At 43.8% G+C, this 69,978-nt stretch overlaps 1 protein-coding gene across 6 annotated transcripts; it reads left to right on the top strand.

Annotated features, from left to right (window-relative positions):
• The first annotated feature begins 11,242 nt into the window (after positions 1-11,242).
• ATL2 (atlastin GTPase 2) lies at positions 11,243-67,987 on the top strand. Of its 6 annotated transcripts, none has more exons than XR_012638961.1 (15): positions 11,243-11,396; positions 34,301-34,569; positions 40,500-40,634; positions 42,177-42,281; positions 44,283-44,333; positions 47,510-47,566; positions 49,290-49,382; positions 49,682-49,820; positions 50,555-50,682; positions 54,139-54,195; positions 55,550-55,621; positions 61,830-62,261; positions 65,851-65,865; positions 65,964-66,197; positions 66,468-66,565. XR_012638961.1 is itself a non-coding variant. In XM_074949855.1 (15 exons), exons 1-14 carry the CDS (start codon positions 11,348-11,350, stop codon positions 66,069-66,071), a joined length of 1,710 nt encoding a protein of 569 aa, XP_074805956.1. In that variant the 5' UTR covers positions 11,243-11,347; the 3' UTR covers positions 66,072-66,074; positions 66,468-67,985. The 6 variants fall into 6 exon arrangements, 5 of the variants coding, with proteins under 5 accessions (XP_074805956.1, XP_074805954.1, XP_074805955.1 ...); XM_074949855.1 differs by having other exon boundaries at positions 65,964-66,074; positions 66,468-67,985; XM_074949853.1 differs by lacking the exon at positions 65,964-66,197 and having other exon boundaries at positions 66,468-67,984.
• Positions 67,988-69,978: the final 1,991 nt, after the last annotated feature.

The following is a 69,978-nucleotide window of genomic DNA, read 5'->3' as shown; positions in this document are numbered from 1 at the left end:
TGGGGAGCCCAGGCCCTCCCGCTCTGCTGGACTGTGACCCAGGGCCCTACGAGAGCCAAGCAGGAAGGGTTCTCCAGCACCCCTGTTGGGGAGCCCCCAGGGTCAAGCTGTCTTCCTCCCCAGCCTCCCCCTTCTGAGCTGGGTTGTTCCCTTTTAAGCCCCCAGCACAGGTGCTCAAATTTGGTTGCAAGAAATCTGGCCTGGCGGAGCAGAGATGCCGCTCAACGCTCCGGGGTGGCAGCATGTGCTGAAAGAAAGGCTTTTGGCTGTGCAGGATGCAGCACGCTGGGGTTTTGCTATATGGCATGCGGCATACTCTTACACCGGCAGCCCCTGGTCCCCACCTCTCAGCTACCTTCGACGTGTGACTCATTCCAGCTATCCTGCCTACCCAAGAGACGGAGCCCTCAGCAGCCAGGAAGCAGCATCATTCTCCTGAAATCAATGGAGCGATGCTGATTTTCCCCAGCTGAGGATCTGGCCCTATGAGCATGTCTATCAGCAAGCTGTGCTGCAAACCCTTCTGAAACAAAGCTTTGAGGAGGGGCTGTTATCTGTTCCATACCCAGCTTAGGAATGTCTCCCCGCCGCTGCCACCTTGATTGTTGTTGTTTGTATTACAGTGGCGCCCATGTTCCCGATGCAGAGGTTTCGCTGTATCCAGCAGAGGCATGTGTCTGACTTCATGTTGAAACCATCTTGCAACTGGGAAGCAGCAAGGGCTAAGGGATCAGGGATACAGAGACCTGAGTTCTGTTCCCGCCAGTGACCTGCTTCTGCAACCTTGAGCAAGTCACTTCCCCTGTTTTCCCCACCCTGTGTCTGTCTTTTCTGTTGAGACTGCGAGCTCTCTGGGGCAGAGACTCTCTGACTGTGTGTACGTACAACACCCAACACAACGGGACCCTGACCTCAAGAGCAAAGCCCTGTTGTGCCAGGTGCTGTACGGACATGCTGATGGAGAACTGAGGCACTGAGAAAGATCAAATGGGTCATCCAAGGTCACATGGAGTCTGTGGCAACATCAGGAATTGAACCCAGATCCCTGAATCCTAGTCCAAGACTTATCAGGGTTGGAAGGGACCTCAGGAGGTCATCTAGTCCAACCCCCTGCTCAAAGCAGGACCAATCCCCAACTAAATCATCCCAGCCAGGGCTTTGTCAAGCCTGACCTTAAAAACTTCTAAGGAAGGAGATTCCACCACCTCCCTAGGTAACCCATTCCAGTGCTTCACCACCCTCCTAGTGAAATAGTGTTTCCTAATATCCAACCTAGACCTTCCCCACTGCAACTAGAGACCATTACTCCTTGTTCTGTCATCTGCCACCACTGAGAACAGTCTAGATCCATCCTCTTTGGAACCCCCTTTCAGGTAGTTGAAAGCAGCTATCAAATCCCCCCTCATTCTTCTCTTCTGCAGACAAAATAAGCCCAGTTCCCTCAGCCTCTCCTCATAAGTCGTGTGCCCCAGCCCCCTAATCATTTTTGTTGCCCTCCGCTGGACTCTCCAATTTGTCCACATCCTTTCTGTGTGTGTGTGGGGGGGGGGGCGGCAAAACTGAATGCAATACACCAGGTGTGGCCTCACCAGTGCCGAACAGAGGGGAATAATCACTTCCCTCCATCTGCTGGCAACGCTCCTACTAATACAGCCCAATATGCTGTTAGCTTTCCTGGCAACAAATCTAGAGAGCTGCCGCTCCCTGCAGAGGTTTGCACAGACGTGTTCACACTGGGTGTTCCAGAGACTCAAACCAAGCAGGGTGTTTGCTATGGACTGACACAGGGCCTTCCTCCTGAGCCAGACAATGGCCAGACCCTTCTGTCCATGGGGGCCCCTGGGAAGGGTTTGGCCTGCGAGGGCCCCATGAGGCTGGGGGTGACCTCTGGTAAGCTTGTAGCATGTGTATAGTAACGCTTACTGGTTTTTAGGTGCTTTCTCTTTCATGCTTTAGCCTTAGGAATAAAGGCGCTTGCTTAGAAAGAGCTGTGTGGTGACTTGTAACTCCAGCAATACTCTGTTCACAGCCCTTGGAGAGAAAGCAACGTGCAGGTGCTGGCTGCTAGGCAGCCTGGCTTGCTGGGGATATCACAGGGTGCGGCAGGGGGCTGCGCACCGTTAACACTCCCGGTCAGAAGGGAGTGGGGCATGGCTCCCTGACTGGAGACCTGACTGCCTCTCCCTCCCCTGGAGTGGGCCCCAGAGTGGGAAACAGGGGTGCAGTTACCCTGAAACTGCAAGAAGTATCAGAGCCTGGTCCCCCGAGTCCCAACCCTCCTGGGCTGCTCCGAAGCTGGGACAAGATGTTGGAGATGCAGGGGAACCTTCAGCCTTTCGTGAAGAAACTAAGAAATGGTGCCAAAGCAAAATGAAACACTGGGGAATTATGATCAAAATCTGTGCTTCCCTAGCACAGGGGTTGGACAGTTCATGTCCCAGGACACACATGGCTTGTTTCTATTAAAGGCTGACTGGACTCTCCTACCCGGCCTTAGGGCCAGACCCTGCCAGTAGTTCCTTCCTCTTTGGGTGGTCCTGTGGGATCAGTGCAAGGAGGCTGGTACTACTCTAAGGGGAGCAGAATCTGGGCCTTCAAGTCAATGTGCAGAGCCCCAGCATGCTGCACGTCTCCCATTCCATGGTGCGTGCTCTAACCACAGTGGTTTTTGGCTGCTGCAACTCCAGTCTCTTCCCTGGGAGCAGCCCTCCTCCACAGCAGGTTAGGGCACGCACCGTTGAATGGGAAGTGGGGGGTGCTGGCTGGTATAGCCAAGGACTTAGTCTAGTAAATTGGAACAGCTCCGTGGGGCTGCTGTTCTGAATGGGGAGAGGGGGCCTCGCTAGCAGCGGCATGGAGCAATGCTCGGCTGTGAATTCAAGCTGCAATTACCCTGGCTCTGAGCTACCATGCTGCTGTGGGAATGGACACTAAAATCCTTGTTTTAAACACGCCAGCGTCTCTGTGCAGCTTGTCTGAACTTGCCTGCTAAAAACATCCACCTGCTTGTGGAGCCTGTAAATCTTGTCCTGTGGTGGAATATGACTTCCCTGGAGGCCCACATCACAGCAAAGGGTGCAAATAGGGTTTCACTCCATAATGATCACCCTTTGCATGCCAGCAGATAACAATTCAACCACTTACACAGTCCTTAACGGGGCCTGCGCATACGGAGCTGTGACACTGCAGAGCCGCAGCTGCTGTACGTCAGGGTTTCTCCACTGACGTCAGAGTAACAGTGGCAATTCACACCGGCTGAGATATTGGTGCATAAGATTAAAGATCCATCCAGGTGCAAGGACAAGGACAAGCCAAACAGGCCAAGGGAAATTCCAAAAGTGACACTGAATGATGAAGAAAACATTTCCCATGCTGAGAAGAACTGATGGAAACACTAAGAGTTCAGAGCTGATTTTACTGTTATAAGAAACGAAAGGCCCCCACGTTTTTCCGGTTTGATCCGAAGCACGTATGTAATGGCTGAACCCTGTATTTTCTCCGTGTCGCATTTGGTAAGCCTTGATCTTTCTATTCTATCTCAGAGGGGAAGCAATGGCAATTATTTAGTGTACGTTCAAAGCACAATACTGGATATAACCACAGCAGGCCTTGAGTCCACTCCTCTGCTGACCGAATGGAAACTTGATGGGAGAGTTGCATTTATTTAAAGGGAGCAGAACTGGCTCCTTATCACACACAAGATGTGCTATCTCTTCCACCTTGTGTTTAGCTGAGATGCTCGGAGTACCTTTCCCAGCCCTGAAGCAGAGCTCTGTGTAGCCGAAAGCTCGTCTCCCTTTCCAACAGAAGTTGGTCCAATAAGAGAGATCACCTCACCCACCTTGTCTCTCTAATATCCCGGGACTAACAGGGCTACAATGACACTGCAAACATCCTTATCACATAGGCCGTCACCGGCCACCAGCAACGGCAGAGCGGAAGGTGTTGCCACCAGCAAACTGTGCTGGGACATGACAGGAAGCGGGTGGGAGCGGCAGTAACTCATCTTTGGTTGGGGCAGGCAGAACAAAAGGGGAAAAGCCGGAGCTGTGGCTGTTAACTGGCTTGTTAGTTACCTGTCTCATAACAGTCCTCCTAGCTGGGGATGGGGGGTTGCCTCTGGGCACCATCTGGAGGCAACAACTACACGTTTGGCAGAGTCCTTGCAAGCTTGTGCCAGGGCCCTTGTTGGGGGCCTTCCCGAGCAGGAGCCATTGCGTGCAACGCTAGCTGTGGCCTTCGGGGAAGCTTCCATGATGCTCCTGAGCCAGCGATCCCTGCGTCAACATGGCTTCCGCCAAGATCAACAGGTTCCTTCTCCCCAATGGTTCCGTCCGGACCGTGGAACCATATATGGGCCCTGTGGCACTCTGGCCTCGCTCCGTGTACCCAGAGGCCCAGGCCATGTAGGGATAACCACTGCAAGCTCAGGTAAGGAATGTTTTGGCCGTTATGGATATGTCTACATTGAACACTAACCCCGGGCTCTGACTCCGATTTGAGCCCAAGACCCACTTCTGTCCACTCACACATCAGTCTGACTCGGGTCCAAGCACGGCCATTTTTCAGCATGGACGCAGCTCAGTCTGCAGACCTGAGTCAGAAGGCCTGTGTAGTGCTGCCTGAGTGTGTTAGCACAGCTGTGAGACAGGGGTACAGCGACTGTGAGCCTAGGTTTACAATTCAGTGCAAGTGCAGGCTTGGAAATACCAAGTCCACAGGCGTGGGCCCCGCAGACCTCGGTCTGCGGTGCAGGATAGACACACCCTGTGGCATTTGTGCAGGTCTGTTGTTGTGGGGCTGGCCCTGCAGCCCTCTCTTTTGCCAGATCGTTCTGCTCACGCTCAGAGCACACCTTAGATTGCTGCAAAGTTTTACAGAGAGTCATACATACTGCTGTCCAGCTACAATGCTGAGAAACTGGCGTTCTGCTAGAAAGGGGAAGTCAGCAAGCTCAGTGCAAATGCAATACTTTTATTCTTTCAGCCTCTAGGCTGGGTCCTCAGCAGCATCGAAGCAGGCCGTGGGGTATTATGCCACCTTTTCCCTTCCTTAGTCCTGAGACTGCGTGAGGGCCAGTTTGTCCATCAATGCAGGTAAAAGCAGCCTCAGGGCTGCTCTAAGCTGTGCCTAGCCACAACAGCTCCTAAGCGACTTTTCAGCAGCAGGAGATTGCTCCAGCACAGTGGTTCTCCAGACACTATCTCCACATGGTGACTGATGCTGGCTTTATGCCACCCAGGGATTCTCCTAGGGCAGGGGATGGGAAGCCCCTGTAGCTTGGTAAGGCTGCTTTGCACTATAGGACCAGTGCATGGCACCCTTACTGGGGCCATGATCTGGCCCTCTCTTTAGATGAATACTTAAAAGGCGGCACACTAATGCAATGTTGCATCAGAATGTGATGCAATTTCTGTCCTGCTGATGCTATCTCTGGGAAGATCCTGCCCTGATGTTGCATGAAATTAGTTAATTCAAGCAAATGCTTAAGCTTCAGCCAGTTAGGACTCTTAAACTCTACTTTTAAAAAAATTCAATTTGCTATTTAATCCCTTGAAAACTTCAGTCATCCTGATTAGGGATCCTGGCACAGTTGTGGAGAAAGCTCCCTTCACATCCACATCTGGTCCTGCAAGCTTGCTAACACTGCTTTTAAATCCACAAGCAGTTGTGTATCACGCACACTGAGGACAACCTACAAACTTCTAGTGCACCTGTATTCCTTTGCCTCATGAAGCATTGCCAGAAAATAAAGCATTGTAGTGTTGTCCAGACCATCCCTCTTCTGTTCCATCACTGCTCTTGGGTTTAAAGGCACAATCCTATGTAAACTCTGCAGCAATGGCTGCAATCTGAGAACTACGGATTATGCCCCTTTTTAAATATATTTGGTGCCTGGCTTCCACTCCTGTTTTGCGCCTGTCAGTTTTCACTTGTGTGGGATCCCCACAAACAAATCAAACCCAGCAGGTGAGAGCACCTATAGGCTTTCCTGCAGCTGGTGCCTAGCAACACATGCTCCAAATCCTTATAATGACAGCTAAATTTAATATTATTTTATTCTTTCCCCCAGAGCAGCTCCCAGACCGTCACCAGAAAGAATGGTATCTTACAAATGAATGGTATTTGAGGAGCTGGCTTTCTGCATCTGTCATACACATGCATTACCACCAGCTGCAAGGCCGCACAAAACAGCTTCTGGTCTGAAAGAATTTATTTCTCTTCTCTCTGCTTCTAATAACATCGCTGATTTTGAAGGGTCTTAGGATAACATCTCTGCTTTACATTGACTAGTTCATCTGCATTGCTTCACATTCTGAATATGTAGCTTAATTTACTGAGCCAAATTCTGATACATTCACTCATGGTGCGTCCTAGACCCAGATCCTGCAAAACTACTGTGTAGTGCTCGGGCTTGGGCTGGAGCCCAGGCTCTGGGACTTTCCCACCTCCTGGGGTCCCCCAAATGTTGACACTGCAATTTTACAGCTCCATAGGCTGAGCCCCACGAGGCTGAGTCAGCTGAAACAGGCCAGCCACAGGTGTTTAATTGAAGTGTAGATATACCCTATGACATTCTGGTAAGTATAGAACAAAAATATTCTGACAGAATGGCTTCTACAAAAAGTTTGCCACAGTGAAATAAAAGAAGCTAAGTTACCAGACAAGTATATTACTGTAACAAGTGACTGCTTAAGGTTATCCCGGCCAATATAATTGTGCATGTTCAGGTGACATTTAGCAATAGCAAGCATTTTTGAGGTGAAACCTTCATGTGCCAAACTCAACTCTTTACACAGTTATCCATTTAAAGGGACACTGTGAGGTCAACTTCAGATTTGTATAAACAAGGTTTTATAAAACCCAAGAACAGCAGAAATGTTTCATAAAATCATAGAATATCAGGGTTGGAAGAGACCTCAGGAGGTCATCGAGTCCAGTGGTCTCCAAAGTTTTTTGATCGCGCACCCCTATCAGTAAAAAATGTTTTGAGCACGCACCCCCAATACATGTATATTTATTTATGTATAAATTATATACATGTACTACTGTACTAATATATTATGTACATTATAAAACATACACAAAAAATGGAAATTAAAAAAGGATGAGATAAAGATGAAATAAACAATATTTTAAAAATTTTGTTTTTAAATTTTATTTATTAACGGTGCAAAAAACCTTTTGGCTCTCACTAAAATATTATTATTAATCATATTTTTAGTGGGAGCAATGTGATTGACTATGCTTCGCTATTTTTGAAAATCTTGGTTTAACACTTTGTGATACAGCGATTCGAAGGTCTGGTTCTAAGTTCAGTTTATTTCACACCTTGGTTTTAATGGCTGTCATAGCTGAAAAAGATGCCCCACAGAGATACGTAGATCCCAATGGAAGAAGTGCATCCTTGGCTGCGCTTACTAAATCATGATGCTCATTTTTCAATCCCATCCACCAATTATGCAAAGGGTCTTTGTTGAAATTCAGCTAGTAAATTTCCATCTTCCCTGATGTCGACCAGCTGTTCTTGCAAACTAATCGGAAGGTGTTGCATTTTTATATTTTTAACAAATGGGTTCAAAACCCACTGAAACTCTTTGTTTGGCAGATTTTTAAACAGGTTAGAAATTTCTTTTTCCAAGTTTTTTGCAGATATGAGAGTTTTTATAGGTGACACACATCGTTTTCGGCAACAAAATCACATAACGATGGAAATATTTCCAAACATCCGTTTTCAAAATGCTCTTTCCATAGCACGAGTTTCTTTTGAAAAGCAGTTACTTTCTCACTCATCGTTCAAACGTCACCTTTACCTTGAAGGGACAGATTAAGTGTGTTTATTTTTTCGAAAATATCTGCTAGGTAGCATACTACTGACAGCCACTTGTCATCACAGCAAAGGTCAGCAAATTTGGAACACTTGTCTTTTTGTAAAAGAAAAATGCACAACTCATCTTTAAGTTCGACAACTCTTTTAAGCACGTTGCCACAAGATAACCAGTGAACCTCTGTGTGGTACAAAAGATTTTCATGGTCACTCCCCGTCTCATTACAAAGTATTGTGAAGATTCTACTATTTAAAGGTCTTGTTTTTATAAAATTAACCACATCGATGACGTCCTGTAGCACTTTGTGCACTTCTGGCTCCAACTTCTTTGCTGCAATAGCCTGCCTATGAATGATTCGATGAATGAATTTCACGTGTGGTGCTATCTCTGTAACCTTACCCCGGAATCCTTTCTTTATTCCAGTCAAAGCAGCCGCTCCATCACTGGTTACACTTACACAGTTTTTCCATAAAACATTGTTTTTATTAAAGAAGTCATTTACTGTTGAGAATATGTCTTCTCCGGTACATCTTTCCTTTAGTGGCTCGCAAAAAAGTAGTTTGGAGTCTAGCAAATTCACCATAAGCTGAGACATGTTAGAAACATCTGTATTTTTATCCAACTGTATAGCAAACCTCCCATGCTGCATAATTTGTTCTAATACTTGCTTCTTCAAATCTTCAGCAATGTTTTCTATGCATCTTCCAACAGTATTTGCTGACAAAGGAATGCATTTTAGTTTGTCGCCATATTGTTTTCCGTGTATTATTTCATCCATTTTTACCACGGCAAGAAGAAGAAGTGTTTCCCCAATGGTATGTGGCTTTTTGTCTTTTGCTATTAAGTAAGAAACCTCAAAAGAGGCTTCTAAACATTTATCATTAAGTTTAGTGAAATTTTGTAAAGCCTGGATTGAGTATCGCATGACTTTAATCATTGCTGAAAAAATTGTCGAGGTTTGTCTTCATGTTCTGGATGCTTAGTTTTTAAATGTCTTGCTAATCGCGATGGCTTCATACTCTCACCAGCTAATATCTCAAGGCACAATATACACTTAGGGCGAGGTTCATCATTAACGATAGTGGATGTAAATCCATATTTCAAATAGTCTTCTTGATAATTTCGAATTTTTTTGGCCGACTTCTTGTCAGATCTGATTAGGTCGTCCTCGTTTTTACCTCATAATGTGGCTGACTAAGAGCTGGTGCTGGGAGTAGGAGAAGTGTCAGCTCTGCCATTTTCTTGTTGTTCGCTTGTGCCACTTGTCCATTTTGTGAGGGTTAGTTGAGTTAAAACTAGATAATATAATCCGTAAATCCCCGTAACCGGGCACATGTAAACTGCAATACGTCGCAATACGCTGAAAGCGAACGAACGAGTGAGGGCGCCACTGTCAACCCCTCCGCGTTGTGGAACTCCCACTCTTCCCTCAGGATACCTCGCAGGGCCGGCTCCAGGCACCAGCGTAGGAAACACGTGCCTGGGGCGGCACGCTGTAAGGGGCGGCATTCCGGCCAATCTTAGGGCAGCGCTCCTCCTGCCACGCCGCCCTTTTGCTCCAGCTGTGCTCCTCCTGCTGCCCACCCCCCCGCAATGGATCGTCTTGCGCGCACCCCACTTTGGAGACCACTGATCTAGTCCAATCCCCTGCTCAAAGCAGGACCAGCACCAACTTTCCTTAATTATTTTTAGTTTCACTGAAAATTGTGTGGTTTCTGTTTGCAGTTAAATGTTCCCCTTATGTGTTTCCAAACCAAACACTGTAGCATTGCAATTCTGCATGAGAACCATAAAGAGAAATTGACAGTTTGAATTGTCTGAGAAGACAGAAATGCAAAAAGGGGCCTGGAGTCACAACACAGATTAGGTTTCAGAGTAGCAGCCGTGTTAGTCTGTATTCGCAAAAAGAAAAGGAGGACTTGTGGCACCTTAGAGACTAACACATTTATTCGAGCATAAGCTTTCGTGAGCTACAGCTCACTTCATCGGATGCATCCGATGTGATTGGGTTGGACTGGAGGCAGAACTTAGCACTCCTGATGCCATTAGCAACCCCTATTGATTGCCGAAATCTGAAAGGGCAAGATTTATCAAGGCGATACAAGAGTTGCTATGGTGCCCATGTTTTTAAAATCCAGATCTGTAACAATTATGGGGCAATATTTTTAAGATTGTGAAGCAGTCATGCAAACCATTTCTTGGGGGCTGGTGTAGCTAATGCCAGCTTCTGTCTCAACAGCGACTCTAAATGACACTAAAGAGCCGCAACCTTTTCCCGCACTGGTGACAACCACGACTGCAACATTGAACATCCTTTCCATGCTCCCTAAGCTAGCAAAGACCCATCTCCACCGATGCCTGCCAGCTGCAGCAGTGGTGTGTGAATCCAGTGGCATTAAAGCCATGTTCTGGGCTGCTTCCTGGATGATGTGTCACAGATGAGAAAGTGAGAGGCGTTATTCTGATTCCACCCATCTCCCCCTCTCTAACACCATGCTGAGGATGCTCTTTGGTATCTCCAGAGCACCTTCCCTCCCAGGATCTTCACTGTGCAGTGGTCAGAATTATTCTCCCTATTCAACAGATGGGGAACTGAGGCACAGAGAGTGATCAGTTGACTTTGCCCAAGGCCACAGAGGGAATTAGTGTAGCCAGGAGCCAGCACGGCCTGCAGCCCGACTTGGGTAGGACACGTCAGCTGGGATGAGCGACTGCAGCCACACCAGGTGCTGATTCAGCATGCCCAACAAGAAATATTTGGGGCCCTGGTACCTCATGTTTGCTGAGGTCCCACCCACTCCCATTTCACTCTGTTTATAGAGGGGTGACTCTGGGGAGGGGGAAACAGGGGTGACTTTAGGGGGATGACTTCAGGGTTGGGCAGGGGTAATTCTGCAGGGGAGGCCTCGGGGGTGGGCAGGGGTGAGTCGGGGGGTGTGGGGATGGGTGGGGTGACTGTAGGGGGAGCAGGTGCAGGTGACTCCGGGGGGGATGGGCTGGGGTGAGTTAGCGGGGATAGGTGGAGTGACTCGGGGGTTCTGGTGGGATGACTCCAGGAGAGGTGGGTGGGGGTGAGTTGGGGGACGGGCGCGGTGACTCTGTGAGGGCTCCGGGCCCTGGCCGCTCGGGATCCTGGAGCTGGGGGTAGGGACGCCAATTTTAGTTGGATGTATTTCTGGAAATTTCATCACATGTCATAATCTTTCATTAAAGATTAATCTTTAAGTCCTGGAGACTACAGGCCAATCCTGGAGGGTTGGCACCCCTAGCTCGGGGGAGGGTCGGCCAAGCGGGCGCTAGGACCCGGCAGCGCCGGCACCCAGGCGCCCGGCGGGCAGGGAACCCGGCGGCGCTCGGACCCCGCGGGCTCCGCACCGCCCGCCCGGATGGGGCGGAGCCGGCGGCGCTGTTGCCGGGCACGCGCCGCAGCGGGATTGGCGGCGCCGCGCGCTGCCGGCCGATAAAGGTCTCGCGGCGGCGTTTGACGTCACGCGGAGTTAATTTTAAACCCGGACAAGATGGCGGAAGGGGACGCGGCGCGGGGCGGCCAGCGCGCGGGGCCGCCAGGTAACGAGCGGCCGGGCCGGGGCTCGGGCCTCGGGCTCTGCCCTGCGCCAAGCGCCGGGCCGGGCCCGGCCCGGCCGGGGGGCTCCGGCCAGTGCCGGGTGTGGCGGGCTCTGGCGCGCGTCGGCGGGGCGGGCGGGCTCTGGCCGGGGCACGGGGGGGACTCGGCGCGGGCGGGGGGGCTCGGCGCGGGGTGACGGGGGGAAGCTCTGGCCGGGGCACGGGGTGACGGGGGGGACTCGGCACGGGGTGGTGACGGGGGGGTCTCTGGCCGCTGCACGGCGGGGACTCGGCGCGGGGTGACGGCGGGGGGGGCAGCTCTGGCCGGTGCACGGCGGGGGGGCGGCACCGGGGGGGGGAGCTCTGGCCGGGGCACGGGGTGACGGGGGGGGAGCTCTGGCCGGAGTGACGGGGGGCTCGGCTCGGCGCGGGGGGGGCTCTGGCCCCGGCACGGCGGGGGGGCGGCACCGGGGGGGGGGACTCGGCACGGGGTGACGGCGGGGGAGCTCTGGCCCCGGCACGGGGTGACGGGGGGGACTCGGCGCGAGGGGAGCTCTGGCCCCGGCACGGCGGGGGGGCGGCACCGGGGGGGGGACTCGGCACGGGGTGACTGAGGGGGGGCTCTGGCCCCGGCGCGGGGGGGGACTCTGCACGGGGTGACAGGTTCTCATTAGTGTTTTGGGGGCGCGGCTGTATGTCGCAGGGCCTGCCCGGCACGTTTTGGGGGGGCGGCTGGCAGGGTCTGGCCCACACACTTGTGGGTCCTGTTGTGTCCCGTGTTCGGTGGGTGGGCAGGAAAGCTGCCGCGGGCGGGTGTTGGGCGCTGTGGTCTGGAGCTAGCGACCCGGTGTCCCGGTGTGATGGGGGCAGTCCCTGCATTTGGGGCTTTGTCTGATAGAGGCGCCTGTTCCCCTGCACCCGTCCCCCCCGTGTCACTGGCTGTCTGCTCGCCCTGCCCGTGGTGGCCGCAGCCGGGCTGCAGGGGGAATCTGCTGGCGTTGGAGTGCGGTCCTGGCCGTTCATTTATGCTGTGACCTACTTTTAAGTAGAACAGAAATCCTGAAGTGCCAGTTTTATCCCTTCCAACTCCCTCATTTGTTGCTTCTCAGCTCCTTGCCCTCCGTAGGGAAAGGTTCTTTGAGCTTTGCCCCAGGCAGATGGTTCCTGTAGTGAGTCTGAAACAACACATTCAGTGTGTGCACAGAGGGAGTCGGGTGGAAACACTGAATTGAACTGATAACGTTTTAGTGACCTTACCCTGTGCTGCAACGTGTTTCTAGCTGGCAAGTGACCTGGGGACCTTGCCTTTGCGTAGGTCATAAGTTATGTGCATAATTGTTGCCAAATCTCTCAGGGAGAATACATTTGTAATACTCTACAACTCTGTAAATAAGCCAAGGCAAAGGATAGCATTTGGATACTATGATGATGGGAAATGCAGAAAATGTAATATAGATAAAAATGTTAAGCCATGTAAAACCTTAATCACTCACATCCTAAATGATGGGAGCAACTTATTTTCTCATTCAAATAAAATCAAAACAGCCCTAGTAATATGTAATGTGCTTACTGGTTCTGTGTACAGCACTTAGTGGGGTCTGGTTGTGAAATTTTACTGACCAACTGAGAAGAGATCTGATGAAGATAAACTAGACTTTTCTTGCCCCCTTACAAGAATATGCTTGTACTAATATGCTGTTTGTCATGGAAGCAGATTTGTACACTGGAGCATCAATGTTCTTGTAGCAAGTCCTCTCTTAATAATGGGACCTACTGTCTTCAAGGGTTTGCTACTTAGACTCCTATATATTTGAGTCTAAGGTCGTATGGTATGGCTCAAGAACAAACCAAACATTTGAGAATGTGACTGTCTGATTTTAGAGCTAGAAAGACAGACAATGTTTTGCTAAGTCATAGGCTCTTGGAGAGTTAAAATACAATGTAATATCTTCAGTCAAATGTTGAAGTCTCTGTGCTTTGGGCAGACTTACAACATTTTGTTAATTACTGTTGCATGATTGGAACACTTAGTTTGAAAACCAGGTGGTTGAATTCAGCACTGTTAACCAGAAGCTGATTGGTAGATACCATATGCTGCCATTGGTTAGTGGTGATACATTTGCTAGTCCACTGGATATGGAGACATCTTGGCAGAAGTAGAAACTGGAAGTTGCAGATCAGATACTCTGCAAACCTGTTGAAAGGGGGAAATAACCTAGAACACTTCCCTTAATTTACAGCTTTTAATGATGTTCTTCCTCATCAAAAATCTATATTCGTTCAACAGTAATTCTGTCCTTCAGGGTAAAGTGCCCTGCCTTCAAGAAAATAGGGAGGTGGTGGTCTAAGGAAATACTAGACAAACTCAAACACCCTTAACTCCACCAAAAATTCATACTGACTTAAGGGAATACAGGCCTAAAAGCTCTTAGATGAAATTATTTCAAACTAGAATTAAAATATTTACACTGTGGCCAATATCCATGTCTGAAAGCCACCAGTCCTTCAAATACAGATAAGTCAGAATTTCAGAAGACGTCTTGAGCCTAAACTTCAGGGGTATTGAGCACCTACAGCTTCCACTGACTTGGCACTCCTAAGACTCAGGCCCAAGACCTCTCCAGTTAGGAACCCATAATCAAAGGCAACTTCTGAAAACTTTTTGGCACAAATGTTTCAGTAAAGTTAGTGAAAATGTTACCTCTTCATTGTTTCTACAATAAGATACTGTTGCTGAATACTTAAATAGACTAGTGAAATGCTATTGATCCTCTCTTGCTACCTCACACTTGAGCAAGTTAAAAGAACACTTTTAGAACAGGAGACTAGTACTACTGACGTAAGTTGGCCATAGCAGGGGTAAGTGCTGCTAGGTCTTCTCCCTCACATCGCTAATGTTCTTAATGGCAACATCTGAGCTGTTCCAATCATGAAGCTTGCTTGATCATACTGCCAAGTACAGTAAAAATGGTGGCAGTGAACTTCTGAAGTACAGACTAGAATTGGAACAAAACTAAATGCATGTTCTTCTCACTTAACGTAAAACATAACTGAATATTCAGTCTTATATGACAATCACAAATTGCAACCCTTTCACCAGGGTTAGGATAAGAGGAAATAAAAAGTTATGACTGTTCATATCCTTTGTCAGAACACACTAGACCATGTCAAAATCTGATTGCTCAGTTCTGAGGAGTCACGGACATAGGACAAACTCCGTACTTAAAGGATACCACCACAGCTGTTCCAGCTTTGACTGCTCTTGACTGTAGCCCCTAGGGCTAGCTTGCCTTTATTATATTCAGCAGTAAAGCAAAGAACCTGTTACAGTTAGCAGAAGACTTTAGGCCTAATGCATAATCTGTAGATCAGGCAAGATGACAGATATCTTATACTTTAGGTCCCAAGTTAAGATTTCCAATCACTTAAAAGATTGCATTGTAACAATAAGAAAAGGAGTACTTGTGGCACCTTAGAGACTAACCAATTTATTTGAGCATAAGCTTTCGTGAGCTACAGCTCACTTCATCGGATGCATACTCGAAAGCTTATGCTCAAATAAATGTGTTAGTCTCTAAGGTGCCACAAGTACTCCTTTTGTTTTTGCGAATACAGACTAACACGGCTGTTACTCTGAAACCTGTCATTGTAACAATAAACATGCAGATTTGCTGTGTCCATTTAACAACCTGAACTTCTTAGAATGATCTGCAAAAGTTCAAAGGGGCAGTATCAAGTTTAAAATTCAGAGTTTGAAGTGGTTTGCATTCTTGCTTGCATGCGACACTCGGTGTGTGTGTGTACACACAATGTTGCACTGTGCACTTGCAGTTCTCCAACTTGCATGCATTTCATTAAGTCCATCCTGGACCAACATTTTAAACTTGATTTACTAACAGTTTAAATTATTAAAGATTACTTCTTAATCTTTTCTATTTCTCTTTCTTATTGTCCAAGCTGAGTGAAATCCCAAAAATAAATATAGTTCTTGTTTACACCATGCTGCAATTCTTGCAATCCAAATACTGTAGAGGAATTTTGAAATACCTACACTTGTACTAAAATCTTAAACTTAACATGACTTCTAAACATTACAGTGAAGAAGTCTATTTAGTTTTTTGTGAAAACAAAAAACACTTTTATAAACCAGCATCTGAGTTCGAGCTGTCTGGCAGTGGTGCCTCTTTCCTGTTAAAATGAAAATATTTTACCCTGAGCATTGATGGATCATTTCCCCCATATGTTCAGAGCTTTGCCATAGTCCTGCAGATGAGTGTGTGAAGTCAGTGGAACTCTGCATGGGTTTGCCCATGTGAATCCAATTGCAGTATTGGAACTTATGCTTGTAACATGAATACTAGAGCAAACTAATCTGTTCTAAGGAATGGTCTCCTTTTATGGATAAAAGCAGGTTAATGATATTGAAGAACAGTCCTTCAGTTCATTTTTGTCATGCGGTACTCTGAAAGGAGTACGGGTATCTGTACAAATAGAAATAACTCAGCTATAGTACTTGGCAACTAATTTCGCAGGAAATGTTTTTGAGTACTTATCTAGGGAATCAGTAGGTGATCATATCATGCTTCAACTGTATGACTTCCCTAATATTACTATTCTTTAATAATAATTTCCTGTAAAGCTAAATGATTAACACTACACAGGTCTGTGAGTTTAAAGCTATGGAAGATCTTGGGGGTTTCCAGAAAGCCCCCAATATGTTTAACTATATTGATTTTTTTTAAAAGATGTTCAAAATAAAATCAGAAAATTGTGTTTGCACTGGGTAAACTGGAAGCTTGCCGCATGCAGATTGGGCCAGTCACATTTCTAATACCTGGTAGCTATCTGCAGTATCTTAAAGGGACCTGCAACTCAAACTTCTTGAAATATACTAACTTTAAAAAGTTTCCCATGTCTGATAGATTTGAGGCATACCGTTTAAAGGGCACTATTTACCTAAGTTTAAAAAAAAATTCTGGCAACAAGGGAGGAAACTGACTTCATACAGTGCTTTCGTGCACAAGGTTTTTTTGCTTTCAATTACCGTAATCTTGGCTATTAAATCCAACTAGTCAGTAAAAACAAACCCCATTATTTTCAATTGGTATTCCTTTGGCATTGGTCCTATAAATGCTTATATGAAGTGGTCCATGCAGCACTCCCACTGTGTGATCCTTGCGGTTTCATTCTGTGGACCACCAGAAAGTGCCAGAGACCACAACTTATTCATAAATGATCTGGAGAAAGAGGTAAACAGTGAGGTGGCAAAGTTTGCAGATGATACTAAACTGCTCAAGATAGTTAGGACCAAAGCAGACTGTGAAGAACTTCAAAAAGATCTAACAAAATTAAGTGATTGGGCAACAAAATGGCAAATGAAATTTAATGTGGATAAATGTCAAGTAATGCACATTGGAAAAAAATAACCCCAACTATACATACAATACGATGGGGGCTAATTTAGCTACAACTAATCAGGAGCAAGATCTTGGAGTCATCGTGGATAGTTCTCTGAAGACGTCCACACAGTGTGCAGCAGCAGTCAAAAAAGCAAACGGGATGTTAAGAATCATTAAAAGAAGGGATAGAGAATAAGACGGAGAATATCTTATTGCCCTTATATAAATTCATGGTATGTCCACATCTTGAATACTGCATACGGATGTGGTCCCCTCATCTCAAAAAGTATATACTGGCATTAGAAAACATTCCGAAAAGGGCAACTAAAATGATTAGGGGTTTGGAACGGGTCCCATATGAGGAGAGATTAGAGGCAAGGACTTTTCAGCTTGGAAAAGAGGAGACCAAGGGGGGATATGATAGAGGTCTATAAAATCATGAGTGGTGTGGAGAAAGTGAATAATGAAAAGTTATTGACTTGTTCCCATAACACAAGAACTAGGGGCCACCAAATGAAATGAATGGGCAGCAGGTTTAAAACAAATAAAAGGAAGTTCTTCTTCACTCAGTGCACAGTCAACCTGTGGAACTCCTTGCCTGAGGAGGTTGTGAAGGCTAGGACTATAACAGGGTTTAAAAGAGAACTAGATAAATTCATGGAGGTTAAGTCCATTAATGGCTACTAGCCAGGATGGGTAAGGAATGGTGTCCCTAGCCTCTGTTTGTCAGAGGGTGGAGGGGGATGGCAGGAGAGAGATCACTTGATCATTACCTGTTAGGTTCACTCCCTCTGGGGCACCTGGCATTGGCCACTGTCGGCAGACAGGAAACTGGGCTGGATGGACCTTTGGTCTGACCCAGTATGGCCTTTCTTATGTTCTTTAACCATTGTCTTGAGGAACTTTTCAAGTTCAAGTGCAAACCATGATAGCTGTCATGTGCCTAGCAGAGAAATTTAGACGATCATTATTTTACCACTGCGTACAGCCAGGTTTGTGTAGCATATACAGTTATCAGTTTTTTTCAGTGGACCAATCACATTTTAGTACTAATTTCCTGTGAAATCCTGGATTGGCAAAAAGTCAATTCAAAAGCAAATATTTCATCAGACTAGCTGTAATAGATATCTGTTTATTAAACTGACATCTGGGAAACGGAAGCTCTTTCAAATAGTGGGTAGATGCAGGTAGTCAAGTTAGTTTGAGCTGGATGTAACACACCCACTCAGTGGGCCACACATAGGGAGATTGATGAACGTGCTACAGTTTTAGTACAGCTGGGTCGTCTAGCTCACTCAGTAGAGGCATATTCTTTTAGAACTGGAGGTCCCAGGTTTGATACATGCTGCCGATGTCCCACCCAGGGGTGCAGTGTTAGAGACAACAAACTGCCTGAAAGTTCTCCAAACAGAAAGCTAGCCTCCTCAACTTCAAAGTCAACATTTCCTGTTAATACCCAAAGTTTTTGTATGGGTTGTCTGTCTGAAATTTGTCAGTGCTCACGGGAATGTGTAATTATACCTTTGAAACTGGACTAAAACAAGATTCTCTTCGAAAATGCATTAAAAATGCAGTTGACCCTCCCACTAATCAATCTCAGATCAAATATTCTGAAGTGCTTGTGTATCCCTGTATCCTCTCTTGATATTGGCTAGTGGTTAGCTGCTATTTAGGGATGGGTAAAAATTAAACAATCAAGGCTGTTAAGCTATTCAGAAGCTAAGGGGCGGTCCTACAAAGAGTAGTTGGGGGGAAAGAGCATTTTCTTTCTGCAGCTCACTCGCTAGCAGTAAGTAATTTGGTAGTCATGAGCAGACACTAGAAAACTGAACATGTAAAGTGCTATGTAAGTGCATTATTTGCATCTGCAAAATGCCTCACAAAGACTAATCCTGTGAGGAATGTAAATACGATCTCCATATTATAGTTCAGGGTATTTAGATTGGGGATTGGAGATGGTTTTGGTGACTTATTCCAGGCTACACAGGGAGTCATAGGAAGGGACTTAAATTGTAACTTTTGCATTTTTTGGCGTGTCTTGCTCATGGCTTGCTCTCTGAAAGAGGAATATTTTGCTCTTTTCTCCTGTTGGATGCAGGCTTCTTCCCTCCCAATCTCTTGATATCTTTCCTTTTCTCTAGCTGTTCTCTCTTTAACAACTTCAGTTTCATATTTTATCTTCTGACCAGAGAGTGAGCACATGGTTGCTTTAATTGCTGTTGCACAACTGACCTGGAATGTAGTACTACTGTATGGCAAGATGGAACTTGCACATTACCACTGATCTCCATGGATTGCTCTTCAAGAACTGGAATGAAAACCAGACTCTGAAATTCAGCCTGAGTCTTCAACTTTTTTTCCTTGCATGTTTGCACAAATAAAAAATCCACAGATCTACGAAATAGGTTTCAAAGTGTGGGCATAGACACAGATATAAATCAGAACTAGCACATAATTATTCAAGCATAACTGGGTTAAAAAAAGAACTAGATAAGTGATGATCTATGCTTAATGAAGTGACTAGTCACCAAGATGGTCAGGGACATGACTCCATGCTCCAGGTGTCCCTAAGCTTCCAACTGCCAGAAGCTGCGACTGGATGAAGGGATGGATCATTCGAAATTGCCCTGTTCTGTTCATTCCCTCTGAAGCATTGGGCACTGTCCACTGTCAGAAGATAGGATACTGAACTAGATGGACCACTGCTCTGACCAATATGGCTGTTCTTATGTTAAGTCTTACTGGTGCAAAACTGTGTAAGTGAAATCAGAATCAGACCCCAAAACATCTTCAATAAAGCTGCAGTCACACACTAAGATGGAAGGAAAAAGTAGATTAACATGACCTTGTCTATATTATAACAATCCGCATTGTATAAACAACTTCTTATTGATATCAGGAAAATATTTAACATGTATGTTGGTGCAGTTTGTACTGCATGACTACCAGTAAAATGAAACCTCATTTTCAAACTGTAAAAAGTGTGTGGAAAATCCTGTTGCAGAAATAATGTTGACTGCCTGTTCTGCGATACAGGGTCTACATTTTTACATTGCACGCTCCCAGGAAAGTTGTTCTCACTCAGTGATACAGTTCAGTTTGGGATAAAGAAAGGTGTGGCGTGAAGTGCAGTTATTTTAACCTAGTACATAAGCCAAATCTTGTTAGTGCGCCCTCCAAACTCCTGAGGGGCTGGCTTGTACCACTTACATCTCGTAACTTCTTTCTTGAGAGTAGGTAAAAAGATAGGAGGAGCCCCTTTTCTTTCTCTACTTCTTGCCTTTGGCTGTTGCTTTCCTGAATCTTTTTAGGGTATGTCTACACTGGCAGAGTTACAGTGCCGCTCAGAGAGTGCTGAAGGGAAACCGCTGTTGTGTGTTCACACTGTCAGCTGCCTGCACAATAGCGTGTTCACACTTGCAGCAGTATTCGGAACGGTGCACTCTGGGCAGCTATCCCACAGAGCATCTCTTCTGCTGCTGCTAGGAGCTGTGGGAAGGCAGAAGGAGTCACGGGGCATCCTGGGTCCTGTCCCATCCCAATGGCCTGTGATGCATTGCTTCGCATCCCAGCAATCCCTGTGTTTCTGTACACATTTGGCGCCATCTTTCAATGGTTTGTGTACTGTGTGCTCTGCGTCTTCGGTCTGCAGGAATGGATCCTGCACTGTCGACCAATATGCTGCTCGCTGTAACATGTCACGAGTGGCAGTGGAGTTATTCTTTAAACTACAAAGGCAAGCGGAGTGCAATATTGATCTCGCCACGCGTGGTAGGTACGACATGAGATTGCTTGTGGCATTCACGGAGGTGCTAACCACAGTGTAACGCCACTTTTGGTCTCGGGAAACAAGCACTGAGTGGTGATCACATTGTCATGCACGTCTGGGATGACTAGCAGTGGCTGCAGAAACTTTCAGATGAGGAAAGCCACATTCATGGGACTGTGGGATAAGCTTGCCCCAGCCCTACGGTGCAAGGACATGAGAATGAGAGCTGCCCTGTTGTTGGAAAAGCATGTGGCGATTGCACTGTGGAAACTGGCTACTCCAGACTGCTTCCAATAGATCGCTAACTAGTTCAGAGTGGGAAAGTCAACCATTGGACTCATGTTGACGGAAGTGTGCAGGGCCGTTAATCGCATCCTGCTCTGAAAGACCATGACTCTGGACAACATGCGTGACATTGTGGATGGCTTTGGACAAATGGGCTTCCCTAACTGTGGAGGGGCAATAGACGGTATGCATATTCCAATTCTGGCACCAGGCCACCTAGCCACCGAGTACATTAATTGCAAGAGGTATTTCTCAATGGTTCTCTAGGTGCTTGTGGATCACCGTGGGCATTTCACGGACATTGATGCAGGCTAGTCCGGAAAGGTGCATGACTTTCGGAACACTGTCCTGTTCAAGAAGCTGCAAGCGGGGACTTTCTTCCTGGACCAGAAGATCACTGTAGTGGCAGTCAAAATGCCCATTGTGATCCTGGGAGACCCTGCCTACCCCCTAGTGCCATGGCTTATGAAGCCATATATGGGGCACCTTGACAGCAGCAAGGAGCGGTTCCTCAACAGGCTGAGCAAGTGCAGAATGGCTGTTGAGTGGGCTTTTGGCCATTTAAAGGCCTGCTGGCACTGTCTGTATGGGAGGCTGGACCTGGCTGATTACAATATTCATATGCTTATAGCCGTGTGCTATACGCTTCATAATATTTGTGAAGGGAAAGATGAAAGCTTTGCTCAGCGCCTGGAGGCTGAATTTGGACAGGCAGAGACCAGAGTTATTAGAGGGGCACAGTGTGGTACCATAAGGATCAGGGATGCCTTGAGGCAGTGATTTGAAGTTGAAAGCCACTAATGTTTGTTGCTATGCTCGGGAGTGCAGTGCTTGTAATGCTCGGAGGTGATAGTGATTGGTGCAGACGATGCACTATGAAGGTGTAAGAAAATTGCCTGTTTGCTTTCAGTAAGGGAATAACGATTGCTTTCAAACCAAAACAATTTTATTAAACTACTGGATTGGGGAGAGAAACAAAAAAACATATCCGCACTGAGGGGGAAGGGAGGGTCGCAGGAGGAGGTGAGGTCCTGGGATAGTTAAAGATTTGTGTATGTCCAGGTATCCTATCAAACCTTGTCCTTTGGAGTACAGTGCAGCGGGTACTATACTTCAGCAGAGCTAAACTGCAGAGAGATGGGTGTTGATTGCAGTGGGTACTGGGAGTCTGCAGGACTGGACTGTGATGGGGGCAGGAGTGGCTCTTGGGGAGAGCCAGCACTGTAGGGGGTGGCTTATAATCATCCCTGTCCCCACATTTTCCACAGGCTGTGTTCATTATGGAAGATATCTCGCTGCTGAGGGTGAGCGAGGGAATCAAGGGTGGTTCTTCTCCAAGACTGCAGCTTCCTTATGTGTCTTGCCTGTGTGCAGCAATGGTGTCATGCAGATTCCCGTGAAGTGAGGGAGTCAGTCAACACCCTATTCCGCTGCTCAGACTAGGCATGTGGTGGTACGCACATCATACAGACACAAGCCTGCTTTCTGCAACCCTCCTGCCCCCAACAACTCGCTTCAGCGATTCCCAAAATCAAACCCACTTACCAGGGGCCTCCGTTTGCACTTCGCCAAGATCCAACAGCTGTGACTGGCTAGGCTCCTCTGGGGTAGAAAAGAGCACTAAGTGGCTGCATGCATCTCTGACCTCCGAGTCATCCTCTGCCTCTGTGTCCCTGTCCACAACCTTGTCCAAGATTTCCTCCTCCTGGCTCAGTCCACTCTCGGCTGGGCATGTGAGCCAATGAAGTATTCACAGGGGCCTTCACAGTGGAAGTGGGCTTGCCACCAGGTATTGCGTCCAGCTCTTTGTAGAACTGGCAGCTCGTGAGCACAGCACCAGAGCGGCGGTTTGCCTCCTGCGCTTTGTGGTAGGTGTTCTGCAGCTCCTTCACTTTGACCCTGCACTGCAGTGTGTCCTGGCCCCTTTGTCATGCATTGTGAAATCTGTCTGTAGGTATCATAATTCCTGTGGGTGGAGCATAGCTGGGACTGGACAGCTTCCTCTCCTCAAATGCTGCTGATGTCCAGCAGCCCAGCATTACCCCAACATGGGGATCGCCTGGTGCGTGGAGCAGGCATGGTCTGCTGTAAAGATGAACTGAAACCACTGCACAAGTCACCAAGCAAACAGGAAGGGGACTTTCAAAATTCCCAAGGAATATACGGGATGGGGATGATTGGTCACCTGAGGGCAGTGCAGTAGAATTCAAACTGATGACTAGAGAGAGGCAAGAAAAGGCATTGTGGGACACCTCCTGGAGGCCGATTGCAGCTCTGTAATCAACCAGGGTGTCTACACTGGCACCGTGGTGCTGTACTCCCGGCGCAGAAAGCTCTACGCCTCTCGTTGGGGTGGGTTTTTTACAGCACTGCAATTGCACAGTTTCTGTGCACTCAGTGGCATGGCTGTGTGCTCAACTCGGGAGTTACAATGCAGCAGACTGCTTTACTGTGCAGAAACTTGCCAGGGTAGACAAGGCCTGAATGTGGTTTGATTTGAGATCCCTTTGGTTTAGGAGTTAATTAGGAACAGAAGCATACTGGCCACAGCACAGAGGACTGACAACTTGTGGAAACTCACAGTATCCGTTTCAGGTGAGGAGCAGGCAGTGGAAGCAGGTGAATTTCTAAACAGCTAAGATCCTGTTTAAATGCATATATCCTGACTTCCTGCGAATACACAGAATGGCACTGAGAATTTCAGCTGCAAAGCCTGCCATGTAGCGTTGGTGGCTGTTGTGATCAAATATCTTCTATTTAAAAGAGAGAACTTTTCCTCAACAACATTTTCCTTAAAATGTAAGCATACAAAATACACTTTTAATAGCTCAGTAAAGTAATATGAAGAGTTCTTGTTAATTGTTCATGTATAAAGTAACACTTAATGCTAAATATTATAATTCCATACCATTAGCTTTAACGAGGTACTTCGTCTTATCACTGTTACTATTCTGTTGGTTGGAAGTGGAACTTCAATTAAAATTTATGAAGTTGGGACCTTATTTCATGTTGGCTGTGTTATGTGCCCTATGTTCTTAACTTATAGTAGCGTTGTGGGGCTTGTAAGACTTGGGTGTCTCATCTACATTAAAAAGACCACCCTGGAAGTGGTTCTGTCTGGGAAACCTGTGCAGTTAATGAAATCTATTGGGTTCAAGTAAAATACAAAATATTTAAAAGCAAGTATTGTCTCTAAATGCTAACAGGCTTTTAAACCTTAATTCTAGAAAGGTAGAGAGCTTCCTTACATGTGTTACATAATCTTATCATTACAAATTTATAACTTTGCTTCTAAGATGTACATTTTTGTAAAAGTGCAAAGTTCCTAAAGCTTCATGCAAGAAATCTGCTAGTACTAAAAGTACTGTAGAAATAAGTAGTAATTGTATGGGTCAGCTGCTGAATCCTTATCACATGGCACATTCCTAAAGGTTTAACAGTGAAGAAAAGAATCTTCTAGTATAAACTGAGGTTAATGGTATTATACATGGAAGTTGAACTAATCTTAATAGCAGTATTCAAGATCAACTATAAAAACGGGCATACAGTACTTCATGGACAAAACTTAGAGAATGGAAATGGAGACATCTGTGGAGCATTCAGACACTACACAGGAATCTTGATTTTATGAAAAAATGTATGGAGTATGAAGAGGATTTAACTTGGCTCATCTAATAGAATGTGAATAAGCAAGAATAATATGCCATTTAAGTACTTTGCATTGCAGGCATAACATTCTTTTGGTCCTTTTTGTTAACCAAATATCCTACTAGACTATTCTGTAGTACAAAATACATGACTAGCTTCCCATTTTATAGAGCATTAGAACTGGCTAGATGTGGAGTTCAAAAAGTTAAAAGTAATTCATTATTGTACTTGCTTGGGGTCCCTGTGTCAACTCTGTGACTGTAATGTTTGTGTTTTACACAGCAACAGGGAAGAAATGTCTAAAAAAGACCCACACAAACTGAGGAAACTGAGAATACATTTTTAGGTGCCCAAAATAAACTGGGGGGAAGCTTCCATGTATTGGTTATAGTGATATTAAGGTCCTATAATAATAGGTTAGTAAATCTTCAGACAGAAGCATGATTAAGGTGACTGTCCCTTCAAATGAAAACAAGGTTTTAAAGACTATAAAGGGCAGTGACAAAGGGTTGCTGTGTGTATATGATCACTGTGTAGAAAAGTGAAGGTCAGTAATAATTATAGCAATATTGGATTAGTATTTCAAATTCACCTGGTTGATGAAAGAGGGAAACAGTCAGCTCCCTCTTGTCTTCCTTTCATAATCCTTGCCATCTTGTCATTCTCTTCCACATTATTCATCCTTTAAAAAGAAGGCAAGTCTACACTTAAAATGCTGCAGCAGCGCAGCTGCACTTGTCCAGCTGCAATTCTGTAGTGCTTCAGTGAAGATGCTACTACGCCAATGGGAAAACTTCTCCCGTTGGTGTCGTGTTAATCCACCTCCACAAGAAGCAGTAGCTGTGTCGACAGGAGAAGTCCTCCTGTCGACATAGCGCTATGTACACTGGGAGTTAGGTCTGTATAACTGTGTAGATTTTCCACACACTTGAGTGACGTAGTTATACTGACATAAGTTACTAGTGTAGACCAAGCCTAACAGAAATACACATTGTACGTAGACATAAATTGTATTAGCGCCATCCATGCCACCAACTGGTTACAAAGTTCATTTAAGTTGTAGTGTAAACAGGACCTAATGGAGTGAAACTGATATGATCCTGGAGAACTTCAATGCCTTTATGATGAAGAAATGCTTCATGCAGGAGCAGCATAAGAATTTTTCTTTGTTCTCATGTGGGGAAGGTGTAGGGGACCCAGGGGAAGGAAATTTGCTTGTTTGGCTGCAATTCTCTCTATCTTGAGTAGTCCTCTGGGAGGCCAGATTGATTTAAATCACCAAGTGGAAAGCCTCGATTTAAATCAACTTTAATCAGCTTTTCCATTTGTACTTCAGTTCTCTTCTAAAGAAAGGTGCATTCTTATTGGATGATATAACTATTAAAACATTGATTTACAACTAAATAGCCTTTACGCTAGATTTGGTGGTACTTTTTACTACCTAGGAGGATATGCTATAACGATATACATTCATTTAAGCAGTTATATAATTTAACATTTTCAGATTCTTAAATGTACGTTTTTAGTATGTTAGAAAGTGGTGAATGAGAGATATTTAACTTTTTGCCATGAATTGTCAAGCTGTGTTAAGATGGTAACTGTGTAATTAAATTCCAAACAGCATATAAAACTTATTTTTATTTAACAAAACAACCTTAAATGTTATGGATATAGAAACTTCTCTTATCAAAATGTTCCACATGTACAACTAAATGATTTATTAAACAGGAGGATTAACTGTATTCCGTTAATTAAACTGATTATTTCAGCTTAGCCAGGGAAATTTTTCGAATACGCCTAAGTAAAATGACTGGAACTTATGTTCCTACTTATCTAAGTCTTTTGAAAATGAGACAGTCTCCTAAGTGACTTAGGCTGACCTACTGTGCCATATTTATAAAGCTTGACCTCAAAAGTTAGATGTTTCCCCCATTCTTTCATTAGATAGAAAGCAGCCTTTACCTCATTTTTTGATGAGACTCAGGGATTCAAGAAAAAAATATTTAATAAATCAAAATATCTAATTTAAATAAAAATCATTAACTTTTATTCACCCTGTCCTCTGCTGTTACTGGGAGAACTTGTGCTGTTCCTTCCTACACATAGCTTTCTCCCCCTCGTCTAGCAAAAGTTAACCTGGTAGTTTCACTAACATTGGTTTCCCACAACCAGTTAAAATTTAAAATTCATCTTTGTCTAGGAAAAATCAGGATGATCAACTTTTCCTGTTGGACAATCAAATACAGAACCCAAGTTGGCCTTGGAGAAGTAACAAATTTCAATACAATCCCAGTTTGATAATGCATGCTATTAAATCTACTTCGGCATACAAGAAGTTGGTTGCCTGAGGTTTGGACAAGTTCTGCTTGCCTTCCCAATGTGTATGTGCTTTATGGGATCTGACCACTTCTGGAGGCAGTAAACAAGACTCTTTTGGGGACAGGGGAACTTGAGATGCTGCATTTTTTCTTCCTCATTCACATGTCTTAACTTACCATAATATTTTCCAGAACAGCATCATGCAGCTTGGCACTGTCCTGGTAGATCTCATTTTGCTGTTGCTGCTGGGGTCTTGCTATGTGTGGAAGTCCTGTGCTAATAAAAGTCTTCTAGGTGAGAAGGAAGAGAAACTTTAAGTTTGTCACTGTCTCCTCCTTTCCCACCCCCAACCCTAAAAAAAAACCAAATCAAACTTTCCTCTTCAGTGTAGTAGAGGAACATAATTGTCTCAGCAGCTTGATCCATAGTGTGTCCCCAAAACAGGAAGTGCATAGTGAAATATGACTGGGTTTGTGTCACATTTCATGCCACTACAATCTTTGCAGGTACTTACTACAGCATTTTTCCAAGGCCCAACTTGTGTGGAAGCAAACTGCTGAATATATTGGGGTGGGGAGGAGTGTAAACTTTTTGCCACCTATCCTGCAGTAATGTACTGCCTGCAGAAAAGTCTTCTGCATTTCCTCTTCAATTAAAAAACACAACAAAACACCAGCTTTCCAGTATTTCCATTTAGTGGGAAAGACTCTTCCTCTACCCTTTTATACAAACCTTTCAATAAACAGACCTTTGATTTCTTTTGTCTATCTAAGATTAGATAGACCTATGGTCTAATTAGCTATGACATCTTCTTGGGTTTCTAGGTCACCAGAATATCTTCTCTCTCCCCATTCCCTTGTGGCCATGCAGCTTCAGGTACTTTGCCTTTTTATGGTTTCATATAACCAGTCCAGAATTAACAAACATAAGAAACAGAAATTCTGTAATTAGAAAGGGATGGGGGGGAGGGAGGCGCAGCATTAAATATTCATTTCCCCCTCATTCCTGTTGGATATCCAAACAAGTCTTTGGAACTTAACTCATCCGTCCTATTTATAGCAGAAATATTCAAAACACTTAATTATTTCTGGCCTTAAAATGAGCTACTTGGCAGCATTTGCTAGTCAGCAATAGGAAGGCAGTGATGCGCAGAAGTCTGCAGTGGTGCCATAACTTTCATGTGAATCTTGCTGTGAATTTACAAAATGAGACAACTGGAAAAAAGGGTAGATAGCAATTGTTTTTTTTAAAAAAATATTTTATCACTTAGGAGTGTAGCAGAATTGTCTCATAACTGAACTATGAATTATTTGTTTAGATATTGTAAATGTGCTTATAAATTAACTAAAGGAAAGTAAATTTTATTTGCATCTGACCCTTAAAAGAACTTGTAACTCTATTAAAATTTCACACATGCCTACACTTTCTCTATTCAGTTCACTACCCCAAAACACTAACCACACTCAGGCCTCTCTCGCTAGAGAAAGGGAGAGACTAAAAAATGCCGGTACTTTAGCTGGGTGAAAAGGTCTGACAAGAGCCTTAAAAATTAAATTATGCTTCTTCACACTGTACAAGACTCAACAAGAACTAGCTTGGAATCTTAGCTCAAATTTTACATCCAAAAGCTCAAATAATAAACTTTCTGATCATAATAAACTTCCCTTTAAAAGGGGCCACTATAAACTTTAAAATAGACTTGTCTGAAATTTTGGTACCTAGTGTGCTTACAAGCAAAACCCAAGATTACTATGACTGGAAAGTATCAGAGGGGTAGCCGTGCTAGTCTGGATCTGTAAAAGCATCAAAAAGTCCTGTGGCACCTTATAGACTATGCTCTAATACGTCTGTTAGTCTATAAGGTGCCACAGGACTCGTTGCCGCTATGACTGGAAAGTTATCGAGACAAAATTCCCCAGTTTTTTCAGTTGACTGTGCATGTGATAGCATTTTGTGTACTCCCTTTCAGATTTTCCTGTATCAGTCTTTCCCTTATAAATATCCACATAGGAGCAAAACAACATCTATTTTTAAAAAAGCCAGCACCTCTTATTTAAAAAGGTTCCTGTATCAGATATAGGTGGGGAGTTGAGGGGGAAAGGGAGGGAAGCAGTAGACACAATATATCTTGATTGTAGCAAGACTTTTGACACAGGCCTACATGACAGTGTTCTGAGCAAACTTGGAAAGTGTGGTCTAGATGAAATTACTAGGTGGATGTGCAACTGGTTGAAAGACCAAAATCAGAGTGGTTAATCAATGGTTCACTGTCAGACTGACAGGATGTATATAATGGTGTCCCGCAAGGGTCAGTCCTGGAGCTGGTATTAGTCAATATTTTCATTGATGACTTGGATAATGTAGTGGAGAGTGTTCCTATAAACGTTTCAGATATCAGCAAACTTGGTGGGGTTGCAAACACATTGGAGAACAGGATTAGAATTCAAAATTGGAAAATTGGAAAATAGTCTGAATTCAACAAGGTGAAATTCAGACGAGTGCACGTTACTTCACTTAAGAAGGAACAATCAAATGCACAACTGCAAAATGGGGAATAACTAGCTGGGCAGTAGTACTGCAGAAAAGGATCTGGGGGTTATAGTGGATAACACTGAATGAGTCAATGTAATGCAGCTGTGAAAGGCTGTTATGTAAGAGACTGGATGTAATTGTCCTGCTCTACTTGGCACTAGTGAGGACTCAGCTGAAATACTGTCCAATACTGGGTACCACATGCCAGGAAAGATTTGGAGAGTTCTGAGGAGAGGAGATATTCACTGAGGCAAAGGACACTTCCCCTCCCCACGCCACTTTAAAAATAAAATAAAATAAAATAAAAAAGCTGGTTGAAGAGTTACACTAGTTGAGATGACTTATCTTCTATCTCTCCTGGCCCCCCTTTTGACAGCCATGTGGCTTGGAGGAGTAGAAGAGACAAAATGCCCCCTTCTGTTGTGCATCTGTGGTGTGTAAGAGTGTGGAGCTTCAGATTAGAGCCCTGCACACGACTTTTTAAAATCCCGTTCCCACCTATTCCTGCTGTTATGGCAGCTGGTCCTACAGGATCCGAGTCCCGCTGCAGGGCTCTATGCTAGTCCCATGCAGGGCTCTACTTTCGATTGTTGTAAGGTCTTACAAGCCAGAGGCTGAGAAGATGGAGGTCTAAACATGTCCAGAGAAAACACTGGTAGAAATCGCAGCATCGGGAGTTTGTTTTTTCATCAGTTTGGTGCTCCTTCACGTCACTGATGAATGGACTCTTACCCTTGTCTTTTATATCTCCTGCTGGCTAGTAGATGTTTGGTAAGTCTTTCAAGACCTGCTAGTAGCCAAGGCCTTTCAGCGGCCAAATGCAGCTGCATAATCCCTCCCAGACTTGTACCAAGCCAAAAACCAATTTTTTTGGGGTAGGGGGAGGAACGCTCCCCCTCACACTTCCCCCGAGTGCATTTTTGTTCCAGATCTCATCCATGTTGCAAACTCAAGCCTGCAACTTAGTATCATGCTCAACTTTAGTCATGACTTAGCTATAATTAACTTTCATAAACGCAAACTCTTAAGTAATGATACTTGATGGACCCATTCTCCAGAGTTCAGTTTTGAGGTAGGAAACTAAATCTTTTTTGTGTATGCCTCCAACTTGAATTCATGTAGCTGTGCCTAATAGTATTAGTTGTGTGGAAAATACTAGTTGAGGAAACTAAGCCAGACCTGACTACTGAACTTGGAAAACTGAATACACTGAGACATACAGGCAAGTATGTCTCAACAGTGCTGTGTGGGATAGGTGTAAAGGGTTGATTCTAGAGTGCTGTGTGACAAACTCTGTTTATAGATCCCTGGTGGAATAGGCTCTAACACTAACTTAAACATGTGTTCTCTGCAATACTCATATTTGATATAGGACCAGAACTATTTAGCTTTGACTCTATCAAGGCCCAGACAACATACACAGTTGTAGGAGTTGAGGAAATCTGAGACTCATATCACAGGATCTGCCTGACTTCTAAAGTTTGCACATCTGCTGTTGATGGAATGAAGACAATATCATGTTTCCTGTGAAATTCAGTTAATCTTGGGACTGTAAGTAGAAAGGTTTTAAAGATCATTCTGTTGCTATGAAAGCTAAGAGGAGAAAAGAGCCTTGTGGTAATTATCCGTTAAGCTTATTTCTGTAAGAGCCGAGGGAGGTACTGATGCAGGGTGCTCAAAATGAAGTGTAGCACCTTCAAGGGAAAATGAGGTGTCAGGCAGGAACTTTGACAGTTCCCCACTGCTTTGAAAGTCTTTTTTTAGCACTATAAACTCTGAGCCCTACCCTTTTTTATTTAAGCAGGCCATGAGACATCATGTGTTCACAATGCTTGGGAGCAGAAATTTCTTTTTCGTAGACTGGAGTGCATGTGTTCTTAGAACTGGATGACAATAGACAGCTCTTACCAAGAATCAAACAATTGGTCACTATCATGCCACTGGAGTCTTTAGGCTTTGTGGTAAACTATTGAATGTCTTACTGTGCCACAAAACAATAGGAATCCATAGGTGCTCTACTCAGAGGTGTCCCTGTCTGAGAGCAGGATCCAGGATACTGTAGGCCTGCCAGAAATGACTTGTCAGAACCAGCAGATGTTGGCTAGGATTCTGCTATCAGTATGTCAAATGGTGGCAGCATCATTTGTTTATACCTGATATGTTCCCACAAGAGACAGCTGTCACTGGATCCTGAGATACCTGCGAAAACAAGTCATGCAAGTATTGCCTCCTGGTAGTGGGGGACCTCTGCCTCCTGGGCTTGATTGAGATTATCGATAGACTCTCCGTTGGATCTGGACTTCCACATTCCTTCAGCTCAAATTGGAATGACCGCAATGTGCATTATGGTTTGACTAGAACCCAGTCAGGAAAGCCTCACACCCAAGATGCTTGCTTTCTCTGTGAATTACAGCTATACACAAATCATCTGGAGATTAGAGCAAACTAAAGCCTACATGGACCTGGTATTCCACCAGTTGTCACTTAGTGTGGGGGGAACATAGGATCATGCCTGCGTTCAGAAGCCCTGTTGGTGTGGCATATTGAGCCATTTCTTTCAACACACTTCTAGTGGGAAAGGAGAAGCAAATTGGTATCAACCCTCAAATGATCCCCGGAACAATTATTTTAAACAAATCCAAGTAGTACCTGCTGCCCACCCTGAACACGTTCACTATGGGGACACGCAGCAGCAACAACCACAGCAGGGGCAGAGGTTTGTGAAGCGATCAGGACTATGTACCAAAGGTGGTGGGTATGACAAATGTTCCTAGAATAGTCGCTGAATTTGATTTGATGGGGCTTTCTAAACAGCACTGGGGCCATTGATTGGACTCGTGGATATAGATTGCCCTCTCCAAGGAGCGCACATACATAAACTACAAAGGGTACGACTCGGTCGTTAGGCAGGCTCTGGTCGACCACTGGGATGCACTGGCAGGGGGCATATCACCAGGGTGTTCTGGAGATTGGGACTTTACCTTCATGGACAAACTTAGACGTTCCCACCAAATGACATTATAAATGGAACACTGTCCCCACTGTTACTCTAGGGGACACTGCTTACCCATTGTTGCCATAGCTTATGAATCCATACCATGATTTCAGAAGACCTGGCAGAAGAAGGGTAAGCTGCAGGCCCAGTGACTGTAGAGTGGTGGTGGAATATGCCTTTGAAATCCTGTTGGGGTTGCCTTCAGAACCGTTTGTATGCCAGTGTAGTCCGTACCGTCTGCATTATTGTGGCTTGCTGTGTTTTGCACACAGGGAGGAGGAGGGATCTTTTTGCCAGGAGTGGACTCAAGACACTGCCAGATTTCTGCATAAGTGCACGCAACCAGATAGTGCACCTGTGCTGACTGCTGCTGGATCCACATGCACAACAGAAATCAGGGATGCCTTGTGTGCCCACGTAATGGATTTGCACATTGGAGTTTTGAATAAGCCCTTACATATTGACATGAATATTTTAAAGGAGATAATCTCCAACTATTGTTGGATCTTCAATTGTAGTGCTCAAGGATAAATGTGAAGGTGAATTTTCAAGGAACAACAAAAGTTTGTGCCTTCTCCCCTTTTTCTAGAGAATCTTAAAGATGTGTTTTCTGTTTGGGCTTTTTGGGAATACTTAGTCTTTAAGCATTGGGAATACTTAGTCTTGACTTTCTTCACTTGCAGGAGAATCTGAATGAAAGTTTGAGGTTGACCTGAGTTGTAGCACTCTTAGCACCCTGTTGATGGAGAAGTCCAATTTTGGTGCTTTCAGGGCTAAGTTGGGACTTGCTGCTATTAATGTCTGTCTGTATGTATAATGTGAAACTGTGACAAAGATATGGTGGCCTTTATTCTCTGCTAGGCCAGGAAGAATTGTCAGCTCAAAAAAGAGAAGCTATTTCTAAATCTTTGACTTTGAAAAGACCATCTTAATGCTTCATTCAAGACACTTTCTTCCAGTGGTGCAAAATCACGCCTGCATTTTCCATGCCCATTTGGGATATATGCATAAATTTGTCTTGCCTACTACTTTGTGTTCTCTTAAAATGGCTTCTAGCTCTGTATGTTCGATGTTAGCTAATTATTAACAAGCAGTGTTGAAAGTCCAAACTTCCCAATGTACTTACTTAGTGATTTAAAATCAGTGTTGTGTTGGAATTGGAAAGAAACAGTTCATAAATTTCAACACTGTCTTTTTCAGTGTAGCTCTGTGAAACACTAGGTAATATTAAGTTAGTACAATTTGGTAACCAAAACTGTCAGACTGTCAATCTTCTGTGTCAGTGGAAATATAGTAGTGTTCTAAAAATAAGTTTTATGTCCCCCTTTAACATACAATTTTTATGTTAATTTCTATTTTTATTTAAGTGAGAAGAGGTAGCAAAGATTCTTGTTTGTGACAGAAGCTACATTTCCAAAGGTCTTAGAGAGGGTTTCAGAATATTAATGCTGAAAAGATAATTTTGGAATGCAAGACTCCTTCACAATTGAAAGAAAGTTGAGGTGCTAAGATACAGATGCTGCTCTGCAGTGTGTTACATATGGAACTCATAAAGATAGACAGTTTTCTATGTCAAAGAGAACTTGTGCTATTGGGGACAAGATCCATATGAAATGGAGAATATAATTAATTCTGACAACTGGCCCAAGACAACTTACAATACCTGCAAAGTCGTCATTCATAGCAATACGATAATGCCTTGACCCATGCGTCATCAGATTAGTCATGGCAAAAGTATATGTGCAGTGTTGTAGCCATGTTGGTTCCAGGGTATTAGAGAGACAAGGTGGATGGGGAAATATCCTTTATTGGACTAACTTCTTTTAGGGAGAAAGACAAGCTTTCGAGTTACAGAGTTCGTCAGGTCTGGCAAAAGGATGTGACCTGTAATTTCATTATCAGAATTCAGAAAAGTGTTTAGCTTGATTCACTAATTGTCTTTTCAAATGTTAATCTCTAGATAAGAGTTTTGAGGAGGATGCCCTGGTAGACTCCGATGCCCTGGTCAACTCGGAAGATGAAGCAGATTTGAAGACGCCTTGCCCTATACAAATTGTTCTTGCGCATGAAGATGACCATAACTTTGAACTTGATGAAGAGGCGTTGGAGAACATTTTGCTTCAGGAACACATAAAAGATCTCAATATAGTAGTTGTCTCTGTAGCAGGGGCTTTCCGCAAAGGGAAATCATTTCTACTGGACTTCATGCTTAGATATATGTACAACAAGGTGAGTAGTTGAAGGCTGTTCCTGCAGGAATAAATAAGATACCACCTAATTTGCTAGCTCTCTGCTTTGGCGACCTTGTTTATATACCATACTCTTGTTAAAAAAAACAAAAAACAGTAAACCATCAAAAAAACTGCAAAACCCTGCCCTTCTGACTCCAGAAATATTGACATGGTGTCAAGTTGGCGGAGCTTGTGAAGGCCTTACACTCATCATGATGGCATTTCTCTGTCTGTAATGTGGTAACATTTGAATATAGCATCCATTCAATTCAAGTATTTCAGGGAATAGTCTGGGCATCAATAACCAGAGCCCTATTGATTTTGGGGGAACCTAAAGAGGAAAAATGGAGCATGGCCATCAGATTAGCACATCTGCAAGCACCTCTGCAATTGTCTTAAAGAATTGGTTGATGATACCTGTTAATTCCTTGCAACATAACAATGCCTCTATCTCATCTCTGCTCTGAACACCCTGAATCACTTATCTCCCAGACAGACAGAATAATGGCAGCAGATGGCGGGGAGGGGAATTAGGGTATCCTAATATAGGGGGAGGCATGGGAAGAATAGGGGTGCACACAGACCTCTGCCATGTGAGGGAGGAAGAAGGAAAAGGGGCACATAGCATTTCAGGCCCTAAAATATGAGGGGGTGGTGGGATGGCCCACGGGGATCTTATGGGGAGAAATGGAGGAATGCATGGAGCCCCTGCTGGGTGCGGTGAGCACAGCTGACAGAAGCTATGACGTGTGATGCATTAGTAATACTGATCTTCAGTTCTGAAGTGTGTTCAGATATTCTTTGTAAGTATTTTTGTTTCCTGCAGTGGTTAGCTTAACTTATTGTTGGTGTCACAGCAGAATTGGCATGGAGGAAGGATTTGAGAGAGGGTAGTGGCTTCCAGATGAGATGAGGGAGAATGCTGTATGTATAAGGTGCAGCATGGAAGAAGACGGATTTGTGGAGAAGGTGGACTAATTCGCTATAGCAACAATATTTCAGACTTTAAAAAAGCATGATTGCATTATACTTGTAATTTTTGACTGTTTACTGTTTCAGTTTGTGGCCTTTAAAAAGAAGATAAATGGCTTCAATTCAGACATTGAATTAAGGGGAAGAGTGGCAAAGTTTTAACGGCAGTTAAGAGCAATTAAATGTTTTCTAGATTTCTCAGTTACAGAAAACAAACTTGTAATCTACATATCAGTACTTATATACGCTAACAGTGCACATGTGTTCAGGTATCTTTCATCTGGCTCACTGAACAGTGACTTTGAACAGCCATCTCCCATGGACAGTAGAAACAATATGTAATACAAAATTAACTGCCATGCTAGGGGGCCTCAAAGGCATTCTGGTGTGCGCTCATCAGTCCTTGACAGTGAGAACCAGGGTAAATTGTTGCCTTTTTAAAAAGTAATCTAAGGGTGAAATGCTGACCCTACGAAAGTTGATGAGGTGTTTTGACATTGACTTCAAGGGAACCAGATTTCATCCTAAATCTTGACACTCAATCCTAGGCCACTTCAAATTGCTGCTGTCAAACTATTTGCTGCTTTAAAATAATGGCAGATGTGCTGATTAATCAGCATTTTGGGGAAGAGAGCAAGATATTGCCACAGTTTAAGGCCTTACTAAGAGTTGGGTGAAATAACTCTCTTGTAAATTTGGAGTGTAATCTTTTCCATACCCATGACCTCATTATCTTGTATTCATCTGTATGGCCAATAGCGCCGTGTAAGTAAAACTGAGTTTGGTTTGGGTATTTTCCTCTGTGATTAGATCTAATATAGAGGCTTTCCACCCCACTTGTCTTGTTTGTTCTGTAGTGGTCAGACCAAAACTGTATCTGGATTTTAAAAAAGGGATGGATAACTGATCCCACCTATACACCCTTGTACAACTGGTTAAATGCACCATGGGGGTGGGAGATCGTGTTTTTTTACAGTCCTCTGAAGAACGTTGATCCGACGTTCCTGTGGGAAAATTGAGTTACGACATTTTGACTTAATTGGTTCCTGAAAATCACGTCTTGTGTCACAAGTCCAAGGACTGCCTGTATCATTTCTTGGTACCAAATGAGGAACATGCAGAACACTGGAGCAAAGCAACTAATCATCTTTGCTTGATTCAAATAAGGAAACTTACCTCATTTGGAATAGCAGCCTCTGTTCTATAGGCCTTCAAGTTCTGCAGCTGTTGTTTAGTACGTTGACTGGGTTTGCCCTGAGAGAGAGCCCCCTGTTCCATTGTTTAGACAATTGCTACTTCAGAGCTAACAGAGTTGACACCACAACTTCAAAGTCCAGAATGACCTCTCCTTCACCCTCTTCAGACCAGTGCTGCAGATCTTGAACCAGAGCGATCTACCAGACAAACGTATGTAGCAAAATGGAAGAGATTGACTTTAGGCAGTATGATGGAAGAAAGTCAGAAAATAAAGCCTCATTCAAGTAATGGGGAAGAAGAGTTCCATACTCCAGATGTTAGAAGAGGTTTGGCTTTTTACCTGGATCAGACTAGGCCTTTCAGGTCTTTGTCTCAGCTCTTTGTTGCAGTTTCAGACAGAGTAAAGGGCCGCCTAGTATCCACCCAGAGGATCTCTTCCTGGATTTGTGTGTGTCTCAGAGAGAGACCCCGATTTGGCTGATTCTGCACCTCCAAGTAAAGTGGGCGCTCACTCAACCAGGTCTTGGGCAATTTCCATGGCCTTTCTGGCTTGTGTTCCCATACTGGACATTTAGAAGGGAGAAACCTGATTGCCTGTCACATGTTTGCCTCCCACTGTGCCATCTTTCATCAATCTAGAGACTCTGCCGGATTTGGACAGGTGGTCCAACAATCCCTGTTCATGTAGGCTCCGAGCCCACTTCCACTTCAAACATCGTGTGAGTCACCTACAGTGGAATAGATGTGCAATCACCCAAAGAAATGGTTACGTATCTTTCTATAACGGTTGTTCTTCGAGATGTGTTGCACATGACCCCTCCCTTTCTGTCCCTTCTTTATCAGCCTTTCTGGTAGGAGGTAACTGGGGGGGAGGGGCGGGCTGTGGGCAGTGGCGTGAGGCACCAGGGGTGCTTTCGCTCCACCAACATTTACTGCTAAGGGAAAAATCTCAAGCAGCTGTGCCTGAGGCATGCACACACTTGCAGTGGAATGGGCGTGTGCAACACACATCTCCAAGAACAACAGTTACAGGAAGATGTGTAATGAGCTGTGTTACCCCTGCCTACAGCATGAGGGAGTCTTGCCTTTGCTTCGCTGGGTGTCGGCTCTCTAACAGCACCAGCCTGTTAGTCACTCAAGCGCTCTCCTCTGGGCTATGTCAGCCCTGACTTTGCCTTGCAGTTTAATAATTGGTGCTCCCTTGTGCTACCAGTTCCTGACGCTGGCTACTCACAGAATTATCAAGTCTGCTGTTCCTAAAGGAACAGTGCACACCTGCTTGTATGGATTCAATTTAGGATCAGCGCATTGCTTAATATCACAGAACTTAAACTTATTCTTGTTTTCACTATAAAGGTATTTATCAAACAATCCAGATTCAAGTGATAGTAAGTAAATATATTGGAAACAAACCATTACATGTAAAACAAATCATAACGTGCCTTCTAGAGGTTAAACTTAACTAACAGGTTAACATCCTGTCTAAAGAAGCTTCGCACGCAAAGTCCTTTGCAGCATTTGCAGCCAGATTGTCTGAGGTCCTGTTTCCATGAATGTAAATGTGCTGTCCACCTATTTCTTAGGTGCAGGATGACAGAGTGTCATCTTTGCCTTGTGCATATGCCCTCAAAATGCCTTGTCTGTCCTCAGACAGGGCTTGTGTTTTGCCTGTGTGGTGCTTCCCTGTTGACTTAACATCTCTTCGTTAACATTTACCTTCCTCTGTAAATAGGCTTAATTTATATCCTAGGTGCCGACTCCATGGGTGCTTAGGGCTGGAGCATCCACAGGGAAATGGTGAGTGCTAAGCACCCACTGGAAGCCCCTCCCCCAGCACCTCCTGCCTGCCAGCAGCCCTGCGATCAGCACCTCCCCTTTTCTCTCCCCCCCAATGCCTCCTGCTCACTGGGATCAGCTGTTTTGTGGTGTGCAAGAGGCTGTGGGGCGGAGGAGCATGGACATGGCACGCTTGGTGGAGGGGGGTGGTGGAATGGGGCAGGAAGAGGCAGAGTGGGGATAGGAACTTGGGGAAAGGGGTGGAGTGGGGGCAGGGCCTGGGGCAGAGCCAGGGTTCAAGCACCCCCAGCAGATTGGAAAGTCGGCACCTATAATTTACATCCCAAAAGAGAAACATTTCTTACCTCTTGTCTGAAGGAAAACCTGTCCTTCACCTCTGCTGGTGATGAATGCCTTGATAAAGACTTCAAAATCATATTATATATACACACACACTAGTATCTGTACATACATGTTAGAATAATATTAATGACCAGTGTGACCATGGCTTTTATTTATGACCTCACATGATGCTTTTTGGTGAACCAGGATGTACATTCCAGAAGATATTCCTATAACCCCCTAGCTAGCTACCAGTAAGGGGTTCTTGGGACACAGGCAGGGGAAATAAATTGATTCAACATCTGCATCTAGTCTTTTGCCAGTGGGCCATTTCCTAACCTTTAAAATCAAGCTGTCCCTTTATTAAGATTTGACTTGGCTCCTGTATATGCCTACCATCTACCTCTTTGTATGTAGACACACCACAGCGAAAAGATTCATCAATAATCTCTTCCTGCTCTTTCCCACCTCTATGTAAACAGATGCATTTGTGGATTAAATCTGGTGCTTATGAAACTGTTGGACTCTCCCCTATGAGCCACTGCTCTTTATGCTGCCAGTTTTTGAAGACTGATTTCCTCTTCTCAGGAGCATCAGCTAGAACAGTTTGAACTATGGGCTCTGCTTGCTGATTCTTCTTTCTGCAGGGATAGAGAGAGGCTGTCCCCGCCTTAAATTTTTTTCTAAGGTAGCTTCTGATTCTACCTACCACAGTCTTGACAGTTTACTTCCCTGAATCCTGACCACTACTGGGAGACGCTAGCTCATAAATTCATTGTAAAGTGAGCTCTTAAGTATTACCAGGGCAGGTTGAAACCCATTAGGAATTGCCTAGACAGCAACTCCCAAACTGGTTTGTGGGCCACTTGCTGGTCACTACCATTGTTCTTTTCTTCTTGGGTTCTTCTAGTAGTCTGTCTGCCCTTTGAGGGTCTCGTATTTCCTCTCTCGCTGTGGGACCTGAGCACTTCGTGAGCTTTAGTGAGGTGTGGGTGGGGGCGAGGGGGCTAAAATCTATTTTCCAGGTGAGTGGATGTAGGGACAAATGTTTTTAGGGACATGAGGCTGAAGTTCCCTTATTCAGCCCCTTCTAGAGTGAAGTAGGTGTTTTAAATACTGCAGCAGTGGATGCACTCAAAATGGTACGGGTAATAAGTTGTTCTGTGCCTATCCATATGACCCACTCTCCATCCCTACTCTGAAGTCAAAGGTGTAAAGTTGAAAGTTAAAAGCAGGTTAGACAAATACCTGTCAGGGATGGTCTAGATAATATTTGTCCTGCCATTAGTGCAGGGGACTGGACTAGATGATCCCTTGAGGTCCCTTGCAGTCCTACGATTCTATCATTCTATGAAATAACTGTTGGTCGCAGCCCCTTATGGGGTGGGGGTATGTGGACAACCCTAAAGGCCAAAGTTTTCTCGAGGGAAGCAGTCAAGACACAGGAGAGTTGGAACACCAGAGGACCTGCAGGTAGTTATCTCAGACTCCAAGTACAGCTGAGCAACCTCTTGTTCTAATACTTTTTGTAACTTGAAAGCCTGTTCTAAGAAACCAGAGAAGTATATGGAAGTGTGCTAAAATACAATCCTACAAGTGATCCTCTTGCTGTTGAGTAAGTGTGTGCCTTTCTCTTAACAGAATTCCTCATGTTGGATAGGTGGGAACAACGAGCCATTGACTGGATTTACATGGAGAGGTGGATGTGAAAGAGAAACAACTGGCATTCAGATTTGGAGCGAAGTGTTTGTAATTGACAAGTCTGATGGGACAAAGGTAAACATTTCTATGGCTAAATGGACTCATTCTTCTTTATGACCTCTTAAGCTTTTGTTGCCTTCATGAATTTGGTTAAGATGTTTAATTTTTTTTAAGTGGTCAGATACCCCAGGTTTCTCAGTCACCCTCTCTTTGTATTAATCCTAATAGTTTCTAAGAATAAAATTTCAATTTATTTATGAGATGGGGTGGGGTACAGGAGGGGAGGAAAGGGAGAAATTCTAGCCTCGCTCCAAAGCCTTTTGCCAGAATATATATATATTTATATTTTCCACCCTGTTGCTGTTCAGATACTTTGTGGCTATTGTGGAAGGCTTTCTAGAAGTGACTGCTGTTGACCGTCGTGTATAGCCAAATGCTCTGGCAACTGGAAGTATTCTGCAGAAAAAGCTAGTGAATTCTGCAAAAATGAGACGCAGTCGTAGCCTGCAGTTAGGCTCCAGTGGAATGTACAGATGGCCACAAAATCCCTGGAGGCCAGGCTTTAAGTGTGTGTAGAAGTTGTTGATCCCTCTCTGTATGGTTCTGGATGTGAGGTTCTTGAGATTTAAGTTTTATGTATAACCTCTTCACAGTGAAGCAAAGGGTTCACGTGTTGCATTGTGTGTAGTGAAATATGCAGTGACTGCTGACAACAAGGATTAAATCTTCTTAAGCCTGTGTCCCCCCTGCCTCCCAGAGCTCTTGACTGATATTTTTCATAGGCATGGCACTGCTAGAGCCCAAAGGGAGAGTTGGCAGCTTCATTGGCTGGATAATGTTACAAGTTTTAAGTAGATGGTGGCCTTAGTGAATGTTAGAAAGAACCTTGCATCCTGAGTGGTATAGAGTTGCCTCTGTAACTTCCATGATTTTTAACTCAGGGCTAGCTGACTGGTTCTGTGATTGTAGAATGGTCAAAGTGTGGGATCTTGTCTCTAGCAGCTTGTGTAATGTTACCCATTTGTTCTTTTTTTCTACCTTTTATAACTGAAAGAAAAGGAAATATGAATCTATTTCAAAGATCTAGGGGATCAGACAGTATAGACGCGTCTTGGAGTCAAGACTGTTTCATCACTTAATTGTCAACTTACTTAGCAGGAAACAGCTAGTTTTCCTTCAGAAAATGTTTAATTGTTTCATATCTTCTTGAAGTAAGCTTTGTCGCACATCTAGCGTTCATGAAAAGTGCTGGAGTGCTAGCCCCGGAGACTGAAGTCCTCTGGTGTGTCTCAGTCAACAGTAAGGGTCGGCTTTGCTACAGTGCCCTGTAAGAGTGCCTCATTGGTCAAGGTTGAGGAGACTTTGGGGGGAGAGGCTAACTCTGTATCTGTGTATCCTTGGCCTCTCTGCAGAATGCCAGTAAGGGTGTCACTCTTGGGTAGTGGTTTGAGTCGTGGACAGCTGTCCACTCGGAGCTGAAGTAAGACTGTCAACGCGGTTGTAATTAGTCAACAGAGGGGCAACGACTTCCACTACCTGGACTGGATCTGACCCAGCAGCCTAGAGGTGAAACCATAACATCTTGGTTAATTATTGCTGCTTTTTAAAAATCTTTAGGTGGCTGTACTACTTATGGATACCCAAGGTGCCTTTGATAGCCAATCCACTATCAAAGACTGTGCGACGGTATTTGCTCTGAGCACCATGACGAGTTCTGTCCAGGTGAGAATAGCTGTGCTGATAAATGGCAGCTTTTAAACCTCTTTGGCTTAGACATCTTAAAAATATATCTGTAGTCACGCCTTAAAGGGATAGGCAGACCTTTTAGATTTCCATCGCTCATTTAGAGTATCGCAGATGAATCTCTCCTTGGAGCGGAGATTACCCAAACACTACCCCCATTTCAGGTCCCTAGTTCTGTTGCGCTGCAGATTCTACTAGGGGAATCCCAAATTGATATAAAAAAAAATATATATATATAAATATAGTGACACCTCCACAAAGATGCATGGCAAAAATCACTGAGCAGCCCAGCGTATACAAAGGGAGGGCTGAGCCTGCACAACAAGCTCTAAATGCACGACTGCTGCGACAGTTAAAGTTTTGTCAAACTTCTTGCAGTATGTCTCTCGAATACGGTTTTGAGGCTTGTCTAAATTTTCAAAAATGACCAGGTGTTTTTAAGGAGTATCAAATTGGACACTCATTCATTTGTAATTCTTGAAAATGTAGGCCTCTGTATATATCTGTTAACAAATACCTACATATACAGAATCCCGCCTCTCAGGAGGTGACAGTACCCTTCAAAGGCGTCTTCTAAATCTATCGATATAAATTTTAAGTCATGAGGGGAAAAAACACACTATCATTTTTATTACCCACTTTTAACATTTAAGAATGAAAAATGAGTTCTTGTAGCTATGTTTGCAGAGACACTGTCAACTTGAAATCTAGTCCACTTTTAAAAAATGAGATACTATATGTTTGCCCTGGAGTCCCCCGTCACCTTGTATGACTTTACAGTCTTGTCTGTTTTTAGCTGGCTTTTCCCTTCATTGCTGCCATCCAAAAGACCCATACAAACAGGAATCTGTGCATTCGATACTTTGTGTATAGTCAAAAAGAAAAGGAGGACTTGTGGCACCTTAGCGACTAACAAATTTATTAGAGCATAAGCTTTAAATTTGTTAGTCTCTAGGGTGCCACAAGTACTCCTTTTCTTTTTGTGGATACAGACTAACGCGGCTGCTACTCTGAAACCTGTGTATAGTCAGTTTCACAAAGTAAACTTTTTTGTGGGGTGGGAATGATACTTTACTTCAACAGAAAGGGAAATCTCGCTTGTTGCAAATAACAATAGTATATCACAATCTTTCAGAAGATTGGTTTGTGGGTTTCACTTTTTTAATTAAAGGTACATTTCAGAGCATTCTAACAACCTTGAAATCTGTGCTGACCTTCCACAATATCAGGCATTTAATACATTATCTTATCCTTTTCTCCTGACCCCTTGGCTTGTATGACTCCAAATCTAGCCATAGATCACTAACTCTGCTTTGAGTTATGCCTCAACATTCAGTATTCGTACTCTCTCATCAATCCTGGGGGCTCAGGAGAGGTAATGATTTATTTGCCATGTTGGCAAAGTTCTATGTCAGTTGGGATATTTAAAAGCAAAGGAACAGAACTTTGCAAAATCAGGCAATATATAGCAAAGAGCTATCCAACTCTATGTGGGCCAACACCAGTGGGGTTCTGTCTGATACAACATTACCACAGTAGCATGTGCTGGGGCATCTCCTATTCCTGCCCCAAGCAATCTGAGTTGGGGATAGAGAGGAAGGTGAGTTGAGTTTCAAGCTGCTAATGTTAAATGTGTGCCCCTCTTATTCAACTGGGGGGGGGGGGGGTGTTCAGCAAATAAAATAAAAAAAAATGTTTGCAGTTCTTTCACTCTTGAAAGAACTCTTATGAGCTAGGATTAGGAAACTAATCACCCTTAACAGCAGTTATGTCCAAAGTCGTTGGTATGTCCAGGTGGCGCTTTTGAAAATGCAGTACGTGATACCACTTTGACTAAAGAGTGACCGTTGGCTGTTTAGACCTCAGCAGAGGTGGTGTGAATACTCAAGTTCTCCACTATAGACTAAATCTGTGTTATGGAAAGATAAAGAATAAACCTTTCTTCTGCTAAAAGTCTTGGAACTGCAATATCTCTTACAGGTTTACAACTTGTCCCAGAACATTCAAGAAGATGATCTCCAACATTTGCAGGTACATATAAACTGAGCTTACTTAATATGGCTTTTATTGAAGTGCTGTCCTCTTAGAATTTTTTCAGTGCCCTATTTTGCTTGATTTGGCAATCTGAAACTCTTGGAACCCTATTTAAGGGATTGTAAACAACTTTTGGATCAGGTTAAATGTATTTTTTTTTTCAACTGGTTGTAAGCACGATCTTTTAAAAAGCAATTAAGGTATTGGTAAAGCAAAGGCAGTTAGTGTGATGGGGTGTGAAAGTCTTTTTGTCTCCCTTGGAGGGGGCTCCCTGGCTAAGAGGCACGTCTACCCAGCGATGCTGCTAAGCAGAGGGTCTGCCAAACCAGACCAGAGGGGACTGATCGATTTTATTTTAGATAAATTCCAGCAGGAGTCACTGTTGGCTCAGGGAGGCACTGCCAGTTTGGGATACTTATTAGGCACAGCTGTGTCCGATTAAGGTTCGGAACTTTCGGGCTAGCGTGCACTTGAAATTTGCACCAGTGTAATTGTGTTTAGATAGTGTGATTGCTTTGTTTTACTGAAATAGTTCTATCAGTACAAGCCCTAGTGTGGATGCATTTTCACCGATAAGTGTATTCACATTGTGGGGGCTGTATTGCTTTAACTACACCAATCTAGTTAAAGTGGCACACCTTTTTAGTGTGGGCAAGACTGTAGACCGACAAGAAGCTGTCCAAGTGATGGAAGAATTGTCCTGTTTGTAACCTGCGTTTTCTTCTTTCTAAGTCACGTGAGGAGAGAGTGGCCAGAGGTTGCTGGGTTTTAGTTTTGTGCATGGAACACGAGCCTGGTCTCTTTCAAATAAATATGAAGTCCCGGAGAGACAGGCTTTTGTGTTAGCCAAACCTGTCTCCCATCTCCAGCTGCTCAGACCATGGCCCCTGCCACAGCTTGAAACTGGTTAACACGTCACCTGATACCAGGCTCCCCGACACATTCAGCTTCGCAAAAGGTGACAGCTGCCAACAGTAGGAGCCAACTTATAATTAGACATTTTTCAAATGCATTTCACAACTAATACATAAGTGCTTCTTACTGTTTGACCTTTCAGAGTACAAGCTGAGCAAAAGAACTGGGCAGTTTCTTAGAGGTTAAAGGGAAACTGATTTCCCAGGTGGCCTTGGTACTTTGATTGGATTCCAGTTGTCAACGTTGAGGGTGAGATTCATGATTGGGGAGGGGAAACTGCCTGGTGGATAAAGTTGGGAAAGGGGGGTAGGAGACCCATGCAATCACAGGTTGGAGGAAGTAGTTTGGGGTTGATAGGATATGAGCGGTGTCAGCTCTTCTCTCCAGTGGCCTTGAGGTGGGGGCAGGAAGATGCTTGTATTAGGGAAATGGAATCTGTGGCTTGTCCTTGAAGGTCCTTGTTTGGGTACTTGGCAGCACCAGCTGTGTCCCTCTAATGTCCACTTTATGGGCCCTGTCCCCTTCCAGAGTGACGTGGTGGCTGGAATAGGCCCCGGGTATCCATGTTTATATTAGATACTGCTAGAGTTTACAGCCAAATCAATGCCACCTTATGATCAATGGAAGTAGGCTGGGGGCCTCCCAAATGTGGTTTCATTCCTGTCTTTGAGAGGCTCCAGAGGCTAGTTTTGTATAACTGCTCTTCTCTGCCAAAGGTACTCTTGAATTGGGTTTCACAGGGTGCCATCTCTTTTCCCTAGTCCTCCCACATGGACATGGGTCCACTAGAAGGGCTAGTAAGGAGACGTAAGGCTACTGTGTATCTTCACTATGTTGATGACATCCAGCTGTCTGACTTGCATTGAACCAACAAGCTGGCTGAAAGCTCAAGCTATACAAGATGAGTGATGTTGGTAAGATGGTGGAAGCAGCTAGAAGAGAAGATGAAATTAAGGGTGTGTGCTACTATTTGTTACTAGAGTTTGCAGTCTAATACCTTGTTGCTCCTGGTGGATCACATAGCAGCAGTGAGTAGGATGGTTCTCTTCCATCTGCACCTGGCCAGGAGACTGCAATCATTTTCTTGAATGCACACTTCGCAACCACAATCTAGGTCTTTGTAGTCTCATATAGACTACTGCACTGCCTGGGGCTACGCCTTAAATCAGTTCTGTTGCTGAAGCTTGCGCAAAAGGCAGTGGCTTGTTTGAGTTTCTTGCTGTGATATAATACGTGTTCAAGGATCGGCTTTAGCTGCCTGTATGTTGACTCTGGAGGTTGAGGTCTCTGTCATTGGAGATTTTTAAGAGCAGGTTAGACAAACACCTGTCAGGGATGGTCTAGATAATACTTAGTTCTGCCTTGAGTGCAGAGGACTGGACTAGAAGACCTCTCGAGGTCCTTTCCAGTCCTATGATTCTAAGTGACCATATCTCTGTCCAACTGTATGGTGAAGAGTGTAAACTGGATCCCCTTCTTTTCCCCTTTCCCCAGGCTAAAATAGAAATGTGGTGATCTCCAGGGCTTGCTGTGTCTGTTTCCTATGCTTTTGAAAAGGGAGGGAGGAGTTGTGGGCTGGGAATAGTATCTGGTGGGTAGGAATCATTGGCTGGAGTGAGGGTTGGTCTGTCCTTTCTGATTTGGTGAAGCTGCTGCAATTCTAAATTGGCTTTTATTTGTAAGAGATGTCAGGCATCTAGAGCCTCTGATGAGGAATGTTTTGTAGAAACCCAAATCAACATGCAGCACTTTGGAGGGGCACTCCTTGGGGGAGTTGGGAGCGTGCTATGTCAGATGGTGGCTGCCCAGGGAGGCCTGGATGGAGAGGTTGGGCAGGGTTACTCCTTTAGCTTAAGAAACCACAGGGTGGGAAGGTAGCAGCTATGTGAGAGCAGATGATCTGGATAATGAAGCTGGAAGCCTATAGGGGGTGGGGGCTTTTCAGAGACCATAGTGGGGTCTAGGAGAGCCATTGGAAGGTGGAGGGGAGATCTTCATGAAGAGGAGTGTATTGTGCTGGAATGACATGCAGACTTTCTTGAGAGGCCAGGGAAAGGATAGTCCTCCCTCAGTGCAATTTCTTGAGCCTTGGTATTCTCATCCTCCAGGTGCCGAAGGTTAACTTCAGGGCTATTCTTGATAATTCAATTAAAAATTGGAAGCCACTAATTTTACCATTGATAAGAGGAAGCTTTTGGCAACACAGATTCTTTTTGTAATCTGTATGTGGCATTATTCTTAACAGTTTCATTTAATAGTTGTTTACAGAGTATGGAAGACTTGCTATGGAAGAAATTTACCAAAAGCCATTTCAGGTAATATATACTCTAAACTCTAACCTTTTTACATAATTACCTAGTTCAGGGCTTCTCAAACTTCATTGCACTGCAACCCCCTTCTGACAACAAAAATTACTACACGACCCCAGGAGAGGAGACTGAATCCGGAGCCTGCTTGAGCCCTGCCGCCCAGTGTGTGGAGGCCAAAGTCCGAACCCCACCGTCCAAGGGCATCAGCCCCAGGCAAGGGGCCTGTAACCCGAGTCCTGTGCCCAGGGCTTCAGCCCCAGGCAGTGGACCTCAGGCTTCACTTTTGGCCCCAGGTCCCAGCAAGTCTAAGCCAGCCCTGGCGACCCCATCAGAACAGAGTTGCAACCCACTTTGGGGTCCCGACCCACAGTTTGAGAACCGCTGACCTAGTTTTTCAACACCTGTTCATAAGGGTAGGAAATTAGTTAATTTACATTATGGAGAGAAATTAGCTGGGCTGAAGCTCGTCGTCTTTTTTTATAGGTCTGGGTGAGATGTGTGTGAAAAATCAAACCATGGTAACTGCCTGATGGAATTTCATGTAGGTGAACTTAGGCTAGCATAGAATCTTTCTGAAAAGGCTGAAGGAAATCTGACAAGGAGTTTAAGATACAAAGTGTGTTTTTTAAATTTTTTTTCCGCTTTTGAGCCCTCCTAAGGTAGTGATGGGTTTTTATGTTTAACTCTATTTCCAAAACAGCTTGCACTAAATCCTTCAAATTGTCTTACTCTCCTTGGAGTTATGGCAGTATAGATCCCCACTCTTGAGGGCATGTGCACTAGTTACCAATGTTGAAGTCCTCTGGAAAGCAGTTTAGGACTCTCACGTGTTCATGTACAGAACCAAATGTTCAATGTGGGACTATACAGGGAGCTGTAGCTCCAGCTTCACCCCATTCCATTTGGCTGTGGAGGTGAGAGGACTTGGAACCTCTCAAGTTCCTTCTTCCTTTGTAGGTGCCCTTAGATAGTTCATGCTAGATTTTAAAAGTCTAAACAGACTGTGTTGTCAACAATATTACACTGTCTGGCAATCCTGTTTTGTGCCTTATTCTGAAGCAGTGATCTTTGAGGAGAGAAAGCCAGGGTTTCAGCACAGTGGCTCTTTTAATAGCAAATTGTAGGGTGAATGGGTGTTCTGGCTCTGGTGCTCATATCTGCTCGCTCCAGGCAGGCTTACACCAAGGGACTGTAAACATCCTGATCTCAGGGTTCCCTTGCAGTTGTCTCTCTGTTAATTTGGTGTCTCCCAAATCCTTTTACATCCTCCTTTTTGTTCCATGTGTGGTGGTTCTACTAAGTCCTAGCTTTTACTTAGGAACTAAATATGCAAAATACTGTAAGTGTACATAGCTAGTGCCATCCAGCTAGCTCCCCTCTTGATAGGGGAGTGATGTCATAAGATCTGTTTCATGTGTCCAGTTGATGGAAGGGAGGATCACACTCCTATATCTGGGCTGGCAAGAGACAGAAAAACTAGAGTAACAGGTGAGAGTGTCCTTTTCGCTATCAAAGGTCACAAGTACATGCTAGCTTGAAGGTGCTCCTTCAGCTGTTCTTACTCACAACACAGGAATAACAAGTGTCTTGTATTCAGCTTAATCAGGTTTGGGGTTATAGTTTGTTGAATTACCAGCCACAAATGTAGGATTCTTGATTCTCTGCCATTTTCTGCAGCTATAAAGAATATTAAATTAACTATTCATTATTATTGTGCTCTTCTGTGTAGACACTAATGTTCTTAATTAGAGATTGGAGCTATCCTTATGAACACTCGTATGGCTTGGAAGGAGGAAAAAAATTTCTAGAAAAACGATTGCAGGTAAGTTACGACTTACAAAACCCACACTGGTTCCTTAGATCAGGTGCTGTTCTGTGTTTGAGATAGCTACACACGATTGGCTAAATATTTTCTGCTTGCTATTTTCTCAGTACAAATGATATTTAAATATGTGACATCAAGTGATTGATTGCCTTTGTACGATCTACATTTTTATAGAAGTTCAGAAAAAGGCTAGACAGTTTATGAATAGATTTAACACATTCTGCCATTAAATTCAATTATAAATCTTGCAATCAGCTCCACAGAGCCATTTAGAATTCTTACTTTGCTTTTTTCAGGTAAAGCAAAACCAGCACGAAGAGCTACAGAACGTAAGGAAGCATATTCGCTCATGTTTCAGCAACCTTGGCTGTTTCCTGTTGCCCCACCCTGGTCTTAAAGTTGCGACTAATCCAAATTTTGATGGGAGGTTGAATGGTAGGAAGCATTCCATTGTGTTAATTTGCTTTGGATATATATCACTGGAATTGTTTTGCTGTAGCATAGAACTTGCCTTAAATCTTGCCTTAAATTTATTGAAGAGTTTGGGATTGAAAAGTAAAACTTAGAAGTGTGCATTGACATATTCTCTTTTTGGGTTGTTAAACATATGGAGGAATTAAGTGATTATTTTTTTCCTGGTTCTGTGTTGCTTTTTAAGTTCTCAGGTAGCTGTTGGCTGTAACCTTGCAGATTTAACACTATCCAAGATGGCCAGCTGTGGGATTATGCGGTGCCTAAAATCAGAGGATTTACAAGCAGAATCCTAGGAATTCCACTCACATTTTGGTGGGTGAGAAGCTGCTAATGTGCCAAAGGGTGGTGTAGAAAAAAAATTCTTGCATCTTGTGGAGTTCCCACCAATTATGTGCTGGGAGCAGAGACCTGAGCGGTTATACTGTGAGCGGTCTTCAAAGAATTTATTCTAGTTACTCCAGTACTATATAGATGAAGGGAAAAAACCCTACTCTAATTTTACAATAGTTTCCAATTGTCAAAGTGTTTCTTTAAGCCCTAAAAATTTCTTCAGGATAAGCAAATTATTCAGAGTCAGGAAGCATTGTTTTTTTTAAAGGGATTTGTTGTCAGTGTGTTTTTCTAGAGGAGAAACTCATTGTTGCTTGAAATTGAGACCTACCACCTTTTTCTCCGGCTGATTCAATTTCCACCAGACATTGATGATGATTTCAAGAGAGAGCTGCGGAATCTGGTTCCATTACTACTTGCTCCTGAAAACTTGGTAGAGAAAGAGATCAGTGGATCCAAGGTGACTTGTAGAGATCTTGTAGAATATTTTAAGGTAGGCAAACTTTTGTACTAATTATTTTTTCACGCCTTACCAAAATTATCCTAATTTTAGAATACGTTCCCAAAGAAGAGATGATAGTATCTAGGTTGCCACTCACTGATGAGCTTTAGGTAGTTTTGACTTTAATTTCAGCACGTCTGCTGAAACTGGTATGCATGGTTTTCCACCAGTACAGCTCTAAGGGCTTGTCTCCACTTACTTGAGGGCATGCGGTGATCAATCCACTGGGGGTCGATTTAGTTAGTCTTGTGAAGACCTGCTAAATCGACCACTGATTGCTTTCTGATAGACCTCCGGTATTCCACCAGAACAAGAAGCATAAGGTAAGTCAATGGGAGAGTTTCTCCTGTCGACACAGTGCGGTATAGACACCGCAAAAGTTTGACCTAAGCTACGTCGACTCCACCTACGTTATGTACGTAGCTGGAGTTGCGTAACTTAGTTCGACTGAGCCCCGTAGTGTAGACCTGCCCTAAGTGAGCTACTGTTTTGGCTGTGCCTTTAGATAGGTGTAGAACCAAAAGGCAAATCTTACATATTTTTCTTGAATAGAGATTATTACTTCAAGTGTCCTTAAACTGAGTTTGAGACAAATTAGAGCAAAGTGCCAATCTTGGTCCTGATATAACTTTAAATATAGGTATTGTGTGTAGTTACACTTGTAATTAAAGTTGTCTAAGCACTTCCATTTGAAGGCCTGTTTTCCAAGCTCATAAGTTAATCAAATTTTTGGGCTGAAATTGTCCATGTTCTCTCTCAACCTGAGAACTCTTCTTTGAAACATTAGAATAAAGATGGCATAGCTGTTTTTAATGGTATGTGTAGGGAGCACATGCTGCTGCTGTTTAACCAAAACAAAACACTTCTGCCACCTTTGAAGGCTTTGGTGTCTCAGGGGTTACAGCAGGAACTTGCAAGTAAGCAGTGTGTAGTTCCTAAGTTTCCAGTGTGCCTTTTGGTGGTCTGGTGAAAAAACTGTTGTGACCTGGGGAGAATTGCAAGGGTTTAAACACGTCTGTATCATGCAGGCGCACTGCTGTTGTCAGAGAAGAAAAGGGTTGTTTTTCTTAACCTCACATGTTGTGTTGGCTCCACTTGTGCATGTGTGGGTAAATTCTGAATAACTTAATTTGTAATATGAGGGGGTGTGCAAAGTAGGATCTGTGAGGGCATGTAGGGCACGAGGCAGAGGCCCTGCAGCAACCCTTCCTTTGTGTTCTGCACACTATGCACACCCAGCAATGTTTGATTGCTACCTAGCAAATAGTTCTTCATGATTAAACTTCTCTTTAAAACAAAATCCCCTTGGAAATTCCAGATCAAAATCTACATTAAAAGAATGTGACGGTTTCAAAGTGAAGCACTTGAGTCAGGAAATACCAAAGTTAAGGCAGCACTGACAACCAAAACCTGGCCCTGGTGAGCCAATGTAGTAGGACAGTCTTTAATTACATGATTGCATGCAGATTTTTTTCTCCATAGGACCTCTACCACACTTAGTTCAGGGGCTGAATGTTTAGTGAATGTGGAAGAGACCACACTCTGAAAAGTGAGGATAAAATATATAAATATTTAAGAACAGCTGCCTGATTCACGTTGCACTGTCCAACCTATTCAATGAATGACATGGGGTGCTGTGAAAAGACTAATATGTGATCATGCAAATAAAGACTCCCAACATATAGGCACAAGGGAGTAGAACTAAGATTAGGAGGGCAGCCTTAAGTCAGAAAATAGTGAAGTTGAGAGCTTTACTTTGCTGTTCTCCTGATTTAGTTCATGTTGTTCATTATTCAGAAGAGTTCCGTGCAGATTGGCCACTTGTCTCATAACATAAAACGCTGGGTGCTCAGGTGCCCTGTTCTTTGACTTCCTTTCTGAAAGTGGAAGTCCCACTCCAAGCATAGAGGTCTGTACATCAGCATCAGGGACCAGGACTAATGGCAGAGGAAGGAGAAATCCCCTCTTTCTCTCCCTCCCCCACTCCTAGAGATGAATAACTATGAAGGAGAGGGATACAGGAGGAGGAACAAAAGAGTTCAGTGTGCTAGCTAGTGCAACTGGCCCAAAGCAGTGAACTCCGTGTTGCTGACCAGAGCCGCAGTTTCCCATTAATCTGACCCAGAAGGCCTAAGTTCCTTCCCCAGCTCACTGCATACAGGGCGTTGCTCCTCACCAACCTCTGAGGAGTGTGCAGACTGGACACAGTGCGTTGTCCTCTTCCTTTCCTCCTTGGCATGGACAAAGAACAACTGAAGCTCTTAGGGGTGGGGAGCTGAGGACCAGCTCAGTTGTAATCAGCCCACTTAGCTTTCCCCGCACACCGTGCCACCCCAACAGTTGTCTCCCATGTCCCAAGGTTGGTAGTTTCTTCACCTTCCCCCAGATTATGCCTTATTCCTTCAGGGGTGGGGACATAAGTGTTCCTCCACCCCAGACTTGTTCACCTCCTGGAGATGGGATGTAACTCTCTGCTGCTCCAGATTCTGGGGAGGGCACAGAGAGGGGGAGGGTTGTCTTCTCCCCATTTTTCAGAAGAGGGGTTCTTCCCAGCCCCTCAAAGACTTCCCCCCACATACATTTGGGGGGGGTATGTGTGTGTGTGGGGGGGCATAAGTGCTCACTGTTCCCTGATGAGCTCCAGGCTGCCACTCCTTGAAACAGTAGTAGCCTCTTCTCTTCAAAACCCTCTTCTGTGCGGCAGGCCTCAGCCCTGGTGAGGCACAGACACACCTGAACAGGGGCGTGCGATGTCTCTGAACAGAGATGTATTTTTAATAAAATAAAACTCCAAGATTCATCCCTAACTCACTTCGTGTGTGTGTGTGTGTAAATTGTAAACCTGTCAGTGAGAAGAACCTTCAAATGAAGCAAGTAGAACAGGGGTTCTCAAACTGGGGGTCGGGACCCCTTAGGGGGTCACAAGGTTATTACATGGGGGGGGTCGCGAGCTGTCAGCCTCCACCCCAAACCCCACTTTGCCTCCAGCATTTATAATGGTGTTAAATATGTTAAAAAGTGTTTTAAATTTATAAGGGGGGTCGCACACAGAGGCTTGCTATGTGAAAGGGGTCACCAGTACAAAAGTTTGAGAACCACTGAAGTAGAAAGTGGTTTTAATACCATGATAGACATATAGCTCTATTCTTGGTAAAAGCACATATTAATTGCCATGTGTCACTACAGTATTGCTTTGATTCACTCAATATGGAGATTAGTAGGGACAGCATTTATTATAAGGGGTTTGGAATGTAAAGGGATTAAAGTGTTAGGATACATGTGTAAATGTCAGTTGTAGATTATTTTACTCTTACATGTAGAGATTTGCTTAATTGAATATTTAGGATTAACATGCAGGACTGATTTGGACCCTGGCTTTCTTCCCATCATAAATGCTCAGGTCAAAAAAAATCAATAAAACAAAATTTAATTGTTTTGTTTTTTCAGGCATACATTAAAATCTATCAGGGAGAGGCGCTACCTCATCCTAAATCAATGCTCCAGGTATTTCCTTATCCTTTGAACATAAGCGAAGTGAAGAAATAAAAATTAAATTCTGTGCTATCATTAAGGATTGTATTTCTTCAAGAGACTGAAGGTTGTGAATGAAGTGTTAGCACCCATGGAGCTGTGTTTCTTCAAGAAGGGCCGAGGCAGTTACCCACTTCGGGGACTTGTGTGGGCTCAGAACCACCTGAAGTGGTAGCCACTGGGGTTCTGCTGTACATTAGCATATCCACTCCTTTGAAACCTTGCCATGTAGTCTACATTTTGACTCAGTTTCCCGTATTATTTTTATTAGCTTAGTATCTAGTGCTAATAGATAGGTGCACTTAGTTACATGTCTGCACCATTACATGGTGTCAGGCCACTTTTCACTCTGTGGGTCTGTGTCAGATAAGGTAACTGTACCAATATTCCCCTCCATGGCTGATCCAGAGAGGAAAATCAGATTTAGATTGAGCTTTGTGCAGTCCAGTCATGCCTTGCTCAAGTGTGCAATGCTTACGTTGTTTGGGGTTTAGGACTTGCAACAAGGGAGGTGCTCACTTTGTGCTGGCTTTACCTCTTGGGTCTTGAGGGCTGAAAGCCCCTCTAGTGAAAGAAGCCAGAGGAGTTATTTGGTTTAGAATCTGAAGTTGTTCTGGGTACCTCCCCTTTAAGGAACCATCTCCTCCTTGGACTTGTGTAAGGGTTCAGAAAGCCACTTCCAGTGCTCCCTCAGGTCCAAAGACAAGGGATAGACTCCAGTGGATCACCACTTCCCTTCCTACTGTGACTTTCAAGGGGAGGATGGGACCACATTCTCTCCTGTAACATTATTTAGACTGGGTTGGCTCTGACATGGACACATGCATGACCCCAAAAGACACTGCTTACTATAAATTCTGAGCCCGCAACTGCAGGCCTGTGACCCGACCAGAGGTAATACACTCAGGGGAGAGGGGGAAACTGCCTTTTATATAGCGATGGAATTTTTTCCTGACCGCTTTCTAACATTAATTTGGATATCCTTTTCCATTTGGTAACCATCAAAATAGTCTCTTCCATACCTATCTCATGATGGAAAGATCATGTACAGGTATATGGATGTATAATACGTAGCTTTTCTAGAGTGCCAGGGCTGAAATCTTTGCTTCTAGTGAGCTATTTTAATCTATTTTACAGCAGATCCTTTATCTGTTCACATGGAAGGTTTTCTTCAGGTCTGAAGTTAATGGGTAAACATTCAAAATTAAATGGTACAAAACTGGTTAAAGGTGTTGGTGATTCATAATATACAACTAATGTTACTGGCAAGTCAGATACGACCATGTGTAGTGCTTGATCAATATCTGTATGCTTTCATTTTCTGAAGGCAACAGCTGAAGCCAACAATCTTGCTGCAGTAGCAGGAGCAAAAGACACCTACAACAAAGGCATGGAGCAGGTATGTTGATTACGAAATTAAGGCAGTGGTACGTGTAGTAAGGCCTCTGTTGTAGAGTTATGCGTAATGTGGTGTTAAACAGTTACACAGTTAACATACTAATGGACAAATTGGCTGAGCATCAGGACTCCATGTGTGAAGATCACGCATGCTGTAAAAGTCACAAGATCACTCATGAAGGAGGGAGAAGGAAATTGATGGTGAGGTAGGGGGGTGGGATTGAGATGTATTCTCTACATGCTAAATGACTTGAGAATTCTGTTAACAGCCGCTGATTAAAAAGATACGAAGCAGCTAGTAGAATGAACAGATACATCTGGTGGTAGTATCACCGTACAGTGTTCATACTAAAAAATATAAAAAAAATTGTTTGGCTTTTGGAGATATTACACTACTGATTTCTGATGATTTTCTGTAAGGCTATAGAGCAACATAAATGTGCCATAAAATGTGAAGATTAAAAGGTACTTTAAATATTCAGTATTTGCAAAATCCAAAACATTTCTTCCAAATAGCTACATGTAGTTAACAATTTCATTCACCGTATGCTACTTCAAACTCCATTGTGAAGGTACGCTTTTATAGTGAACACACTACCAAGGTCCACTGCAATCTTCAGACCACGAAGTTGGGCAACAGTTTAAAGCCACTTATCACAGAACCATTGACACCATATGGGAAATTCTGAAATACAATTGTACATCTATGTTATAGATATCAGAAGGTCTTTCACTTACTGTGAAGCATGTGCCCATGAAAACAGCATCAACTTAAGAGTTCACCTGCTCCTGTAGCTACTGTAAATTAGTGCCATGGCCACCTCTGGACTACTGTGTGCAGTATTGGCCACTACACCACAAAAAGGATATTGCATAAGGACATAAGAACGGCCATACTGGGTCAGACCAGTGGTCCATCTAGCCCAGTATCCTGTCTTCTGAGAGTGGCCAATACCAGGTGTGCTAGAGGGAATGATCCATCCCATCGCCTATTCCCAGCTTCTGGCAAACAGAGGCTAGGGACACCATCCCTGTTCATGTTGGCTAATAGCCATTGATGGACCTATCCTCCGCGAATTTATCTAGTTCTTTTTTTAACCCTGTTATAGTCTTGGCCTTCACAACATCCTCTGGCAAGGAGTTCCACAGGTTGACTGTGCGTTGTGTGAAGAAATACTTCCTTTTGTGTGCTTTAAACCTGCTGCCTATTAATTTCATTTGTTGACCCCTAGTTCTTCTGTTATATGAGAGAGTAAATAACACGTCCTTATTTACTTCACATCAGTCATGATTTTATAGACCTCTATTATATCCCCCCCCTTAGTCATCTCTTTTCCAAGATGAAACGCCCCATACTTAATCTCTCCTCATACGGAAGCTGTACCATACCCCTAATAGTTTTTGTTGCTCTTTTCTGAACCTTTTCCAATTCCAGTATATCTTTTTTGAGCTGCGGCGACCACATCTGCACACAGTATTCAAGGTATGGGCATACCATGGATTTATATAGAGGCAATATGATATTTTCTTATTCTCTATCCCTTTCTTAATGATTCCCAACATTGCAGATGATGAGAGCTTGGAGATGGTTGACAAGAAGGGCATGGAAAAACTGTCCTATGAGAGAAGAGATTGGAATTATTTGCCTTAGAAAGGAGACTAAAGGGGAATGAGTCTATTAAAATAAAGAATGGTACCCAGAAGGTAGATCAGGAATTTTTGTTCTCCCTGACTCACGACCCCAGAACAAGGGGATGCCATCGAATCAAACTAAAAGGTGGTAAATACAAAACTGATGAAAGGAAATCCTTTTTCACACAATTTGTAATTGGACTGTAGAGCTCACAGCCACAGAAAGTCATCGAGGCGAAGAACTTAACGTGATTCAAAAAGATTGGGTACGTGTGGTTATCAAGATTATCACTGACGATAATTCTAGATGATAAAATCTTTGGAAGGGATACTAAACCTCATGCTTCAGGGTTTAAGCCTGTCTTTTCTGTATTAGAGATCAGGATGATGCCTAACGTGGGCAGATTACCCCACATCTACCCATTGCAGGGTTCTTATACCTTCCTCTGAAGTATCTCGTGCTGGAGTCTGTCAGAGACAGGATACTGGACTAGGCAGACTCCAGGTCTGATCCAGTCAGGCAATACCTCTGTAATAAAACTGAGTAGGAGTATTCCCATTTTGTGAAGACCTTTGAAGTTTTCAGATGAATTGTTATAAAAGAGCTGAATTATTTCTCACCTGAAGTCATGACTGGCCATGGAGATGATTGTAATATTGGAGAATTTAGACTTCAGGTAAGGAATAAACAGGAACAGATGTTTTCTTACAGATCCTGTTTCCATAGGAACTTCCCAAGTGTTATACTTTATGTACAAAATAAGTGTGGCTAAACAAAACAAGTCTTTATAAACATCTTCTGGATAACTCTGAACATTTTATATACCAAGTCTTGGTGTGACAGATGGGTCTGAAACTTTTGACACTAAGAACAGAGTAGAGATAATTGTTTTGGTCTTTATCTTAATTAACACTAGTTTTAATCAAGTCTTTATTATCAGTGCTACCATAGTGCCTAGGAGCCCAAGTCATGGACCAGAACCCCACTGTGCTGGGTGCTGTATAAATACTGAAGACGGTCCCTGTCCCAAAGAGTTTACAATCTAAGTATGACGAGGAAGAACAGGTGGATACAGACAAGGAAGAACAAGGAAACAATGAGGCCATATTGGTCATCTTGATGAGCAATGGTCTCACTACAGTTAGGCTGCTGGCGAGCGCATGAGGGGCAGCATGGGAAGAAGCATGAAGGGACTTGTTTGAGAATGTAACTCGTGGTTGATGGATGCTGACATCACGGGCCAATCAAAGGTGGGAGTCAGTACGTTGATAGTGAATGAGAGAGCTCATTAACGGCCTTGACAGTGAACACAAGCGACTTTTATGTTTGAGGTGATAGAGAAGGGTGAGTCAGTGAAGGATGCAAAGAGGGGAGAGATGGTCAAAACAACGGGCTAGAAAACTATCTTTGCAGCAGCATTTTGACTGGAGGTAAATGGAGCTAGGTTACATTCTTCAAGCCAGAAAGAAGGATGTTGTAGTAATTGAGATGATTTGAGACTGGACAAGAGTTCTAGCTCTGCGGATGGATAAGAAAGGCCCTAGCTTAGAGATGTTATGCAGAAAGAATCTTCATGACTTAACCATAGCCTGGATGTGAGGACCTAGAGTGGTCTGGTGATGCCCAGGTTATGGGCCTGAGTGACTGAAAGGATGATGGTGCTGTCCACAGTGTTTGAGAAGGTGAGGGAGGAGACAAGGAGTTCTGTTTTAGCTGTGACTAGCTTGTGCTGACAGACAGCCACAAGATATTAGAAATAGACCAAAATTTTAGTATGGACAGAAGACGACTGTTCTGGAGTAGAGAGAGAGATCTGAGAGTCAACAGCAGACTTGAATTTGTATTTGTGGATGAGATTACCCAGAGAGATGGGGCAGAGGGAGAAGAGAAGGGGACCAAGGCCGGAGCCCTCTGGAATCCCCCCCATAGAGCCGGATGGGGGGATGAGGAGGATCCTCTGAAGGTCACACTGAAGGAGCAATTAAAGAGGTAGGAGAAGAACCAGGAGAGGATAGTTACAGAAGCCAAAGGAGGGCAAGACTTCAAGAAGAGTGGTTGGTGGTGTTGAAGGCAGCTGATGCCTCAAGGAGGATGAGGATAGAGTACTGGTTCTGAGCTTTGGTGTGGAGAAGTTCATCTTGCTCTTTGGCAAGAGCAGTTTCAGTGGAGTGTAAGGGGCAGATGCCAGATTGGAGACGGTCGGGATGAGATTAGAGGAGTTCTTCTACAGACTGATCTTTAGCAGGAGCCATGTGAAGAAAGAAGACTAGGATAAACAATCCAAAATGAGTTTGATTTATGCCTCCCTTGAAGGGGGCAGGATGGATGGGCAGGTGCATGTTGCTGGTATAAACTCTTGTCCTTAATCTCCCCTTGAGAGCATTAAGTCTCTCCCAGATCACCTTTTTACCTCAAGAGGACTGGATGGGACTCCTTAGAGCAGCATTGACTAGCTCCATCATCTGCCAGAAAGGGTCCCTGGGGCACAAGGTACTTGTCCTCTCTCCCGTATGCCTGGTTCCCATTAACCAGGTGCAAGAGAGCAGGAGTGAAACCCATCTTTCCTGCATGGCCCTTCAGAATATGGCACCAGACATGTCGACTTGCTGAAGACCATGGCTTCAAATTCAGAATTGTAAAGGCAGGGTGCTGTGATTAGCAGCCCAGCTGTTCAGTAAAGCTGCTCATAGCAAACCCACTGAATAGGAAACTGAGCATGCCCAAGTACCTCCTCAGGCAGAGGGAGGCCTTTATCATTCAAATCAGCTGCTTGCCCTTAGTGAGTCTCTGATGCACTCATGAAAAAGTAATGTTATGGGATGGGCAGCTGGGGTATTCCTTGGGGTCTGTCTTCACACTCTGCTGAATTTACCAAGAGCCAAGGAATTATGACAGCATTTGTTTTTGTGAACTCAGAATATGGCTCAGTGTGTTTGATTTTGGGTAGACCTGTTAAATCTGCTGTTTTTGAAATCATCCCAACTTTGAGAGAGCTGTGCTTATGGGTGTGTGTTTCTGGGCTGGACACTTTTCAGAATACTGCAAAGCTGAAGTTCTGAGCAGATTAAGAACGCTTCCCCAGCCTCTGGTTCTTGTTTGTTGCATCATGACTGGTTCGGTCATCTTTTGCTCAATTGAGTGGTGAGAGGCACTCCGTGCTGTGGGTCCCGTTTTCTGGTTTCACTTAAATGATTTTATAGCATTTCCTCTGTTCCTTTAAAAGCTCTTTTGGAAAGGACCCATGGCAGCAATGGACACTTGCCCCCTTCAAGAGGGGGCTGGGGCTGCAACACAAGCAGAGAGATGGACACAGCTAGGGCTTTGACCAAGCTCATGAGACACTGGTTGTACATTCTTAGTGGCTTACATTAGCTAAACCCAGTAGGTTCCTAGTCTGGCTGGAGATGGCACAGTGGCTGATCCATCAAGCTAGCTACCTTTCCACATCTGATCATTTAGAACCAGAGCATCTCTTTGCATCCTAGCTTAGGATTTGTTCTTGTTAACCAGGCTGCTGAGGGTGGAAATTGAGTAGTTTGAAGTCGTGCAAGCGGTGTCTTACGTGTCCTTTTAACAGACCAGAAAATCACATAACTTTAATTGGAGGTAGATTGGTGAATCCCTTTAAATTGCTCCCCCAAGCAACTTGATTACTTTCTGTAGTCCAGAAATGAAGAGATGGCACCTTCAGAGATCTGACTGATATTTCAGACTCTGAGCCATTAGAGTCCTGTGAAATCAAGTTTCTGATATGGAATATTTAAATCTACAGGATGCAGTCACAGCTGCCAGCAGGGTTTTAAAAAAATCCATTCTTCCATAGGGAGAAAGGGAAGCTCTCCCAGGCTGGGGCCATCATGTTTTGCAGAATCTCTGGTTTTACTGGGGGAGGGACTGTTTCTAACCCTTCTGGGCCATTAGCTTTCCACCCCTAAGTGAACAATATCGCTTGATGCAGTGCTGTCTTCCCAAGTCTGCAGGCACAGCTACGGCCTGTGCCACTATGGATAGCTTTGCCCAGCTGCAGCACAGTGAAGAGCTGGGGATAGACGAGGCCTAGATGGCATCCGTGGGTAGGTTCACCCGGCTACGTCCAAAACAGAGGCTGAGGCGAGGGCTAGAGTTCGTTACCCCTTTCCCACCTGTTTTAACAGCCAAGAGGTTCTGAGATTCTGTTTCACCTAAAAGCAGAGACTTGCTTCTGTGTACTTATTCTGTGAAGGTGAATGTTATAACAGGTCCACAGTTTCCTTGCTGCCACTGCGCCCCCTGCCAAAAAACCCCCAACAAAAGACGCTGGAGAATATAAAGTCATGTTAGACTGAACATTACTAGATGGTCGAGGCCATTTCTGATTCTTAGGCTTCAGTCTGAAGCAGGAGTGTCTAACTGCTTACCTTGAGCTTTGGAGTGTTCTGACCATGGTCAGCTGCAGGTGAGTGTGGTGCTCGAGCTACTGCCCTCTAAGAATCAAACATCAAGCAGGTAATGGTTTGTTATTTCGAATGCAACGTTGGACAGCACAAGCTCTTCCTGCTGTACCCTGACCCCTCACGTCTGGTTATTCTTGTCACAGGTTTGTGGAGGAGATAAGCCTTACATTGCTCCGTCAGACCTGGAGAGACAGCACCAGGATTTTAAGGAGTCAGCTGTCAGACAGTTCTGTTCTGTGAAAAAAATGGGAGGAGAGGAGTTCTGCCGTCGCTACCAGGACCAGCTTGAGGCGGAGCTGGATGAAATCTATGCAAACTTTGTGAAGCACAATGATGGCAAAAACATCTTTTATGCTGCTCGTACCCCTGCCACTCTGTTTGCTGTTATGTTTGCCATGTATATCATCTCAGGACTGACTGGCTTCCTTGGTATGAACTCCATCGCTAGCCTGTGCAATCTCGTCATGGGGCTAGCACTGATATCCCTTTGTACTTGGGCATATGTTAAGTACTCTGGGGAATTCAGAGAAGTTGGAACAGCCATTGATCAAATCGCTGAAGCACTATGGGAACAGGTTGGTATCTATTGAACTATGAAAGTGTCCTTTCTTGGATGAACTTGCCAATTACAATTTCTGTTTAATGCTGTTAATCAAAAATTGTTCTAGAGCAGACTAAAGAATTCAAGTTCTTCTGGAAGGTAAAATGAACTCAGAAGTATAGACATTGTGTAACTTTCAAGGAGGATACCTTGGAGAAATTAGACTATAAAACCAGCCCAGGATATCATCCAGTGTCTAATTACCTGAGGTCTTTGCTGACACTAAGTTCTGAGAGTAGCACAAAAGTGGAAGGATTTTTTAAAAAAATCCTTGTTGTTTACTTTTCTCTAAAAGGTAAGTTTGAAAACCCGGTGAAGAATTCTTAGAGAGGTAAGTTGAAGTTGTTGAACATCTTCATTTCTGATACGGTGCATGTGAGACTCCATTGATTTTTTGGTGCAAGAGCTGTGATGCCACAACACTGCCCAGAATCATCTCTGTATCTGTCATCCCCTTGCTGTTGGACAGCATGCATGGCACTGAAGAGAAAGCTAATTAAAGACTGCAGGGAAGAAAATTAGAGGTAATGAATACCTGCAAGGAGTCCAGCTTGCAGCAGCTTCCGTAGGAGAGATGGCTGTGCTTTCTCATATTGGGAAGACAGACTGTTTTAAATGTTACTAATAACATTTTGAGAAGCATAGTGGCTGGTATAGTTGCCCACGTAACAACGTTTGCCGGAACCAGTGGTTCTCAACCTGTGGCCTAATCAGTGCACAGCTGTGGCCCATGCGACATCCTCAGGGCCATACAAGTAATATATATTTTGTGTGGATGTGGTCCATATAACGCACAGAAAGCTGCATATGTGGCCCACAATGGTAAATAGTTGGAGAACCACTGGCTGGAACAATTCGCCTTTCTTTTAAAAGCGAACATATGATATGACCTTACATTAAGGTAGCGAATGGTGGTAGATGAATTTTCATTCAACTCTTAATCTGGGAACATGTAATTTTGCCTTTATAGCCTCAAGCCAATCTTGTTACTACTTGATCTGATTGGCCAACTATATGGGTCCAGCTCTGAGGTTGGACCACAGGATTTCTGACCGCTTTTCAGAGACTGAACAGGGACCGGCGCTAGGGAAGGCTACTGGAGACTCCGTAGTTCTAGTGCCGGTAGTTTAGTGATGTGATGCTTTGAGTAAAAACAGGCGATGACTTGTGCGGGGGTCTCGGATGGGAGAGGCGATGCTAAAAAGTGACCAGCAAATAGTTGTGTGAGGTAGAAAATAAATAAATACTTAGGGCCTCACAATGGAAACTGGTTGTTTAAATACTGAATCTCAGTTCAGGATTACTGTATGTAAGATGGTACGGGGCAATGTGCAGGATGATCAATCTCCGTTCTCAACTATGTAAGTTACCTTTGACAGATTTTTTTTTTCTTAAATTGCAGGAAGCAAAACTAGACAATAGGTTTGTAACTTGAGGAAATCTGTTAAATTCTCGTAATTTACTTTCTATGTCCTAATTCCTGAAGCTTTGAAAAAATCCATACCCTCCTGCAGTCTGATATAAATTCTGACTTCAGAATTGTTTTGTCCTAGCTTGAAGTGGCTTCCTAGAGTCTAGACTTCATCAGCTTCACATGTAAAACTGGGGTTTCTAAGCATGCAGTTGGGTCCTTACTTCAAGGAAGAGACCAGGTCATAGCAAATCAACACTTCAGTTTTGCCAGCAGAGCTATGTTGGTTCAGGGTGTGTGAAGGAAAAACACACCCTTAACTGACCTAGCTATGCTGACGAAGACTCTGGTATAGATGCAGTTATACTGGCATAAAAGCCTTTTCCTGGTGTCACTTACTTTGCTTGGGAACTCTTTTGATGGTGAAAGCTCCATTCCTACTACGAGGGTTTGCCAGTACAGCTGTACCGACTAACCCTTTCTAGTGTAGACTATGTGACGGGTTTGGTCATAGAGACCCCCTTGGGACTGTCACCTGATGGGCTGAAATTATCTCTGAGCCCGTTTTCCCTGCCAGGTTGGGACTCCAGAACCCTGCCTTGTTGAGCCAGACATGCTAGCCTGCTGCAGTACAGACCCAGGTCTGGTCCACACCCCCAAAGCTGCAGACTTTAACCAAATACTGCTCAGCAGGTCACCTATCTTCAGCACCCAGAAACCCAGTTTCGAATGGGATCCAAACCCCAAATAAATCCATTTTACTCTGTATAAAGCTTACATAGGGTAAACTCATAAATTGTCCACCCTCTATAACACTGAACATAGAATCATAGAATATCAGGGTTCGAAGGGACCTCAGGAGGTCATCTAGTCCAACCCTCTGCTCAAAGCAGGACCAATCCCCAACTAAATCAGAGAGATGCACAGCTGTTTACTCCCTCAGGTATTAATCACTTACTCTGGTTCATTAATACTCAAAAGTGAGTTTATGAAGTATAAAAAGTAGGATTTAAGTGGTTTCAAGTAATAACACAGAGAACACAGTAAGTCACCAAGCAAAATAAAGCAAAACACACAAGTCTAAGCCTAATACATTAAGAAACTCTTTACAGGTAAATCTCACCCTTAGAGATGTTCCCATAAGCTTCTTTCACAGACTAGACTCCTTCCTAGTCTGGGCCCAATCCTTTCCTCGGTACATTCCTTGTTAGTTCCAGCAGGCATCTTAAGTGAAAAGCAGTGGCTTTCTCATGATTGGGACCACCTGTTTGTTCTCTCCCACCCCCCTCTTATAGCTTTGCACAAAGCAGGAATCTTTTGTCTCTCTGGATCCCCACCCCTCCTTCTAAATGGAAAAGCACCAGGTTTAAGATGGATTCCATCATTCTCTCTGGGTTGGCTTACATGAACACAGGAGGGCTTGCAAGTAAACAGAGCCATTTACAACCAATTGTCCTAGTCAATGGGAGCCATCAAGATTGTAAGCCATCATCAATGGCCCACACTTTGCATAATTACAATAGGACCTCAGAGTTGTATCTGAAGCTAGAAATATAAAGTATAAGACTGATACATGCATACAAATCAGATGAACACACTCAGTAGATTATAAGGTTTGTAATGATACCTTACAAGGGATCTTTTGCATGAAGCATATTCCAGTTACATCATATCCACACTCGTAAGCATATTTCCATAAACATACGGAGTGCAACGTCACGGACAACACCTGTCATTGCCATTGGACTATGCATTATACTGTGAAATAAGAACCAGTTCCTCTCCGATTGCTAGCCTAAGGCCTGGCTTACACTTAAAAATGAGATTGACCTATTTGTGTTGCTTAGGGCTGTAGGTAGTTCAACCTAGCCCTCAGTGTAGCCGCGGCTCCTCTGATGGAAGAATTCTTCTGTTGACCTAGCTCCCACCTCTGAGAGATGGATTAGCTACATCTGTGATGGATGGGTTCTTCCCAATGTAAGAAACGTCCACACTATAGCTCTCTAGGGGTACAGCTGCAGCAGCTGTAGTGTAGATGTGCCCATCATCATTCTGAAACTGAAGGTGGATTCCTTTGTCCCGTGTCTCATGCATGTTGTTGCTACTGACCACTTCTAAATCTCTCTGCTTTTCTCTTTTCTCTTTGCTTCAGAGGAATCCCAGGAAGGTGAGAAATTAGCAGCAATTAGTCTTATTAATTAGTTGCCTTTATTTTCCTGCTGCTTGCTGAGAGTCCTTTTCCTAACCGCTGAATTCATATTTTAGGTGTGTTCCAAACTCTTTGAAGTTGTTAGACGTCGAATGATTCGCCGTGTTCTTACATCAGCGCAGCGACAGCGACTCTCGTCCAACAATAACAAGAAGAAAAATTAGACAGTATTTTTACATTTCTTTCTGTATCTGAAGTGTTCACACTTACACATATAGGACAATAAGCAGGACCGTCTGGGCCGGTCTGCATAAATGCTGTAAACATACCAGATTGATGCTGCATATAGGGTATGGAACTGCACAGCCATCTTCTAGGAACTGTAAAGTGGTTTGAATTCCGTGAAATGCTGCTGTGTAGGAGGAGATCGGTTTTGTTCATGATTCACCTCATTACTATAGCAGCACAGCTTTTCACCATTTCCTTTAGTGCATCATGTTCTTGTTTATTTTTCAGATTCCAAGATCTTAATTTTTTCATTACTTGAATTCTTGTATTTTATATTTTTAAAGGGTTATTTATTTACCTCCTCTTTATTTTGCACATTTCTCATACCACAGGTATTGAAGCCCCTGAGTGATAATTTGATGGAGGATAACATGAGGCAGTCTGTAACAAACTCTATCAAAGCAGGCCTGACCGAACAGGTGTCTCATCGTGCCAGATTAAAGACAGACTGACCATTCATCTCCTCGTCAACTCTGCCCTCTCATCCTAGACATGCTGTACAATGAGAACTCAATAAAAATAAACCAAAGTTTACAATCAACTATAGAAGTAGTTTAGTGTGACTGGCTTCACTGATTGGTGCCATCAAGTGTGAAAAATAAGTTTGTCAACATTAAGCATTCTCTTTAATCTGCTTCTAAGACAGACCAGTGCCATGGATACTGGTAAGTGCGGGGACTCTACATGCAGTTTTAGTGTGTGGTGCCCACGTATCCCAGGGTGAGTGACGTTCCGCCTTTTCTGAGATGGTGCAGTCTCTGGCGTGCAATGGAAACGTATCCTCTCTACAAGGATATTTCAGGGAAGTAATTGTCAAATGTGTACAAGGAAATCTTGTAACAGTGTGTTTAGCCACCCAATATCCCATTGGAACTTTTAACTTCCGGAGTATTTATAAAATCACTGTATCAAGAGTCAAATTGAAACGTCAGTGCTAGCTGACATCAGTGAAGCCATTATTGAGCCACTGTATAAAGAGGATCTTGCTTGACTGCTTTTTACACCAGTGTTATCCGAATGCATGTTGGTTCCTTACAAAAAATGACATTAGAACTAACTATTGTAACTAAGGAAGTGATTCCAAGTGTACATTTGTCTTGCCTTTTTGATTCACACACTTTGTCGGAGAGGCACATCAGGAAACTGAGCTGTCTTTTTCTGCAGTTTAGCCTTCATGTGTATAATAATACACCATTGACGTTCCTGGAGGGCAATTCCATCCAAAAAAAGTTGCCTACAGCTAGGAAGCAGTGAGAGAGGGTGGTTTGTACAGCGTGTTTTTATTTTTAAGAAGTCAGATAGGGCGTGTACATGAAATATAAATATATAAATACAATTTTGTATCAAAGTTTTGTAGTTTATGGCAAAACCTGGTTCTGTGGTAGGCTAAGTACAGTCCCTGTGACGGAATGCTTGTGGCTCATGTAAACGTGTGAATGCATCAACAGTTTGACGTTTTTGATATAGTTGTGATATTTACCTGCCTTGAGCACTGCGATCTCTCACCCCGGGAAATCAATGGGAATGTTGGTTGTGAAACTTATTGTCCTCTGTTGCATTTTAAAGTTATTTCCTGTAATTTATTTTCAGTACATGATTAAAATAAGTTGTGTATATATTAAATGAAACTCCTTTCTTCTTTAAGAAATGGTGTGTACATGTACTCACTCCATAAATCATGCCAGCTATTTAATCTGAAAAGATGATAAAACAAGAATTGCATGTTGTACTTAGCACAAATATATGCTCCGGCTTTTAATGAAGATGAACCTGAAAGTATATTGGTCCCCTTTCATGCTGGAATGTCTGTCTTTGAAAGAGAACACTTTGTCTAACAAGTCTTGAACAACACACAAAAGTGGTGGTGGTATAAGATCTCATCCTAATTAATACCCCACAAAGCACACTAGGTCACTTGTTGAGTTGCATGTCAGTTTCCAAACTTCATTGATTGTATTTTTCAGAAACTTGGTTTTGTTATGGATTGTGACCTTCAGTTCCATATGTATTAAGCTGATATGAATGAAAATGTTTTCAAATATATATATATGACAACTTAAGAAGGGTAACTAAATAGCATCTTAACTATTTCAGTTTCACCTGAAAATGATCAGTTGTGCAGTGGATTGTTTTGCATCCCTAATTACTTACCTAGTAGCAAAAGCATGAAACTGATTGGTTAAAGCGCCTAGAATTTCTTTTTTCAGACAAATCAAGGAATCAAGTGAAGTCTAAAAATAACATGCACTAGGCATAAGGGAATTCTGCCATGATTGTTTCATGCAATAGGCAATAAATTCAGATAGACAAGCTACATTGATGTTCCAGGTGCTTCCCTATTTTTTTCTGGAGTAGCAGGTGTTTAGAGTCTGGAGAAAGTCTTTAACTGAGACGAGGTATGTGAGGTAATATCTTTTATTGGACCAACTTTTGTTGGTGAAAGAGACAACCCTTCAAGCTACAAAAACTCTATAACAGGCATGTATATTGGGTTATGTGGTTTCTTTAAAATTTCACAAGATTGGATGCGTTTAAAGTACAGCAAATAGAACTTTTGAAGGTTTTTTTAGTTGGTGTTGGACAATCTAGTAAATTACAACAAAGAAATGAATTCTACAATGCCTTCACAATGGTGCCAATTTACTCCATCATAGCAGTCACTTCTTTCTGAAGGATTGTCGACCTCACTTCACAGCCCCTGAAGGTGCAGCCTTTCTAACACTCCTGGCAGTGCTGGCCATCAAGTTGTGGTGGAAGGATGTGTGTCACCTGTAGAAGAATTGTCCCAAAACCATCTGCTCCTTGGATGTCTTGCTAGAAACCTATACACAAATGTTAGCCTGATGGGATCCTAAAATACAATCAAATGACTGCAGGCAACACTTCTTGGGTTCCCAATTCTGGCTCTAAAGTGGAAGATTTGACATGCCTTCTACAGTATAAGGTTTGACTTCTGCACAGTCTACTTTGTTTCAGAAAACTTTTGTCTTAAACCCACTGAGTAAGTTAAACTTCAGTTTATTTCAGTATTCCTGAACTGCTTTCCATCTCTGTACCAATACCTGTCTTTCATCCAGGTTTCTTCAAGAGGAATTCTATGCCTGTCAACTGGCTTGTTATAGGCTACCATAAGCATTTCACCTGAAACTGTGTTTTAACACTGAAGCTTCCCCTCCCTTTGGCTGGAAGCCCTTTTGTAGGTGGATGCTTGTACTCCTGTTGTGCAGGAGTAGAATGGAGCATTCATGCCAACTGTAGGTACAGGCCTTCAACTTTCATCTCCCTTTTCGTGGCAACAAGAGGAAAAAGCTACTGCTGAAGCCAGGAGTCTGGCTGACTTATAACATGAGTGCTGCTCTAACACTCAAGAAAAACTGTGTGTGATGTTCTAACTCAAATTCCAAACCGATGTCCATCTCTCAACCCAGGTTGTGGAGCCAAGGATCCAGCAGGTGCTTGAAGTGGCCTCTTCAGCATTGACAATTTTTGTGATTTTTTTTTTTTAAACTTTCTTAAAGCTCCAGTTGTCATGATTACACCAAAATCTCAGCTGCTTAAATCTTGTAAAGTTTGTACCTGTGATCTCAAAAGGCTTAAAACTTAAGCTTAAAAATCATTTCTAAAATACATCTGTCTTCTAAGTAGCAGAGCATCTCACCCCCTCTACTGGGGTGCTGTCAGGACAATACTGCACTGTTGGGCAGTGGTACCCTGTTGCACAGAGCTGAAGGGCTCTATTTAGTCACACTGTCCAACAGCCCAGGGATTAGCACAATTACATGGGATCTGGAAGCCCTGTTTTCAGATCCTAGCTCTGCCTGATTTGGAGCAGGGTCTTCAATC

Source organism: Natator depressus, chromosome 3, assembly GCF_965152275.1.
Source record: "Natator depressus isolate rNatDep1 chromosome 3, rNatDep2.hap1, whole genome shotgun sequence".
NCBI classification, from domain to species: Eukaryota; Metazoa; Chordata; order Testudines; family Cheloniidae; genus Natator; species Natator depressus.
Note: the sequence above shows the minus strand (reverse complement) of the source record. Positions and strands in the feature narration are given on the sequence as shown.

Bases quoted from the DNA above. Each gene is read 5' to 3' on its own strand.
- ATL2 (XM_074949853.1), top strand. From the start codon at position 11,348: ATGGCGGAAGGGGACGCGGCGCGGGGCGGCCAGCGCGCGGGGCCGCCA. The intron at 44,334-47,509 runs GTACATATAAAC...TTCATTTAATAG, and splicing joins ATGATCTCCAACATTTGCAG to TTGTTTACAGAGTATGGAAG. The intron at 55,622-61,829 runs GTATGTTGATTA...TTCTTGTCACAG, and splicing joins ACAACAAAGGCATGGAGCAG to GTTTGTGGAGGAGATAAGCC.